The sequence below is a fragment of the Cotesia glomerata genome, linkage group LG8 (assembly GCF_020080835.1).
Source record: "Cotesia glomerata isolate CgM1 linkage group LG8, MPM_Cglom_v2.3, whole genome shotgun sequence".
Lineage (NCBI taxonomy): Eukaryota > Metazoa > Arthropoda > Insecta > Hymenoptera > Braconidae > Cotesia > Cotesia glomerata.
In genome coordinates, this window is record NC_058165.1 from 8,797,367 (window position 1) to 8,866,212 (window position 68,846).

At 34.0% G+C, this 68,846-nt stretch overlaps 1 protein-coding gene and 2 long non-coding RNA genes across 4 annotated transcripts in view; all 3 read left to right on the top strand.

Annotated features, from left to right (window-relative positions):
- The first annotated feature begins 11,194 nt into the window (after positions 1–11,194).
- Positions 11,195–16,597, top strand: LOC123270579 (structural maintenance of chromosomes protein 1A). Its single transcript, XM_044736702.1, has 3 exons — positions 11,195–11,439; positions 11,595–11,815; positions 13,029–16,597. Exons 1-3 carry the CDS (start codon positions 11,328–11,330, stop codon positions 16,368–16,370), a joined length of 3,675 nt encoding a protein of 1,224 aa, XP_044592637.1. The 5' UTR covers positions 11,195–11,327; the 3' UTR covers positions 16,371–16,597.
- Positions 16,598–17,054: 457 nt separating this feature from the next.
- Positions 17,055–24,096, top strand: LOC123270584. Its single transcript, XR_006510636.1, has 3 exons — positions 17,055–17,788; positions 17,853–17,997; positions 22,834–24,096. It is a non-coding gene; the product is annotated as an uncharacterized LOC123270584 (long non-coding RNA).
- A 41,640-nt stretch (positions 24,097–65,736) lies between these two features.
- Positions 65,737–68,846, top strand: part of LOC123270582 — a 15,375-nt gene continuing 12,265 nt past the window's right edge. For both annotated transcript variants that reach the window (XR_006510631.1, XR_006510632.1), the window contains exon 1: positions 65,737–66,224. This is a non-coding gene — a long non-coding RNA (uncharacterized LOC123270582). The remainder of the gene's footprint in view (positions 66,225–68,846) is intronic.

The following is a 68,846-nucleotide window of genomic DNA, read 5'->3' on the forward strand; positions in this document are numbered from 1 at the left end:
AAAAATAATTTGGGTTATTTTAAACTTGATTGTTTAGAAAAGAAAAATTTTAAACGTCGAAAATTAAAAAAATTCCTGAGTAAAGTCTGAGTACGCAGGTATACGGGTGAAGATCATGTACAATAGATGATATGAGGATGTTCATTGGCTGTTCGGTTACTCATACTTGTAACTGTGATGATTAGTTGTTTGTGTATTGATAGAGGTATAGGTAAGGTAGGTATGAGTAGACGGATTTATAACAACCGGTTTATGACCGTTTTCGCGAGACGCCTTCATCTTCTATTCCACTCGATCTTCTAGATTGTAGATTTCTAGGCTTACATTTTTTAAATTTTATTCAGTAAATGCTTTTTCAGGACTATTTCATTCTATTGCTATGGATTTGATTGGATTGGAATGTTGCTTTTTTTATTCAATTTATAAGCTGTAAGCTATAAGCTACTGCTGGTGATGGATTATCTCGGTGATTAATTGAGATCGGATGGGGGTCATTACAATTCGAATAATTTTATTCTGGTACTGGACTAGAGGCACTGAAAACCGTAAAGTGTAATTGATGATTTGATGATTAATGGTTGATCCCGCCTGCTCGAAATAATTGTAATTGTGAGAAAAATTGATAAAAATTTTGGGGTGGATTTAAAATATTTTTCAATAAAGTTGTCAAAGAAATTTAATTTTTTAATTTAAGAAAATTTGAACTAATGGAGCCATTATTAATTAATACGAAATTTGATTAGTTATTTTTACACTTGTAGTTGAAAGCCCTATCCATTTATTTACCAGGTTTACCAACAAATAACCACTCTCCAAAAAAAAAACAGAACCACTACATTTAAATAACGATGAACGATTGAGTATTTAAATTTATTTTTAGTAATTATTCTATTTCCTAAAGTCTTTTAGCTTGATTATTACGCTTAATAACATAAACTACTTGACTTTGATAAAATGGTCGGTACAATACACAATAATAACAACTATAACAATACAACTATCTATCTACTTATTTTATTTTGTATTTTAACTTTTTAACTCGATCAAACAACTTTAATAAAGCGATAAATACATAAATGTATGTACATATTACTAGAAGAATTTAAGAGGACATAGATATCATCATCATCGTCTTCATCTTGAATCTTAGGATTTAATGTCATTTAACAAAACATTAAAGAGAAGACGTTTTATTAATTCTCTTGTATCTTTTCATACTCTAACTCACATTTATATACTTATACTTATATTTATATTTAAAGTCGCGCATTGCGACTCAAAATAGTTTTCGCAACGCCCTCGTATCTTTTACTCTACTCCATATGATTATTTAGTTCTTTTATTTATTTTTTTTATTGTGTATACTCGCGTATGTCCTCGGTGAAACGCTAGAGGTTAAGGTCGAGGCATTTTTGGATATCTCTTTTTAAATATTTATCTTACTTTAGGTTTTATTTTTTTGTCTACAAATATTATTGTGTTGATTTAATAAATATAAATTTTTTAGGTAAATTTTTTTGTTATTTCAATAGGAAATAGGAAGAGAAATTTCGGGTGATTTTTTTGTGTGATAAATAAATGAATAGTCTTTTAGGGTTTGAAGTTTTTGAGAGGATGGTTTTATCACCGTAAGGTAATATTAAATAAGTTAAAATATTGTTTTGTTGAGATATTTTTTTTTTAATTTAAAAAAAATTCTAAATCTTTTTTATGAAGATTTTAAATAAATTAAGGGTGAAAATTATGCGTAACTTTTAAGAGGAGTTTTTAAAAAGATTATCGTTACTGTAATAAATTAAAAAAAAAAAAAATAGAATAAAAAAGAAAAAAGTTTGGAAAATCCAAAAGTGCACGCCTCATAACGCTCATTTATTTTTTAAGAAAAAATAAATTGTGTAACTGAAAAAAAAAAAAAAAAAAAAATTATAATTAAGTAATTTCTTACAGAGTATTTTTTTTTTTTAAATATCAGCGTCCTTTTTTCTTGTTATATGCGCACGCAGTCTAAAAAAATCTAGCTTTATCAAGTGGCGCCATAGTTTTCACGTGACAAATAAGAAAAATTCGTTTGTCTTTGTACGGTTATATCGTAATAAATTTTAATAAAAATTCAATTTAAAAAAAAAATACGTAAACTAGGCTACTGACATGAAATACAGACCCAGTTCATCGCATTCGTAAACTAATAAAAAAGGTCCGGTCTTGAAATATCAATTTGTTCGGGAGTAATCATTGGTACATCCAAAATGGGGTGACATCCGGACGTCCACGAAAAATTTTTTTCAAAACGTTTTTTTTTTTTTTTTCAAAATAGCTACATGAAATGATTTTAGAAAGTAAAAGATGGTTTAATTTAAGTGTTTTCTCCGTGTACATCTACTTATATTATTGTATAAGTGTAATATGGTTGTGATAGAGATATTTAAAAATCACAAAATTGCTTGACCTTGACGAGTCGAGTATAAAGCACAACCTCACGCGCTTCGCGATATGAGGCGTGCAAAATCTAAAACAAAGACAAACACCTCGATGATATCACTGACGGTAATTACCGCAATTATCCACGATTAATTAGTCACTTATTCTACCCTTGATGTACACAAGAAATCGTGGCATCTTCTAGTCGCGCAGACTCCATCAACGATCCTCATCCTCTCATCCAGTACAAAATAAGAGTGTTATGTAACTATATATAAAGCATCTACATACACTCTATAACTGCTCCAGTCTTTAGTCAGCTTTGTTCACTAATTAATTGCTCATTAATCTAATCAAGAATCAATTAAAAAAGCATCCAACGAGAATAAAATAAAAGTTGATATAATAAAAAAAATTATGTAACTAAGAACAACCGGATCGTAAACGTCCATCCCTCCCCTTTTCGAGAGAATACGCGGAATGCGGGGGAGAATAATATATATATGTACATGGTGAGTAAAGTAGACGTATATAGTTATAGTAGGGCACGGAATGGTGAACAGCTGCCACTGGAAAGGTTTTCAGTGGCCCCATAACCCCCATGCGATTCATCGAAGCGTTGGAGCAGCCCGTGGGCTGTAGCATCTACTCATATATATGTATATAATAGTATAGCCACGTTTAACTTCTTACTACTTATACTTCAATATAATATAATACTATATGTACTCATACTCTAGTACAGTTTTACTATACAAGCATACTCTATTTTTTCGCTTTTAAATAAAAGGATAAAGCCATGCTCAAGTAGTTCTTGACAATTTCGATAATCTTTACAAACACTGTCAGCCTTTTTGTGTACGGACCAAATGTACGCTTTTTTCCATTAAAATTGATTTGGATTTACAAAGTATTCAGATGGAGTCGCTAGTATTAATCTACTAAACAATTAAAAAAAAAAATTAATTGATATCTCTTTTAGTTTTAGAGATACGCTGCACCGTACGAATGTACAAATTTCTGTTTTCAGCTAAACTCATCAAGCCATAAAAAAAAATTTTTGAAGTAAAACTTCTTTAGGCGCGACTAGGGAGTAACTCAGATTTTTTTTCTGACGGAAGTAAGGCTTACTATAGTATGTGTAGTTTCCGCTATTCAAAAATAATAATTTGGATTGGTCGTAAGTAAATGTTGTATACTCCACGCTTCTTGACTTATACGCCAGCTAGTGGCAAATATTATAATCAATTAGGATTATTTATTTCCAATATTTTAAAACGGATCATTTGTGAATAGCAAAGTGAATAAAAATTCAACAGTTTTAAAAAAATTATTTTAAATTGCAAAGTTTTTTGAAAATCTCTAAGTATACTTGTTTATTTATTACTTTTGTAATAAATAAATTATTAATAAATTTTATGACGATTGGGACATTCTATAAAATTCAATTTAGAAAATCCAAAAGTTCACGACTCATAATGCTCATTTAATTATGAAATATTAAAAAAAAAAAAACATAAGTCGTTCAAAATTAGTTGCCGAAAAAACAGTCGTACTAGGAAGGTAATGCACAGTCGCCCCTGGTGGAATAAATGTACATAAATTGTATAGATATATCACCATCCATGTAAATTTTACATGGATATATATATATATATATATATATATATATATATATATATATATATATATAGATCATTATAGATATAGATATACAGTCTTCTGGCTTTTTCATTTAGTTAATTGTACATGAATGATACTGAATTACCTAACCATTCGCATTCGGTGGCCTACAATTTTCCTAAAGAATTAAAAAAAATCTGGAAAACGGTTGACCCTAAAGGCCATCCCTGCAACTTCCCGCTAATTCCATAAATAATCTCTTAAAATTGCACTTATGATGTTTTTGAGCTCTTCGAGCTCAAAAATATAATTTATATGTTATTTTGAGTTCTCTGAGCTCTTAGAGTAAGCTGTTCTAAGCTTTTGAGCTCTTCAAGCTCAAAAGTCTGTTAGAAGCTTAATAAAACAGTATTTTTTAAATTTTCAAACTGCAATAATTTCTAAATGAATGAATCGATTTTCACGTGGTTGGCAGTAATTTATGCAGATTTTCAGAATCTATGATATAATTCTGAATACAATCTGATCGAACCGAAAATCTTAGAGAAATTTGAAAAACTCACTTTTTCCGAATTTTTTTGACATCGATAACCCACGAACCAATCAACCGATTTCCACGTTTTTGGTGGCGATCGACGTGATTTTATGGACTCTAACAATTGTTTTATTTTGTCAAAAACGATCCAAAAAGAAATGTCGAAGTTATGTGAAAAAATACTTTTTTCGAAATTTTTCGTTTTCGATAACTCTCGAACGAATCAACCGATTTTGACGGGATTGGTAACAATCAGCGTGGTTTTTTAAACTTAAGAGCTGATTAGTTTTTGGAATTGATCGGTGAATCCGTTTAGAAGTTATTCCAAAAAAACGATTTTTTGAAAATTTTATTTTTGAGATTTCTCAAAATCTAGCGAATCGAATCGATTCAAATTTTCACGAAATTTAATGGCAATGATACTCTTTAGATCGCCACCTATTTCGATCTGATCGGCCGAGCCGTTCAAAAGTTATAAAAGGTTTACACACACACACACACACACAGCCGCACGGACACCATCGCGGGAATAGTCAGGGAAGCTTCCTGTGACCTTAAAACCTCGAGATCTGATGAAAATTTTTTGACCTATTTTGAGGTTTTTTTCCGTTTCTAGTAAACTAAATCAATTTTTGAATAGTGTCAAATTAATCTCCATTATTATCTTGACAATAGTATGCAAAATATCGGTGACCGTCTCTCTTTTCTCATGCAAAAATTTCTCGCGACAAAAATTGTCCGCAATAATTTCTTGCACAATATTTTTTCACACAAAAACCATAGTAAAAGGGCCATGTTAATGTTTTTTTTTTTTTAGAAATAATTGTACTTAATTGTAAATAATTGGGAGAAATTTTTGCTGAGAAATTTTGGCGGGATTAATAAAGGCGGGGAGCCAAATATAATTAAATTATAATGTGATATTTATTATTCAAGTTAAAATTTAATCATTTCAGTGATATATGCCGTCAACGCCAAATAAGTTTTACTTCAATCGCGCATAAAGGCTACACGCACACACTTTTTTTTTGTTAATTATTTATGGTAATAATATTAGTAGACTTACATGCTTTTTTTTTTGTTTTGATCAAAAATTTTATGTAAAAAAAAAAAATTCAATTCCGTATTTGTAAATTTCGGGTAAAATTAATTCTTTCGACCGCTATCACCAGACTAGCACATTTACGCCCAAATTCTAAAAATAAATAATAATTAGTGACAGTAGAAAATTGTAGGTTGTCAAAATCTCAATCAAAAATCACAATATCAAATTAAAAAAATTAAATAATAAAAATTAGTACAAGATACCTGAATTTCGAGTTATATGTAGTATAATATAGAATAATATATTAATGACGGTTGAACAATTTCGAAAGTTATTTGAGTATGACAAATGATACATCGAAGCCCAAAATATAATATATATAAAAAAAATATACTACGATACAATATTAAACATATATAAACGTGAGAATGTCCACTCGTTAATTTGGATCGAGTATATCGCTTATACTTATTTAAAAAAAAAATGAAAACCGTAGTAAAATAAATAAAATAAAAGTTTTGCCCGCAATATCTCTAAAGAACCAGTTCTCGCGTTAAATTGACGGTTCTCACGCACCAGACTCTACTCTCTTACTCAGACCCTGGTGAAGGTACACACACACATGTAATACTCTTGTCTGTACATGTAATACATAATACCAGCAAGTAGTGAGTGTTATGTAGGCTTCATTGGATTGGAGTAATTACACGGGGCATCAAGCCTCAAACAATCAACACCAAGATGCTATGAGAACCGCTGGGGATGTTGCTGCCTATGCGGGATAAGAGATGCGACCTGATGCTGTTATGTTTTATTATTATCATCATCATTTTTATTTTATTTTATTTGCTTTTTTGTTATTTTGTCTTTTTAAACGCCGGACAACGGGAATGGCGTTGCTCACACATGTACATGGATCTTCAACATTAAAACTAAACACTATACTATATACTCCATATAATCTGCTATGCACTATCGTACTATTTTGAAGGCCAAGGGTACCCTGAATCATCTGTAATTTTTATTTTTATAAGTACTATTGTTATTTTTTCTTTGTTAATTATTTGTAATTAAAACGTAGTAGTCGTAAGATATTAGCTGTGAATTATTGTTTTTTTTTTTTTTATTACTTACAGAACAATTAAATTATTAGTCTCACGCGTGAGTCACTAAAAAATACTGAGATAAAGAGTAAATAATAAAAATATTAATAATGGGTTTGTATGAGCAATCTATGCAGAAAATTGATTTGTTTTTTAATATTATATTTCTTTGGAGCATTTGCTCGTGTGTTTTTTATTGTTTTAATTATGAAAATCTTTTAGTAATAATTATTATGAAAATTTTCAAAGCAACATGAAAATTTTGAAGTCTCAAAATTTTAGTAGAACTTTGTTACGAGATAGAAAAAAGTTTGGAAAATCCAAAAGTGCACGCCTCATAATCTCATTTTTTACAATAAAATTGATTATAATAAAATATAAAAAGCAAAATGATAAAAAACAGAAAACTGCTATGGTTTAGGGGCGCTATAACTCTAAGGTGAGGAAAAAAAATACTATAATAAAATGTATAGATAGATATACAAAAAAATCCGGTCATATATTAGTTTTTTATAAATAATAATTTAATGGAAGTGAATTGAACGCTCATATTAATTAAGAAAATCCGTCGTGTGTTACTTTAGATAATAAAAAAAAAAATTATTCCGGTACGATCATTTTTTCGACCAATTTCCCTGCCACATACACCCATTTATACACGGACATCCAGAAAAGATTATGTTTAATGTTATTATTTAGTATGTTAAAAAAAAAATTGTTATTGAAATATATTTTATGTGCCTGACAAATTATTTGACTTGATATAAGTGTACTCATATTAACCTGTAAGTGCGATATAAATTACAAAAATTCAATTTCAGTTTCAAAAAAACTGTTTTTTTCGAAATGTCGAGAGTAGAGCACAACCTCAACGCTTCGCTTATGAGTCGTGCAATTACGTTAGTATTTTTTTTATCATATAAATAAAAAAAATATTACATTAATGATGAAAATTTTCAGTAAAAAAAAAAAAAAACATATGTATAAAAACTTGAGGATTTTAGTAATGCTTATCTTTGAGAGAAGAAAAGCTTAAGTATTTTCTAACACACCCTAAAAAAATAATCCCCTAAACCAACAATCTAAAAGTTATCGTCACTCAAACTTTAAATTAACTCCCCTACATATGTATTCATTCTACATATCTCAATTTACAACCGTAAAATATTAATCCGATAGTTTCGACATTAATCCCACCTAAAAATGCCTATCATTGAACCCCTATCGACATAAGATTTCACTCGTATAAAAAATTAATGCGTTAGAAAAAACTATAATGTTTCAATTTATCAAAAGTTAATGTGTGATAAATTAATTAAAAATATTATAACATGAAATGTGTTTAAAAATGAAAAAATATTGAAGTATTGAGACTGGAGACGGGGTCTCATTTAAAGGTAAGTTTCTTGACATGTCAAAGAATTAAGTACAAACAAAAATGAAAATATAATTAAATGACAGTGTTGTTAAAAGGATGTTTGCAGTATTTTTTCTGCGATACAAATAGAAACCGGAACTTAAAGGTTCGTGCGCAGAATCGATTATAATCGAGCTCGAGCAACTGCACAACTCCCGTACTGGTCGTGCATAAGAAACAGCCCCGGAGAGGGTTTTGTTCATCCACCAAATTCAGCTACACCATTCCCGGGTCATATTTATATATATTTATGTCAACTCCAACACATATGTTTATGTTTATGTACATCCATATCAATTAAAACCGATGCTTTCCTACCTCACCTATAAGAAATGTCAGACAATTAAACATTTAAATTCAAATATTTAATTTACATTCGCATACCAATCAATTATTAATATTCAGTAGGCTAAATTATAAAAAGTTCATCAATAGTAATAATAAAATTATTGATCAAATATTTTATAAAAAACTTTTAATTCAATTTTTTTAATAAAATTAATCATAAAAAATTTTTTTAATTCATTTCTTCTGAAGAAATTTTAATAAAAAAATTTCTCTGTTATTGGAAAATTTTTAATAATAATACAAATTTTTTTATTGTAATTTAAATAATAATAATAATTATTATTATTATTATTATCAATTTTAAATCAGTCCAAAAATTTTTTTATTATTTTGCAAATTTATAATTTTCTTTTTATCAAGTTCAAAATTTCCAAAAAATTTCAAACTACTAATTTCACACTTATCAGAATGATATTTAATTTTAATAAAATAAAAATTTGTATTTAAAGAATTATTGATCAACAATTGAAAATGATAATTAAAAATGGTAATAATAATAGTAATTATAAATTATCAATGCCAATTGCAGTTCAATGGTGATAATTTACATCGGCGGCTACGACGTAAATGTCAGATGAAATTAAAATTCAAAAATTTCCACCTAACTAAATTAGTTATTCAGCTGATAATTGGAGTAAATAAAATAAAGCAATAATTGTGAAAAAAAAATCAAGAGTGAATCGGACCTTGGAGTAATGGAGGAAGTTGATTTGATAAATGCACGTGCAATTCGGCAGGAGCCGGCCGGCGTCCAAGCGTACGAGGACCAGAAACAACGCCATAGAGGTTTTTGCATAAATCTCGCACTTTCGAGCTTGTTTGTACATTTTTTAGTAAATTATAATGATTATTAATACAATGTTGTAATTAACTAAGTACTTACGTGTGAGAAAAATAGTTGAAGCACAAAAATCGGCGGGAGCACTTGTATTTAACACTTTCCTCACGATCCTTGTCTAGTCTGGTTAGTTCACTCAACTTGACGCCGAAACTTGTGCGCATTTCCCCGCGCGCATTTTCATCCTGCCTATAGCGCACGACACACCATCTGGCGGAAAAATTTTTAAGAATAAATTGGTATTTAGCGCGCTGTGAGAGTTTTTTGTGAGAACTCAAGTGTGGAAAAATTTTAAATTTGAAAATGATGAACAAAAAATCATTTAAACAAATTTAAATAAAATTTTTATTTATTTAAGTTGAAATAATTAAGAAATCGCAAACGCAATTTATTAAAAGTAAGAAATAAGGTCAGAATTATAATTTTTTTTCAAATTTACAATAAAAATTGTTCAATTGTTTCTAATATTTTTGGTTTTCAATAGTAGTTTCTCAAATAATTAATTACTAGATAATATATAAATAAATTAATGAGGTATATTAAATAAATAGTTATTTATATTGAATTTTTTTTATAGTAAATACACTTATTATTTTAAAATTATGTTGAAATGATTAAATCTATTTTGAAGTTAAGAGTTTGTCCTAAATTAAAAATCCATTAAAATAATAATTAAAAAAAGAAAAATTTCGATAAATAATAAACGTATTATATGTATATCGAAGCTAGTATCTCGTTAATTTTTTTAATCCTCGGATATTTTCTTCAGTCCTTAGAAAATAAATGTCGATATAATCATGAAGGCTAGGTTATTTTGTGTTGAGCTGATTATAATTATTTTATCATCAATCGTATTATAAATTTGTATTGAAAAAATTTATTGATTTCTTTACGATTTTTTTTAAGACAAATTTTCATTTTTTTCAACTTGGACACAATTTTTAGTTAAGGTAAAAGACCCAGTTATTGACACTGGCCTAGTTATTGACACTTGCAATTTTATTTAAATTAAATCAAACAAATCGACTCTAATAAATTAATAAATATAAATTTTAAGATAATTGGTTTTTTGAGAACATTTTATTTTTTTAATTAGAATAAAATTGCAAGTGTCAATCAACTAGGCCAGTGTAATAACTGGGTCTTTTACCTTAATTGTTTATTATTTAAATTAATAAAACATATTATGCTGATCTTACTGCAAGGTGGTGTCATTATCCAGAGTTCAAAATGGAATGGATTTATTTGATAGACGTTAAAATAATTTTAAATTTATAATGTTCTTGATTTTACATACTATATTAAATCATAAAAAAAACCGAAATGTTAATGGATGGAAAGTAGTTAAAAATTATTTAAAAAAAAAAGCGATAGTTTGATCAAAATAGCTTTAATTGACTTATTATGAAGTTTCCATAACCAATAGTTATATGTTTCTGTCGGACACTTTTTTTAGTTTGATTTCTAAATTTATTTGAGACAATGAGAAAAATAAATTTTCTGAAAATAAATGAAGCCTTGCCAAGTCTCAACGCTCATGTGTTTTAATTAATAAACTCAAGAAAATTTTGTTTTAGTCATGAACGAAATTTTCATATTTTTCGTAAACTCAATTTTTTTTTGTATTTTTTATATTTTAAAGATTTTATAAAAAATTATTCGATTTTTATTAATATCACAAATAATTAAATAAATTTTTTCATAAAATAAGATGTTAATAATTAAAAATTTTTTTTATAACTAACTTTTTTATTATTTTCTAAATTTATTTAATTTTTTTAACTATTGGTTTAATTACAGTATTTAAATGTCGTGTATTTTTTTAAATGAGCTCGAAGCGCCACCGAGCATGAAACGAAAAAAACAGTCAAATTGCATATGGCCTCCTAAAACGGTAACAGCAATGAGATCTGTGGAATTGTGGCGCGAATTTTTTTCCACCAGTGCTAAATAGATAATAATAAATTAAAAGTGGATAAATAATTACAAACAGCCTCAATATGCCGGCGTTTTTAAAGCATATTGAGGTAGAAAATTTCAAATCCTACAAGGGGAAGCTGGTGATCGGGCCACTGAAGTCCTTTACCGCGGTTGTTGGACCCAATGGATCAGGTTGGTTATGTTTGGCGTCGACTTTATTATTTTCCCACCAATTTCACATAATACACTTATCGAACCCATTTTTTATCTCTATGTTAATAATTTTAACACTAATTTGTTTTTTCTCATTTATTTTGATGATCTTGACTAATAATAAAACCTTTCAGGTAAATCAAACTTCATGGATGCTATAAGTTTTGTTATGGGCGAGAAGACCAGCAGTTTACGTGTCAAAAGATTCAGCGAACTTATCCATGGAGCATCTATAGGGAAACCAGTGTCACGTAGTGCGTCTGTTACTGCCGTTTTTGAGCTTGAAGACGGAAATGAAAAGTCTTTCATGCGATCTGTTCAAGGCTCATCCTCTGAGCATCGTATCAATGGATCTGTAAGTTTTGCTTTCTCCGAGCAGTCCATATCCACACTATTGTCAATTATTTAGTTTTGACATTAATATTTTATACTTTTGTGGTGGTGATAATTTTTACTGTAAAAAATTTAAGAGATATCTGAGAGTTTTTTTTATTTGCATACAAAAATTAATAATTTTCATAAAAAGTTTAAACTAAATAATTATAAATGGGCATAAATTTTTACACAATATTGAAATTAGTAAACATCTAATAATTTTTAGTGTTTTGATAAATAATTATGGAGAAATTGATAAAAACAAAAATTCCAAGTCGAAATTTTCAGAAACTGCCAGTAAAATTTTTTAAAAATATTTACGTCATATTCATTTATTTTTTAAACAAAATAAAATATTGTCATATGTCTGCCAATGTCAGTATTATAATTTTATTATTTAAAAAAATGAGTTTAAATTTTATTAGGAAGTTTTTATTCATTTTAAATAAGATTAATTATATTTAAAGTTACTCAAATAATATTTTTTTTATAGCTTATACTTTCTCAGTATAAATTATTTATCATATTTACAATATAAGTATTTAAAAAATTATTAGACACTAATTTTTGTACAATTTTTGTTTATTTTTTTAAAAAGTTTAAGTTAATTTATCAGTTACAAAATTCTATAGATTTTTGCTATTTTTTTTTTTTTAGTATGATACCAGTATAATCACTATAAATTTGAATATTAGTCATATCAGGCTATAGTTATTTTTTTATTAAATAAAATAAATTTATCAATGACTATGGTCTGTTAATATTGATTGTTTGATACTTAAATTATTAGAAAAAACATGGAATCAAGTAAAAATAGTATTGATTAAAATAAATTGAATTTTATATTATTGTAAGATATTAATTAATTAATATTTCTAAAAAAAAATTCTACAGTTGACAATTTACAAAATTCAACAATTTAATTGGTAATTTTTTTAATAAATAAATTAAATTACTTCAGTTATTAATATCGATTTTGATTAAAAATCTCAATTTTTATTTTTTAGCTTACAAAAATCAAAGATAAAAGTATCAGACGTCTAAAAATGAATTGATCGTTTCTTTGAATAAATTAGAAGATAAAAATTGATATAATTAAAAAAAATATAATAGCTTAGTGACTAATTTGATGTCTCTTAATTTTATTACAAGGCTTATTTAGATAAAAAAAACTATTTCTATTAAAATTTCAGGTGGTGACGAGTCAAGTCTACTTATCAGAGCTAGAACACCTAGGAATAAACGTGAAAGCCAAAAACTTCTTGGTGTTCCAAGGAGCAGTGGAATCGATTGCTATGAAGAACCCGAAGGAGCGTACCGCTCTCTTTGAGGAAATAAGTAATTCCGGTGCCTTGAAAGCTGAGTACGAACGACTGCGTTCGGAGATGCTCCGCGCTGAAGAAGAGACTCAGTTTTCCTATCAGAAAAAGAAAGGAATCGCTGCTGAGCGCAAGGAAGCCAAGCTCGAAAAGGAGGAGGCCGAGAAATACCAGCGTCTGAAGGAAGAATATGTCGAGAAACAGATTGAGCTCCAGTTATTCCGACTCTACCACAATGAAAGAGACATTGAGGACCTGGAGAACACTCAGAAAAAACGACAGCACGACCTGGACAAAATCGAGAAGAAAAAAGAGAAAGCTGAGGAAGTCCTCAAGGACCGCAAAAAAGAACTCGGTAAATTGACCCGCGAGCTTGCGAAAATAGAGCAAGACATCCGGGAAGTCGAAGTCGAGATCACTAAAAAACGGCCTACCTTCATCAAGGCCAAAGAGCGCGTCGCTCACATGCAGAAGAAAGTTGAATCTGCTCACAAGTCTCTTCAGCAAGCTCGAGCTGCTGACGAGGCCCACAAAAAAGATATTGCCGAGCTCCAGGAAGAGCTAAGACAGGTAGAAGAAGCCAAAGCCGCCTACGAAGCTTCCATCGCTGGACAGTCTCAACAGCAAGGTCGTGATGTTCAGCTGGAAGACGAGCAAGTCAGTGAGTACAACCGATTGAAGGAGGAAGCCGGAAAGCAGTCTGCCAGGTATCTCCAGATGCTGGACTCGATAAACCGAGAACAAAAGTCCGACCAAGATCGTCTAGACAACGAGAGTCGCAAGCGCACAGAAATAGAAAATAAGTTCAAGCAGAAAGGGCATATCCGAGACGATCAGCTGAAGCGCGTCGAGAAACTCGAAGAACATATCAAGACTTCGGAAGCGGCACTCGAGGAACAAAAGAAACTTCGCGCAGATCTTCAGAATGATGTCGGTTCTTCAAAAGATACTGTTCAGCGTCTTCAAAGAGAACTTGAGAACATTTCCGAGCAGCTTGGAGACGCCAAAGTAGACAAGCACGAAGTCGCCAGGACTAAAAAAAAGACGGAAATTGTTGAGAATTTCAAACGACTTTTCCCGGGAGTTTACGACAGAATGTATAACATGTGTGAGCCAATTCACAAACGGTATAATGTCGCAGTTACTAAGGTTTTGGGCAAGTATATGGAAGCCATCGTCGTTGATACGGAGAAAACAGCGAGGTCGTGCATTCAGTATCTTAAGGAACAGTATCTTGAACCAGAGACTTTCTTGCCGCTTGATTATATCCAGGCAAAGCCGCTGAAGGAACGTCTAAGGAACATCAAGGAACCGAAGAACGTAAAGTTATTGTACGATGTTCTCCATTTCTCACCCAAGGATATCGACCGAGCGGTTCTGTTCGCAACTAATAACGCTTTGGTCTGTGAAACGCCAGAGGACGCCAACAAGGTCGCCTATGAACTGGACAAAAAGACCAGGTACGACTGTGTAGCGTTAGATGGAACCTTCTACCAGAAGGCTGGAATCATTTCTGGTGGTAGTTTGGATCTGGCCAAAAAAGCCAAGCGTTGGGACGAGAAGCAGATGGCTCAGCTTAAAGCTCAAAAAGAGAAACTTACTGAGGAACTGAGAGAGTGTTTGAAGAAGTCGAGAAAAGAGTCTGAGCTAAATACGATAGAGTCTCAGATCAGAGGTTTGGAAACTAGATTAAAGTACAACAAGAGCGATTTGTTAGGAACGAAGAAGCAGATCGCAGATTGTGATAATGAACTGAAGGAGCTACAGGCTGAGTTAGATCAGTTTGAGCCGACGATTGCAGTTATTGAGAAGACGATGACTGCCAGGGACCAAGAGATCCAGAATATTAAAGAGAAGATGAATAATGTTGAGGATGATGTCTTCACAAGCTTCTGCGAGCAAATTGGAGTAAGTAACATCAGGCAGTACGAAGAAAGGGAGTTGAGGTCGCAGCAAGAAAGAGCCAAGAAGCGAATGGAGTTTGACAATCAGTGCAATCGGATCCAGAACCAGCTGGACTTTGAAAAGCAGAGAGATACTGAGAGCAATGTTCTGAGATGGGAACGTGCTGTCCAGGATGCTGAAGATAAGTTGGAATCCGCTAAACAGACTGAAGCTAACCAGAAGTCAGAGATTGACAATGATGAGACGCAGATGGAGAAGCTTAAGAGCCAGAGAAATACTAAGAAAATGGAGGTTGACGCTAAAGAAGAGGAGATTGGTAAATGTCGTAGGGACGTTGGAGCTATTGCTAAAGATTTACAGGGAGTTCAGAAGCAGCTGAATAATATTGAGACGAAGATAGAGCAACGCAGAGCTGACAGACATGCTATTTTGATGCACTGCAAAATGGAGGACATCGCAGTACCGATGATCCGTGGGAACATGGAGGATATTGCGGGAGACGCAAACAATGATACGAATAATGAAACTTTAAGTACGCAGCAGCAGTACGAGCGCGAGAGTAGGATTACAATTGACTATGGAACGCTGCCGGATAATTTGAAGGAAATAGAAGATGACGAGTTCAAGAAGACGATGGACAAGATCAACAAGGCGATTAATGATTTGCAGAATAATATTCAGAGGATTCAGGCGCCCAATATGAAGGCGATACAGAAGCTGTATCTGGCGAAGGAGAAGCTCCAGGAGACCAATGAAGAGTTTGAACAGTCGAGGAAGAAGGCCAAGAAGGCAAAAACGCTGTTCGAGAAAGTCAAAAAGGAGAGACACGACAAGTTCATGGCGTGTTTCGAGCATGTTGCCAATGAGATCGATCCTATTTACAAAAGCTTGGCGAAAAATCAGTCTGCGCAAGCGTTTCTTAGTCCGGAGAATCCTGAAGAGCCTTACTTGGATGGTATTAATTACAACTGTGTCGCTCCGGGGAAGAGATTCCAACCTATGTCGAATCTCTCTGGAGGAGAGAAAACTGTTGCGGCTCTGGCGCTGCTTTTTGCAATTCATAGTTTCCAGCCAGCGCCATTTTTTGTTCTTGACGAGATAGACGCCGCGTTGGATAACACCAATATCGGGAAGGTAGCGAGCTACATCAGAGACAAGACTAGTTCGTTACAGACAATCGTTATTTCGCTTAAAGAAGAGTTCTACTGTCACGCAGACGCCCTGATTGGGATCTGTCCAGAGGTCGGAAGCTGTCTTGAAAGCAAAGTACTAACGTTAGATCTAACAACTTTTCCTATGAATGTTAATTAAAAAGTTTATTATCTTAATGTTATCTTTATTTATCTTGTCGTTTTATTCCTTATTAGTTACATTTTTTACTTTTATTTAATGAACTAAAACTGAATTACTTAGCTTTATTTTTCGTCTTCTTTAATTTCACTTTATATTATTATTATTATTATTGTAATTCTTGTTTTGATTTAATGGGAAACTTGTACATAAATCAAAGGAAAGATAATAAAACAATTTTTCAATAATTTTTATTTTATGATTAAATATTTTAAGGACAAAAGGTGAGTTTATTGATTTTATTGTCAAAACTATATTTTCAACCACGAGTATCTTTATACGATGTTTCAACTTGGACTTTAATCGATAGAATAATTTTATTTTAATCATGTATTTGTTTTATTAATGATAGTTTTTTCTCATTACCATCCTTTGTATTTTTTTTTCTTAATTTTTTATTTAAAAAATAACTGTTCTTGAAGAATTTTCATTGGTAAGTATATTTTTATAATTATCATTTTTGCCGCTGGTAGACGTTTTAAAAAGAAAAGAAAGAACTTTTTAGCTGTAAGCTGTTATAATAGTAATTAATTAAAAAATTTGTATTTTTCGTAATAAATAGATTTATTAAAACTAAATCTACCATAGAATTTTAATAAAAACATATTTCCATGAAAAAAAAAAAAAAAAAAATAAGCGGTAAAAACTAAAATATTTACAAACTAAAACTAAAACTGAAGCGCCATAAAAAGTAACCCCGAAGTTTCTAGATTAAAAACCATAAAAGAGTTGAAAACACGGTAAGATATTTCATGAAAACTGTATGTGTATATATTTGCCTATAAAAATATCAAAAGTTTTATAAACTTGTATAAAATAAAATAAAAAAGTGAACAAAACGAGAATAGTCATCGATTGATTTGTTTCCGGCGATAATAACGTAAATCTGCTGAATAATTTTGTCAATCCATATCCATATGTATATAAATACCCATAGAGACGTCTACATATTCACAATATATATATATATATATATATATATATATATATATATATATATATATGTACAGAATTAGTATATGGTACATAGATGGTAGTCATCAATCGCAGTTCTCCCACTATGTATAACCTGTAAGCCCTCGGATCAATACAATCAGCAATGCTGAAAAATATTTACTGGCACTTTGAATCCCACTATTGTCGCTAAAATTTAATCAGTCAATTATTCTGTTTTAGGTAACAAGGAGCATCATTATTATTATTGTTATTATTAAAATTATTATTATGAATTTGAAGAAGATGAAAACAAAGGAGTGAAAATAATGAGGAGGAAAAAGTATGAGTAAGCCGGAGGCGAAAAAAAAGCATCTGAGAGTTTTCTTAGTCATCCCGTCACGTGTGTGTAGAGCTATAGATGGAGGTGTTATATTAGAAGTGGGGTAAGTGTCGAAGAAATGGAATTGAGCAACGTAATAGTTGGAAGGAGGTTCAACGTTGAAGTAGTTGCAGATGAGCTGAAGTTCCTTCTATTGGGATTGGAATTGGGAGCGAAGAGAAGAAGACTAGACGGAGTCTGAAGGAGAAGTCGATGAAATGGATGGGAGCTGCTAGCAGAGAAGCTAGATAAAATCGAATGGAAGGAAAGAAGGTAAGAATATAAGTATTTACAGTCATGTGCTAGGATCCTCGTCCTCTTCACCAGGTCACGGTGGGAGTAAGAAATAAGGCGTAAGGGGTAGTAGAAAGTAGAGAGTAGAGGGATGAACGAATAAGGTACTGATGATATTGCAAACCAGAGTTGAGTTGAGAGTAATCTGGAGAGTTTACCACTGTATACGTCGGATATGAGGGTGTCGCACAAGCCGGTCACGGCGTTGTTGCCATGGCAACGCTCAGCGATAAATCAACCCGCAGCATCCCCGAGTGCTGTAAGATAAAACCACATACATCCATGCATACTATATAAGTTGACTATCTGAGTACGTATATTGCCCCGAATAATTTATTAATTAGAATTAGAGTGTTAGAGCCCGAGACCAAGTGTGTTCTGATTAAGCAGCTCCATTGACACTTTAAATAAGGACAGCTGAATTTATAGAGTGCATTTAATTAACCGCCAACGGATAAATTGGTTAGGTCCTAGATTGAATCAGCTTCATGAAACTTACCCTTGATTTTTTGGACATGGTTGATGAGATTGGGGTTTATAAGACATTTATTCTTCTACTTCAACACTAGTTCTGGATTGTTAGTCCTTTTTGTGCGTAGTTATGATGGCCAGCAATCGTTACAGCAGTTTCTAACCAACTTATCGGCAGAGCGATCGATGTTAGCCCCGAATTTCATGATATCTTTATCACAAAAGAGCATCAGTGGTGTCAGGAATCAGGATTTCAGTACGAAATAGCTTGGCTGAAAGATTTCACCGATAACCTAAAGCGTAATGAGGTTAGGTGTCAAGTATGGCGTACTTATATCGATTAGATACGTCGATAAAAGACAATGTGGGCAGCTAATGGATACTATTTGCGCAGCAGACCAGTCTATTTCTATTTGCGTCCTTGGTCCTGGTCGGCCAGAAGCTATGAGATATTCGGTCATCACCGTGCTCGTGGGAGACTGCTCCCTGAAATAACAGATCATTGGATTCATCCACTTTATCAAAGGTTATTTGTTTTTTGTTTTTGCCACCCATTCCTCCTGTCCACTAGGGGCATGCGTATTATCTACCATAACTACCGAGCAGGGTAGAGTAGGCTGAGAAAGATGTTATTGTGACATTTACGGTGATGCCTCTGGCTATCATAGCGGGGGTGTACTTCATTATTTTGTTTTGACGTCACTGCGTCCTGATATAAATAACGAATACGTTAATTTATAGTCCACCACACAGAGACTACACTAAGATAATTATAAAATCCAGGAGCAATATTCATTCCCTGTGATGTTGATATAGTTTTCTACCAATAATCTAAAGTGAATTTCAACTCCCCCATGTGTCAACTAAGCTCCCCCCGGTATCCAGTAGGTCGAGGCCAAAAAAATAATGAGGGCAATAGCGTCGTAAGGGATTTTATATCACGACACTACCTCCAACATCCAATATGCTGAGCGATAGGCCAAGGACACCTGTTGCATTAATTTAACTTATAACCTATACCTTTACCTTGAATCAAGCATCCCCTGAAGAGAGTAATGATCTTACAATTTTAGGCTGAACTAAAACTAACCCTAGATGATCTAAAAACATGATTAGAAATCCTTAGAAAACCTAATGTCTTCTATTTCTTTGATTGAGTGGTTCAATCTTGGAAATGGTGGATCAGTAACTATTTAATTTGAACATGATTTATTACTATCTAATCCTCTTTCTCTGGGCACAAATAGAAACTCTATGTTTTATATGCATTGGTTTAAAATAATCTTATCGACAGCTAGAACCTCAATGAACTTTTACTATCCCAAACCTATAGAAAGAGTTACCCTTAGTTAACCCTTGGCATACCCCCGAGTTATTCTCTGTCGCAATACAGCGGACAATAAACGGTCTTTAGGACACAGTAGAGTAGAGGCGCTAGTGTACTCAATTGCAGTTAAAGTTACAGGTTATGTGTATTTTCTGTTGTATTTGTGTTGTGTATACAGTAGCTCAAACTAGACGGATAGAATGATAATCTGGGAGCTCTTGGTACTTGGTTAGGTATTGATCTGTCGGTTCGGGTGTTACTGTATATAACATTATCCCCACGTATCCAGAAATGGATTCCCTCTCCTGGTACTCTACCAACTGGGTAGTGGAACACTGTGAAAGGGTGGTGGAAAGGAACAGGCTCTTTCTACCCTTTCTAGCGGCTTAGGAACTTGGTGGGAGGCTAGAGTTTATTCAAAGGGGTGTCAAGCCCCCCGAAAGGGGCCACTGAGAATACGATGATGGTTTTGTATTTGCTGGTGAGTAAGCGAGAGATTGAGGTTTTTAGTGAGGGGATGATGATACTGTACTACGGAATGGTGAGGGCGGATTGGCAGCTCTGAATTTTGTATTCTTGCTCACTTGGGTCTTTTTCCTTCGCCAGTACGTCTCGTTCTGTATCACTACTCTTTAGATCTTTTTTAGGATTCTTCTTACCCGTTTTTGGCAACCTTCATGAAGTTGTTGTTTGTTGTAGTTGTAAGGAGCTCAGAATGATGGGAGCCAGTAAAAGGATACCAATAGAAATGTTTCTTACGTTTCTGATATGATATGGATTATTCTGCTGGTAAATAGATTCTTGGAAAGCAAACAAGGAACCAAGCTAGAGATAGTCCCTTACACATTTTTTAAACTTAATTTTGTCGGAATAACTTTCAAGAGTGTACAGAGGTATGCTAAATCTTTGTTTTATCATTTCTCGGCTAACTGAATTCTTGATGGCAGTAAAAGTAATTTAAAAAATATCATTCAGTTTAAGAAACCTGAATCTCAGGTTGTATCACATCATAATCCGCAAAACCATAAAATCCACGATCGTTTTCTTACAAAAGAACATAAATTTCTACTGATAATATTGATTTAATCTTTTGGAAATAGAAGAAGAAATAAATTATCCATAATTATTACGAATTTAAGCAAAATTCCATTTATTATTCACATAATATATTTGGATTATATCATAAATTTGCAACCATTATATAATATTTAATAGAAATTTTTAACTATCAACATTAGCAATTCATGGCAACCTCAATCCAGAATATAGACTATAGAAGTATAGAAATTTTTCAAGGGGTGAAGATCTTCAAATATTGTCGTCTCACAACAAATATAAAATTTGTATAACCTATAATTAATCGGAATTGATATGATAAAATATGTTATACACCATAAACAATAAATTGCGAGTATTTATCCGGTAATATAGTGACTTTATATTATATTGTACATAAACAGTTACAAGTGAGTTGTTTATTGATGATTGATCGTATAGATTGTATGGATTTAGGTCGAGCTGATATGTCGATGACGAGGCTTCTGATTCACTGTTTAATGTATCTATACATCTATATCTCAACTAGACTAATACTAGGTTATGCTATCACCTATACACATTCAGGTATCTATACAATATAGCAGTATAGCACATAGTATGTACATATAGGTAGATGGTAGATAGATAGAGATTGTTAGGGCACTCAGATGAGGATTAGGGGATGCAACCATATACGTATTGGTGATGTAATTATTCGTTTGATCAGGGGACAAGTCCCTTTGGTTGAATAATACACACCCCAAAGTATACACAACCCTATTACTATATACTAGAATACTCCTCAACGCTATGGGAACGATCTGGTCTGAAATTTCCGTTTCATCTACTCCCACCCTCGCCATTATTCAACGCAATTTCATTCCTCAAACAATAATAACTTTTACTGAATTTGTGATTGTCATTGCTATAATTACCAATGCGAGTCTCCACTTGCAAACATTTTCCATTGATTTTTTTCGAACTTTTAATCATTTATCATTAGTTTAAATCGTCAATGATAAGTGTATAATGTGCGTAAGTAGTAAACAAGCTATAAATACCGAATTGAAGAGAGAAGAAGAAGGAGAATAAGTATTTCCGCCAGTGTCTTATTTTGTTTTACGGTATTTGACGACGTAGTTATTAAATAATCTGAATTTAAATCGGCATAAGTTTAGTTGCTGTGTAAAATTAGTGTTTGCACAATATGTTTTCGTTTACTTTTTAATATTATGAGAATTATATCAAGTTTAATTCTAGTATTATAAATAAATTTCACTATATTCCTTATATTTTCATGATTTTTAAGTATTTATACTTCTCAATATTAAATAAAATGAAGTAATTCCAAAAATATGCTTTATTATTTCGTAATACGACCAAAGTAAATCCAGTCGTGGAAGCCATTAATAATTTAGATAATCGCAATAGCGTATTTATGAAAAAATCATCTATTTGCTTTTTGTGAGGTTAGGATGACCGTTCCTTGGGGACTGGAGGGATGGAAAAAAGATATGAATAATACGGAGTGCATTGGTATGCGAGTGACTGTTGGCCCTCGCCAAATTGACTCGAGCCATGTCACCATGGCAACACACAACTACTCAGACTTCCGGCTGGTCGATATCCTACCACTTGGATATTTTGTGGCGGACCTTGCGACTTTTACTACCAACATCCAATCTACAAACGCCAACCTAACCTCAACTTCGAAATACTTTTCTTTCCTAAGGGAATTTATCGACTCCTCACAGTGTCCTAATTCTTATTTTTGACTCACACTAACTTAGACTCTGATGATATGCTCCAGGGACCAAGTGTTTACTTGCCGTTAGGTTTATAATGTCAACAATCGATCCCTCCGGCCCTTAACTCTCAGTTCGCAAATCCCACTTTTAGTGGCCTCATTTTAGATTATTTAGACAAAAAAGCTCACGACTAAAAGATAGTTATTAAGCTATTTTCAAATTATGCATCAGGTTTATGGATTATGGATTGGCTGTGGATCCTACAGTATGGCCAGAAGAGGTGAGAAGGAAATTGAGAATTAAGAAACAAGGAACGAAGAGTCAAGCATGCGCATAAGAGCATGGGGACATACAGGTGCTGGCAGCAGACGGCACTCGGTGAGACTAAGATCCCTCAATATTAACGCGTATGTGTCGCCGACAGGTGGCAATGTTAACGTGTGCCCAATTGCTCGGGTTTTATATTAAAATAAAAAAACTTGAGAGGTGTCAAGGGACACCCGGATGGAACGAAGTTCCTTTCGATTTATTAGTAAAGGAATTGTAATAAAATTTTATTTTATTTAGAAAGAAGAAACGAAAATAACCCTGATAGCTATCCAATCGTAAAAGTTAACGTTAAAATGCAATCCAACTTATGCACAATCTAGTGCCGGAAATTCACTTTAACTTTTCTCAATATCTTGTAGTACAAGTCTTAATATGAACTTTTAGTGAAGTTGGACAAAACACTTATTGATATGGCAGATTATCAGAATTTGTCTCTTTTTTACATCGGTAGGTAATTTATCGGTAAAAAAACGAAGCACAGTAAAAATTTTTTACCACCCCGCACGGAAAAAGTATATATTCTGGAATATATTCTGAAATATATTCTAGAATATATCCGAGAATATATTCCGAATATAACCCGTTTTGCCCAAGGAATATATTCCGGAATATATGGGCATGCACTCACTTGTATTCCGTTTTACTCCAAATTTTTCTCTGGTCTGTCGTCAGATCTATGGTCTGATCCATCGTATATATACTGAATATATTATATACTTTTGAAATATATTCCTTGGGTAAAACGGGCTATATCCGGAATATATTTAGAATATATTCTCGGATATATTCTAGAATATATACTAGAATATATACTTTTTCCGTGGGGGACGTACATAATAAAAAAAACAATATTATATAGTTCGACCGGGGAGTCGAACCCGGGTAGATTGGTTACGAGGCAAGCTCTCTACCAGATGAGCTATCCGAGATGCTTGACGCGAATGCAACTTTAGTCACTTATTTCTGACATATTATTTCTATAATGTACTAGCTGACCCGGTGAGCTTTGTATCACCTACAATATATTTTGTTACACCTTTCGATCAGCGATTATCAATCTTTAAACTCTAACCTACTTCGATAAATGAACTTTCGGGTTTTATAAAAATTTTTCTAAACCATCCCTGAACTATAGCGAACAAAACAAAAAAAAATTTTTGAAAATGGGCCCAGCCGTTTTTTAGTTTTAGTGAGACTAACGCACAGCAATTTATTTTTATATATATAGATATAGATAATATAAAATGTAAAATTGTATTTGCAGTTATGAATATAAAGTGAGTGAGTTAATTAAATTTAAAAGTTTTTTGTTTTTAGCTATGACATTAAAGTAAGCAGTCACTTGACTATTTTTTAATTTTTTTTAACAAATAAATTTGTTCCAAAAAATTATTTATAAAAAATTGCATTATTAATTTTTGTAAATTTCTACATGTCAATTTTTTTTCTAATTATTTTTTACCATAATTTACTTGTTAAAAAAAATTCTTAAAATTATCAAATGTCAACTAGATTAATTTTCATTTTTAGCTTTAAAAATGTAAAAAAATGTTTTAATAATTTATTAATAAAAATAAATATCTGAAATCACATGATGTTTAATTTTCTTAAATATAAAAATACTCTGAAACCTTTTATGAAATTATTTACAAAGCATTAAAATTTTTATTTATCGTCCTATTATTTTTCATTAATTTTTTATAAGAAGTGATTGACAATTAACTTGCAAAAAACTTTTTTAAATCATGGTTTTCTAATCAACTTGAAGGTCCGAATAAATATAACTTGAAGTAACATTAATTTTTCTATAAATTTTACAGTTAAAGTTACAGTAATTTTTCATTAAAAAATCTTCCAACGTCAAGTTACTATACAATTTCAACACAAATTGTATATAAGTTTTACTGTACAAGTCTTGGAGTAAACTTAACGTTAACTTTGACTAAACTTCCTATACTACAAGTATTTTTATAGTAAGTATGGCTATCAGAGAACTGGCTTGCTTTCTATAAGAGAGAGAGAGAGACAGACAGAGAAACATGCGCACACCGCACGGCTTACAATAGCTTACTATAGCAAAAAGTGTCGTTACAACTTTTCGTATGAATTTTTTCCGTCTAGCCCCCTTTCGCAACGCGCGATAAGGAACTTCGTTCCAAAAGGACACATGCCGATCTTTTGTCTTATTGAGGAAACAAACATCTGTTTTACTTTTTTGATATATGTAGCTAAAAATCTATTGCCAGGTCCAACTGGATTTTCTAATTATGTTATAATTATATAATCAATCGATAATTGATCTTCGTTATTTTTTGAAGTCGATCAGTTGTCTGTGGGAAATAATTTTGAGGTTAGAAGTGGATTCACCTGAAATTTTCAATGTTTCATAGTAATATTTATGCCAGGGACATAGGGATTATTTGAATTTCTTAGAGAAATATACAATTGAATCAATGATCAAATGTTAACAACTATGATAATAATATTTAGATGATGACTTCTCCTTCCCATCAACCAAATAGATATCTCCTAAATTCTCAAAATAAACAAACTACAAGAGGGAAAAGGCCATATCTATTATTAAATTTAAAGTTCTTTTCACCCGGAATATATACATATTCTTTATACTCTTTCAGACTTTTTTGACCCTGCTCATATCAAGCTTCACCCTACAAAATAAACGAGCATCAGAATCCCAGTCACTTCCGCGGGAACCAACATTTCAACCCTCCTATTTCAACGAGTTTCGTTACCGCCAACTCCTCCTCCTCTCCAGCTTATCCCTTCACCATAAACCTAAAATTGTACGAGCTTGAACTCCTACTCTTTCCCCTCCGGTGAAAACCCATTCATCTATTCCGCGGATTCCCTAGAATAGTGCAGATTGTTCAGAATTTCGAGGCGTCTGAGAGGAGAGGTCCAGTCGGGGATCGTTGGGTTCTGTGGAGGGGAAATATGGATCGGAGGAGGAACAGACGCAATCGCAATAGAACACTGGAAGGGACTGAATATACTGAGCTTGAGGGGGGTAGTGGACTCGGAAGTGAGGGTAGCCGATTCTAGATGGGGATGGCGGGGGTGGTTAGTTTGGTGTATATGTATATATGTATATATGTATGATGGGGTGAATATATCGCAATCGGGGGCACTATGTCGCGGCGATGGCGGCCCTGGTCTGTTAGTGTATACTAACACTCATAAGAGTTCTCTCCCTTTTGTGTGGGTTAGTCCCAAGAAGTTTAAGTTGGTGATGTCGAGTCTTACTATCAGAGGGCACTGAAGGAGTTACAAAGTGAATAAAAGGAGTTTGAGTTTGAGGTAAACAGAGACCGAGCAGTGGAGACCAAGACCGAGACAGAGTATAGAAGAAAATAGTCTGCATTCTACATCGGTATCCTGTAATAGTGAAGCGTCTTGTCGGCCGCTGATCAATAACTAAGGGGTGGTATGGCGGGCATCTCTCACCCTCCGTCCCTCAATCCTCTCACTCCAAACTGTAGCACATCATCCCGTCCAGTACTCCAACACTACACTCGAGCTAACCCCTATCCCTAGCTCTAGCCCTAGCCCTAGTCCGCAAACACCCCTATCACCTCGTCTACCCTCGTGACCCCCCACGTAATTTACGTCACGGCCGTAAAGTTCATCTGACTTTGCAATAGTTGCACATTCCTGAAAGGAAAAGCCGAAGAGCTGCAGGCTGGAGGAGGAATATTTAAAACAAACTAGTATGCCTTTTCTGATCGATCACTGTTTCTTTAGTTTCAATGCTCAGGATTGTCAGATTTATTGGAAATCTTTTTGACGATTAGACGAGACAATATTTTACCCCTAACGATTTTTTCCAATGATCTATAGCATAGAAGAATTAATAAAGAAGTTCTGTACATCTGTACATTCTTATTCTCAAGGGGAAGACTCATAATATAGAAATTAACTTCGTTTGATTTGGAATAAGAAATTGGATCTATTGACCGAACCCTAGCCCTTTACAGAAAATAATTATCAACACCGTAACGCTATTGAGGTCGATTGAGTTAAAACACTATACCTCAGACAGCCTCATACTCAGCCTTCCGACAATACACCTAGTCCCAACGCGGCAGCACAGAAGATCAATAGGAATCTTACGCCCGGTACGAGATCTCCCTCCTCCTACGCCTCCGTAGCTTCTTCGTCTTAGTCCTCTTCGTTCCATAGTATACCGTGTACGTGTAATGTGCTATGTGCTTTGCTGCCAAAGCACAAAGGTGCTCACCCTGATAGTCCTGGTTTCCTCTCCCTCATTTCCTCTCCACTACCCTGAGAAACTGAGGGATACTCGGTCCCCAAGACTCGACAAAAAACGCTGGAATTTTATCCCACTAGTTTCCTGTATCTCTCTTTTTTTCTGTCTTTTTTGCCCAACGCTCACCTCTACTCTTGTATCTAATAAATAAGAATTTATCTGAAATTATTTCGCAGGCTTGGAAAATTGTCTTGTAATTTTCTTCACGAATTTTACGATGTGCGACGATCTATGACATTAGTGACGGCTTGGTTGATCAAAATTCCAACTCCGTCTCAGCTTCAAGCATCATGAAACCACTAATCTTGCTCTCAAGCTGCTTTGAAACATTAAAGTCCTTCATTACTTGCATCTAACTCGATACATAATAATAATATACCAAAAATGGGGTGGTGTTAGTCCCGAAAATGAGCCCGCGGCACGCACCGTGACGCGTGCACATGGTTTGAATGCGTCCGCGTCGATTTCGTCGCCACCTGTTCTGCCGACACATAACAAAATGGATAATAACAACCAACAGGGATAGTAATAAAATAAAATAAGGAAAAATTATCAACGAAGAATTCGGAATAAGGAAAGGAAAGAAAATAAAATAAAAGGTTTCTAGATCCAGTCCGAAACACCTGTCTGGCTTGATCTTCGACAGTTTTTTGGGCATGTGTTTGTGTAGAAAAAGTCGGAGAAAGCGCACGTGCCTCAGCACCTGTCATCTACCAACAGTAACGACAGTTGGTCATCTTGGATTATTTTTTTTACTTTACGTCTTGTAATGCATATTTTTGTAGCAAAATTTAAATCTAGACTAGATCCACAAAACTTGCCGATTTCTACTTTATCGATCCAGTAGAGTTTTGGGTTATTGATTGATCCGTAGGGTCACGAGTGTTGAATTTGATTGGTGTTTAGTAGGGCTGCTCCGGAGGGTGTAAGGGAAATGATAAAACGAAATTAGGTTGATTAGACAAGTAGGTTGGAAGTTATAGAGTTTTCCTAAGTTTATAGAATGCGTACGACAAACTAGATAAGGATCTATCGAAAATTCAAAGTTACAATTTTTTATATCCTCAAAAGATCAAAACCTTCAATTTACAAATAAAAAAAATCTTAATTTAAATCTTATTTAAAAAGCGATGAAAATTATCCATTATTTTTTCGTGTTTACGAAATATAATTAGTCACGCCGCTATTTTGTTATTACTACTTTTCCCACAAGTAAGAGTAAGATCAGAGAGTAGAGTGATTCGTTGATTTTACAACCTCGAGTAAATACTACAAACTAATCTAACAACAACAAGAACAACAGCAACAAACTGATTTGAGAAAGTGCAAAATACTGACGGTCACATAGGATAGTGCGAGAAGCAACTAATCCATAGGTTGGGGTGCTGGAGGTGGAAAGAGTTAAATATACAATATAGAAGTGAAGAGTGAGGCGAGGTAGACCATGACTTTTCGTAGGTAATGTTACTGACACAGATATTAAATCCGGGTGTGTAACCACAGTTGCTGTTTATGCCATTTTTAATTTAATAGAAAGAGATTATACTCTGGAGCTATTTTCGTCATAAATGTCTAATATCTTGTTGATACTGAGCTCAGATCTGCTTAATTAAAAAAAAAAAAAAACATTAACATTATTAATTATCTATCCACAATAATATCTATGTGTTGTATGTTGTGTTTCAAACAGTTACTAACTAAATTCACTATGGGTTCGGCTGGCGCCTATTCGCCGACTAGACGTCGATCGATCGGTAGTAATCGCGGAAGGTGCATAATGAGCCCAAGAATGCACGCAATACCGTGCATTACGTCCTCATATATCTAACTATATATACTATATACATACATACATATTATAGTGTACGTAACGTACATATTGCACTCAATCCCTCATTGCAATTCAATCGCACATATCGAGTGTTTCAGCCCAACGGCTATTATAACATTTAATACCAAACCTAGTCATTTATATAGATATTTAATAATATTATAATAACCTGTGAACTACGTCTACTATGTACTTATGCTACGTTTATAATTTTATCGATTGATTTATGGGTTTTAATTATAAATCTAATTTTTTTGATCAAAATGTTTATTGATGAGATTTATTCTTTTAGTATTTATTAAATAAAAATGTTTGATCCCCGGTAGATTAATTTCAACATAATGTACTTATATAGTAGATTGAATTGATTAATTGGTAGCGTAAATTTATTAAAAAGTTTGCTCTAAATATAAGTCTTAATCGTATAAAATTAAAGTATAACTTCTAAAAAATTATATCTTTAATATTTTTTGGGTGAATTCTAAAAATAAATTCCCTGAAAAAGTAGTAAAAATATGATTTTAAAAATAATATTCTTTAGGGAGAAAAAAACTTTTCAATAAAAAGAAATAAAACTAAATTTCAAGGTTGTATTTTTACGAGTGCAATGTTGAGAAAATATTTTTCCCGAAAAACATACGTACTAGCATACACTGCAGCGTCACCGATGAAATAAAATATGTTAAAGAGTCATAAATTTTAAAAGTCCCTGTGTTTTGTAGTTTGGAGCAGTGTTAAGTGTAAGTCTGTCAATCTGTTTAAAAACATTTTAGTGTGTTTAAAACCTAAGATGTGCGGTCCTTTCTTCGACTTCCTCTTACCCCTCTTTTAGTTACTTTCTCTCTTACATTTTTTCTGAATTTTTTTCTCAGCGAAACGCTGCTATTATTGTATGTATATGTCGTCAAGATGCCACTAAAGCTAATCCTAAACTGAGAACCCGAATAAATATTCATATAGTTACATCCAGAATGAAAAAGAAAAAGAAGGAGAAGAAGATCCCCATTCCCAATAGTATACCTATTAATATGTAGTAGTCAAGTATTTTGGTCGGGTATAAGTATAAGTAACTAAACATTATTTTTCGTAAGGTTTAGGCTGAGGACAGATCATAAATTATTTGGTGTCTTCACGCACACGTTTACGGTCACAGTCAGCGTTAGCCCAAATTAGCAGTCTTACTATTACTGTCTGTGTATATTGTGTGTAAGCATAGCCAGTCGTAACTATATAGTTTACAACTACAACTATATAAGTACAGCTCACCATGAGGCCCTGACACCCGACTATAAGCCTAGTAGTGTTAGGTGATGCCTTTTAGGTTTTTTACTATTATATACAAATACAATGTAAAACTAGTTATAGTATAGTGTAGGGATACTATTGACAAACTTAAACTCAGCTATAGGTATAACAGAAATAGTTACTGTCAGGTAAAGACGTCTTAACCTATTCATTAGCAACGAATCACGCTACTTAGGAAAATGTTTATCCAATAACCTCTTATTGTCTCTGTATAGTTATTTAAGTTTAAAAAGATATTTTTTCAATTCAATTTTTGCTTGGAACATATACTTCAGCAAACTATGCTTACATTATAGTCACGGCTGAATGTTGAAAAATCGATAATGAGAATGAATCATCACACTAAGAATTGGACTGCGATGCATGCCATACGGCGATAGATGACCAGATGTCCATTTATGCAGTAGCAGGACTTACGCAAGCGTCTGGATTAAATAATATAAGCTCGATATCAAGCTTCAACAGACGGAGTCAAAAATTTTAGCCAATATTTAATCATAATCTTTTTGATCTTCCGAAGTTATGTGGTGTAGAGAAAAATTTATACAATATAGTCTCAAAAGGTACCTACATAAACCATATAATAAAGTATGAAAAGGCAAGGACTAACTAATACAGAGTGTTCTATTATGCCTTTGCTTGATAGCTTGCGGTATTGTAGTTGAAGGTACATCCTCAGATAGTCCTCTGATTTTGCAGAACAAGAAGAACAGAAGATTCTTCAACATTAGTATTAGTATAAGGATAGATCTTGGTTGGTCTTGTAGTTGTGGGTTCTATTCTATCCCATGTTTAGTTTATAAGTTGCTTGGGTTGCAACGCCCCAGCTGTCGCTGTATGTCGATACATATGCATAGCACCATGCTTTTCCGTTTAGCTAGACTTACCTCTGACCAAGAACCTTGATGTTGGTGTTCGTCTTGGCTTTGCCAATGCCGTGTTGATAAATGATGGTCAGTGTACTGATGTGTGTATATGTGTGTGTGGGTTCGAAGGCACAAGGCACCTATACTGCAAATTGCCAGGCAGGTACTTATACTGGGTACTGGGTACTGGGGTGCCTTGAGATCGGTATGTAGGCAGATGCTGAGGAATGCTGGGAGCTAGTTGCACTCTCTAAGGAAGATGCAATCGCTGACGTTCTGAGAGACTCCCCGCTAGTCAAGGACACCAACAGGACAATGCACTTCCGTGTTTTAATATTTTAAGGATTATTTAACCCAAGACACCTGTCAACGGCTCTTGATGTAATGACTTACAATTCACGGTGCAAAAGCTTATTTGCCGATTGGATATGTACGTTATAGCTTCGTTAAAACTTAGTTTTTGAGGATTAATTCTTCTATGATGCTTGTTGGTATTAACCTTCAGCTTGGGAAGCTGATGATAAAAAAATCTGATAGTTATAGTTGATTAAAATAGTGTAATGACTAATGATATTTTTATTCTATTTAATTCAATATCGTACAAAAAAGTAATTTATCAATACCGAAAAGAACGTGAAATAAGGTTTAATAATAAATACGAGTTTTATGTAATTGCATCAGGAAATGAGAGCAATTGAATATTATAATAATTTATATGATATCCATGCACAAAGTTTTATGTCAGCTAAACATGGCATTAAACTTGCTACAATGTACATATCATTGCAGAACACAAAAAATAGGTTAGATAGATGTAATTTTAGTATCATCTTATACATATCAATTGCCTGAAGGTAATAAATAATAGCGCATAAAGGATCATACCTTAGGTGTGAGCTCAATAAAATTATTCCAATGTATGTAATTTTGAAATGCCCACACGCATCAGTTAAAAAAACCTCATTACATTATGTAATATGAAATTAAAAAGTTGTATTTTTTTTATTTTGATTTTGTAACTCATTCAAAGGATTCAAATAGTATAAGTGTTCGTAGGTAATATTAAATTTTGTGTTATCGCTCCGTACATGACATGCATGCTCAATGATCAATGGTCGATTTTGCCTGTCCAATGGATCAGATGGATCCAAAATGTCAAACGAGGACGAAATTTTCTTGAAAATGAACACTCATTGTGTTTATAAGCCGTCGAAATATTTAGGTATAAATTTGTGGGCATATTTACTTGTTCACAGAGCAATCGTTTTCTATCTATACATCTATACATTGGTAACCCCTCGTGCACGCTTGAAAATCAATAGCACTTCGTACACAAAGCGTCATCGAGCCCGAGGGAGAGGCATAAATCACTGCCGACTACTCTTCTAGCTCCGTCTACTAACTACATATAGATATGTATATATACATACATACATACACACATACATACATGCGTTATATTATATTATATTATATTATACACTTTTATACGACATTATTTAAACCCCGCTTGGGGTTAAATATTCTTAAGCTAGAAAAATAAAATCTTTACTATTGCAAACATCTCTGGCTATCCGTTTCTCTGTTTCACGTAGTAGAAATTTTGTATTGTATGATAATAATAATAAAAATATCAACAATAAACATTGAAAAAATAATTATTGTTGCAAGGTATAAGCTACAAGTTATAAGAATAAAAAATCAATTGGTTAATGTGTTGGTTTGAAAGACGTGGCTGTCAAAAATGTCGGCGCGTCAGTTAACATAAATATAAGTCGTCTGTCTCTTTTTAACTCACAAAGATAATTCGTCAGTACTATTATACGCTGTGTAGTGTGTAATAATGTTTAATCCTTTTTGACGACATACCAACTCATCTCTTACTCAACAATTCATTGCGGCATTCACAGATATGATGAAACTAATTTTAAACTTTCGTTTCTTTTTTTTTAAATTCTATAATGATAAAACTTTTAGATTTTTAACACAAAATGTAAAAAATTTGATTTTATTTGATAAGACAATAAAAGTTACCGGAGCGAAATTCGATCCGCCGCCCTCTAGATTAAAAACTGACTAATATTGACACTATCACTTTACCAAATAAAGTTTTTTTTTTTTTATCAGTACAGTGATAATGTTTTTGGTAAATGTTTTTAAATAATGAATGTAACGCACAAGTTGTGATTAATAGAGTGATAAAAAGGAAAATAAATGATTTGCTCGATAAAAAAGCTTTCGCCGGACTCGAACCCGGGTACTGGGAATTCAAAAGTTCGCGCGGAATTACCGGTGGGTAGCGTACCGCTGAAGGGAATAGAAAAAGGAGTAAAAAAGTAGTATAAATAGTAGAAGAAGAGTTTAAGTACAATAAAAAGGTAAAAGAAGCTGACTCGAGTCTTTACTATCGTCGTTTTGCCTGCGGTTCATAGGACAGACAAAGATAGTTACAGTAAGAGGGTGTTGTTAGGATGGAATCTTAGTCTTGGTACCTTGGATAGGAGGTTTTTATATGTATGTAGTGGTGATATAGGAGTCATAGCAGGGGTTGTTAAATGTCAGGGGAACGACGTCAAAAAGAGACGTAAAAAAACGTTCTTACCGAGATGAGATTCTTCTGGCAGGGATGCGGACGAGTTCCAAATAACTTTCTAACGGGTGCTGATCGACATTTACATTTCATGGCGTTTTCACAAAGTTCAAAAACTGGGTGCCAAGTAATGATGTCTTAAAATTTGGAGAGTTTGATTATTGTTGTAAATATTTGTTTATAAACAATGAATTCAATTTTTTTGTTAGAGTAAAATATCAAAGATCTATTCTGGCACCCTGTATAAACGGAAGCTCCAATGCGCATTATATATACATATATTGTGCATACATAGAATGGAGAGAAGAGCACATCGGATTGAAAGAGAAGACAGGTCGAGTGGCAAAGGGATGCTGAGGTTTGGAGAGAAACAGGGGTTTAAGGGGAGGAAATATGCCAGGTTTAGTATCTGTAGTGGGAGTGGAGTGTAAAGCGCACGCGTCTCACAACTTTTGGGGATGTAGTGGGGGCTGGAGAAAAATAATAAGTTGAGGCAGTATACTACCCGTATTCGTACTAAGTATTCGAGTTTTAGTTCAGTATGGATGTATGTATACTAACATGGATGAATAGATGGTTGTATGTATATATGAATCTATATAGTGTTTAGTTGTGAGAGAATAACTGGCGACTGGGGAGTGAGACTAGAGACACGAGACATGGAATAGGAAGACGAGAGATGGGAGAATTTTAAGGGGAAAGAACGAAAGAGGGTGAAAATAAACTTAAATAAAATAAAGACGGGTGATGGTCGTGTCCTCACCCAACCCCGCTCATGCCCTCTACGAGAACTCTCAACTCTCTCTATTCACCAGGTTTCATTATTATTATTTTGCTGTATACTGTATCCTCTGTAGTGGATAGCAGATAGTGGATACGAAGACAAAGTCGATAGGAAGGTCACGCACTGTTGTGCCGCTAATGCCTTAAATTATTTATTATGTACGATCGAGGCGACTGATCGATTTTGATTTTTTCACCGTCTAGCTGCGGTTTTTTTTTTTGCTAGGAATCACCAGAAAATTTCTTAGATAATTAGGGATTCAAGGTTACGATTCGATGGTTAAATAGTTCGACCTACCTGACAGGTTTAGAAATTTTATAACTAAACGATTATGAGTAAATTTTTCTAGCTGTAAGATGGACTCAGTTTCATATTCCATCTTACGATTTCAATTCACCCATCTCACGGCAAATTGACATTTTGCATTTATCTAATTGGTAAAAAATAATGAAAAGAGCTTAAATCAGTAACATTAGCTTTGGACTATACACACATGTAATTTAAAATTTCGAAAATTGATAGATGCAATAACTTGAAACTTATCATTAGGGTGACGAGGGCATCTCTCAATATATTTTCCCCACGTTATATATAATATGTTATATACGCATATACGACACGTGAGCCTATGATTGGACAATGAAATTACTTGTGCAATGTAATGTATTGATCCACTCGCTCGCCTCTAGCGCATCGTACACACGAGGATTCGATCGTTTCAATTTTCGCCTCCTATCTTCCATTCTTCATCCTTCTATCCGACACCAACAAATAAATAATTAATAATTATAATTACATATTAATAACAATCAATTATTCCGAACGCTTATATCATATCTAACATATTTATATTTTCCTACATAAACTCATATTTATTTAATATATATACGATGTTTTGTTGTTGAAACAGATTTGTACGATTTCACTGTAGGTTGTTTTAACCATAAATAGAAAAGTGGATCAAGAAATGAAAGGACCACCTTCGCATTTAATGTAATTACATAGTTTCGCAAACGATAATCAATCACGTGTCATAAATGAACCATTCAAATTATACAAATGCAATTGAATTTTTTTTTTTTTTTTTAACATTTATACAGTTAAGCATGTACGATGCGCGAATAGCCTTTCACACTTCAACTTTTAATGAAATTTTAACCGCAGGCATCAAGCTTTATTACACTTTGTTTTATTTGCAATCACATAATATATATAAAAGTGCTTAAACATTTTTACCGGGATAATTTTTATGATTACAAAAATAAAATTACTGAGAGCGGGATTCGATCCGCCGTCCTCAAGATTGTAAACTATGTCTAAGCTTTTGAATAAGAATTTTCTATTTGCAATTAAATAAATAGTATTTTTATGATGAGAATGATATCCCAGGAGTATCAACTTTCGTCTATCATGAATTATATCCCCTGAAATCGAAAAAATATTAGAACTATTTAAACAAATTACTGCAAAAATTCTAACCCTTCATTGGTGTTGATGTTTCAAACAAAATCTAACTTTCATCAGAAATTGGACTCAGAATAGAGCCAAGTAAAAGAATAGACATGTTTATAGTTACATGTTATTCCAAGCGCGCGTTAAAAAAGATTGACAGGTGACTGGAAAAAAAAGAATGCTATCACTTTCTATATTACTATCTGCTGCGTAAGGTATTAAATCTGCTGGCAACTCATACCTTCTAGCCTTTTTGTTGGTATATTAGTGTGTAAGTATGTGAGAAAGCGTACGCATTGTATATATGTAAACACTTACGCACATGTATGTAAACACGCAGTGCGCCAACATCGATGAAAAGGCTCATAGCCAATACGATGGAATTTAACATGAGAGCTAAAGATCGTTGAACGTAATATAGCTTACATATTTATCAACGCTCGCACTGTACGGGTCACGGACTATTTCGGACAAGGCAATTTGACTAGACGTATTTTTATTTATAAATTCAATCATAATCAATTGATGTTTCTTTTCTTTTCTTTTTTTTTTTTTTTTTTGATTAACGAGATAATTTTTAAGTACTTTTTCAACAGCGTTAAAGGATGCGAAAATTGGTGAAGACATTTGCTATCAGTGTTTAAAATTTTGAAAAGCCAAATAAAGATGTTGATCTAATCATTGAGCAAAGAGAGATGATGTAGTAAACAGTCGAACAAGAGACTCGTGTTCAAAACTGAGCAGCAAGATTAGTGTACTTGGAGTTCAGTAAGGTAGAAGGGTGCCAAGGATATTTTCGTTTAGAGGATGCACAAAAAAAAGGGAGAAGAGTGAAAGGTGTGAGAGAGAAACATCGGACAGCAGGTGGTACCGTCTGAGATTGGGCCTGCATAGCCAAGCATAAGTGTGGTAGAAATGGAAGTAGAGGTTGAGGGCCCGATACCAGTATACAGGCAAAGGGAAAGGGGAAGTGGAAGCTTCCATTCCATTCCATTTCGTTTTGTTTTATTTTATTCCATTTTATTTAGTATATGGGTATGTTTGTTTCTCGCTCCTTCTCGAGAAAAGGCAAACAAGGATGAATATAAAGACCGATGAGTTTCGTGGAAAAAGATCCTCTGATGCGCTTAATCCTCAGACCCACGGCCAAGGGACGAGGACTCTTCATAATGTTAAAGGACTAGCCAGAACTTTTGACTGGTTTGTCGCTGAAAATCGTTTTCGGGATTCTGGGTAATGTTTAAACTCTTTATTATATGATGTTCTACTATCTTTTTTGAAAATATCGTCGGGTGATCTGTCAGAGGATTCGATTAGTAGAAAATAATTTTTCTGCAGAATACTTGGCTGGTTGCAAGGAATCAAATCTGTACATTCGTACATTGTTCTGTACGAAGTAAAAAAGCTCTATAACTTTCAAAATAATGATACGATTTGAGATTTTTTTTCCCTTTCTTCATCCCCAAAAACTTCTGAGTTTTTAGTCAAATCCTACATCAAATTTTGAACTAAAAAATTCAAATTGATAAAATATCCCACTGTACGGTATAAGGACATTGGGAGCCATTGAACCTGAAGTACGTAAGCAAGGTATCAGTGGTCATAACCTCAAACACCCGACATACGAAGATCACACTTGGTGAGTGGATATACCAAGTACATATAATCGTGGTATAAAGGAGGGGACTAAGGACAACACAAGTAATCGAAAGAAGGAAGAAGGTCTTTGAGACGTCCAACAACATCACATATTTCGTCCTTCTTAGGCTTACTAGTGGTATACAGTCAACGCTCTCTGTATTGGACCTCTCTGTATTTGACCACATTCTTCCTCTGTATTTGACGATTTTACACAGCTCTTATGGACAAGGACGAGTCAAATACAGAGAATGGTCCTGTACGGGCGAGTCAAATACAGAGAGCGTTGACTGTAATGGCAACCAGAAAGAGACGGTAAGTAAAAGCTAAATCTCTATAAGAGTAGAGTTGTGTTGTGTGTGTAGTGGGCGAGCGTTTCTGACTGTTGACGGCATTCCTACAACAACGCACGATACACTATACACCATTACATACCAACAGTATAGAGTTTTACACATTTTACACAATGATATTCAGCTGCCGTGCAAACAAGCTGACTAGACGGTAGACGGAGAAACCTCTAGTTGTGTATGTACTGTAAGTGTAAGCTCGGAATCATAGAAGGGGAAATAAAGCAGCACGGGCGCAATGCGATCGCAACATTGCTGGTTTCGATCGAGCGTTCTCGGGAAATCTCGAGCAATCTCGGGTCTCTGCGCGTCGTCACGTATCACAACGCAATACCTACCTATACATAGGTTACTGCTTCATGTCACTATTGTATATTATATTTATTATTATTGTATATGTAGATAAATATGTAAATATGAATTGAAAGTCTCTACTTAGTATCTGCTCTGATTAACATCCTTTCATCGAGTTTGCTCTACAGTAAAGTAATAGCAACTTAACTATAATTTCTCTTGATTATTTAATTGAGCATAACCTGGACCCTATGTTATGATCTCTGGATCTGGTTAATTATCAACTTTGATACTATGAGGTCCTTTAATGTATTGATGTTACTATTAATATTAATGATGATTACGATGTTAATATAATGGATGGTGATTTATGTGGTTCATTTGGATCTTGTATTGGTGGCATGGTGATGTTGTTTTTTAGTCGCAATCCAGCGACCCCGAATATAATAGGCCGCTTTCGAATGACGCGGAAGAGACCGATGTCATGTCGATGTGAGTACAAGAGTGAGAGAGAAGCGGTTAAGCCGATCGCGGTTGCCATGGTGACTCCCGTTGAACGACGGGCCACTTCCGGTTTGCTCCGTGACGCCCTGGCTCGTGGCACGAGGCACTACACGTCGCCACCCGCAGGATATGTGTTTTTTTTATCTTTGTATTGAGTTCTCGAGTGTTCAAAGTATAAATGCAATATGAGTGCTAGATCGAGGATGCTAGATGCTCAACGATCTTGATGATTCAAAATACACTGATTGACCATTTGAGCGATGTTTTTTATGATAATAATTTTCCCAACAAGACATCTATAGAAAATGGATTGTTTTTCGATATTGGGGCCTGAGATCGAAAGGACAAATAATCGATCTGAAATTAATGACAATATTATTGTCAAAATGATATATGCGATTAAGAGTAGCGTTACTTAAAACTTAACTTAGCGAATATAAATTTACTTTTAAATCCAAGTTACTTTTAATTTCTCTTAGTATTTATACAAATATATCTATAATTAATTTTAATAAGTGTATATCATCAAATTGTTGTTTATAAAAGCCGCATCCTTACAGCTACATTCAATAAAACTTTATAACCTCCATTTAGTAAATGCTTCATTACGTTTTATTGCTACCATAAATATTAAATCTGCTTCCACGGTTTTCTAAATTCACTCATCGTGAATCGATCACCATTTTAATATTGAATGTGCATCAAGTATTTTAGACGTGAGCGGCTGTTAAAAATCCCAGGTGGATATTAAGATGGAGAAAAAGGTGAAGACATAACCTCGTAAATAAAACACCTGGTATTTTCAAAGCATTCCGTTTAGGTGTATTGATGTCGAGAATAAGTAGCAGTCACTTGTTTGTAACAAGTATCGTATAATATATTAAATATTATTTAAACTAGGAATGATTGTATCGGTTCACCTTTGAGTGTCTATAGCCCCTTGAAGCTAGCTAAAGAATTTTAAATAGTCCGTGGGAAACGTTGTGCACTTGACTTGGATGGTCACGACGACTACGACGGTATCCTCCCCCTTTCCTCTTCTACCCTCCACTGGTTTTACCTCTTCTACCACTTCTTCAGCGTATTTATTTGCATAGCACGTGCGCTCGCTTTACCGACCAACGAGCTTAAGCCTCGCAACACATCCTCACGTACGGTCACTCATTCTCATCCATCTAAACCATTCCCTACCGTAAACTATTGCCTTTTTGTGCATGTGTTATATTAATTACTCTTGATTTTATTATGTAACAACAATATAATTTTTTATTTAATTACCACGGTGTCTTTTATTTGTCAAATCAGATCGAATGGATATGAGTGTTTGGTGAGAATGTTCTACGTAAAGAAGGTTATCCTAAAAGAAGCGGTAATTTTCGATCTTCGATTACTGATAGAGCCGCTTTTTCAGAAGCACCAGAGGTGGTGGCGGCTAAAACAGTTAATCTATCTTTACTAGCTCTCCCAGCATGACGTTCATCTCCTTTGAATACGTCAGCCATTATTAGCTTATAAAACGAAGTAAACTCTTTAATACTTACCAGAGAAAAAATGAAATAGATCTATGTACGTCTTAATTTTGGAATGTTTATAGATATACAGAGATCAAAGGAGATCTAACCTGCAATGCACAAGTAGTTATTAATATACGTAGATGTAAAAAAATTTTGTATATTACAGGGAGAATGTGATGTACGTATCATGATTTTTTAGCAGCTTCTGATAATAATTTACGATAATTCACGAATACTGAATCAAAACATGTTGGATGACTTATGAATCAGCAGAGGACAGACTTCTCACTGATCGGAACTTATCAATCAACTTTGTTGAGTTCAAACTCAACAGATCTTAACAATAATAAAGATGTTGAATTTTTTGTGAAGATCGAGTTTAATTCCATGAAGTGACTCCCACCACAGTCTTAGGATCAAGAAGCCGTATTGAGATCCAAATGCATTCCTTTCTATATCTTAACTTTAATTCGTTTTATCATTTTTATGCATGTATGTATGCATACATATAAGTATATAAAATATTCCGTCTTGCTTACACAAACATGTCCTTGTCCTCGGACTGAGCTCTGTAGCAGAGCGCAGGTCCTTCTCTGCCCAGATACAATCTCCTTAAACTTTTACACACTCCCAGCGCGTCATGGTGGTACTAAACTCCCACCCACTGACACACACGTTCCTGGTGTTCCTTGTGCTAGTGAAAAAGCATATAGGTACAGATAATACGGGTCTATCCTCAACTCAGGCTTGTGTATTTGTATTTGCACTTGTATTCTATCTTGTTCTAACCAGCGTGTAGCTATCAATGTGGTATCACCCAGGTTTATTTTCTTTCCGCATTTCTTCTCGCCCGAACGAACTCGTCTATAAGATTAATTCCTCTTTGTGTAACTATCCAACGGCTAAGTAGCAATACTACCCAGAATCTAGTAAAGAGAATAGCAGCATGCAGCTATAACGTCTGTCCAGCAGCTACTTTGTTAAAAACATTACCAACCCGAGTCAGAGTTAGAGCTTGATTCACGTTTAAATGCATGGTTATGGTTACATTACTCCTTAGCCGGTAGAGTTGTGAGTAACCCATTCCACCATGGGCTTTTTCTCTCCCACGGTCGTCGTCGACGCCGCGACTGTCACGGTGGCGTAGGAAAATCAGGTTGTTGCCCCCTAAGACATAACCAACAATGATGATAGGCCAACTTATGCTGCCTTTTCTTATTTATTATACTCCTTTCCTCTTCTTTTATCCTTCTCAACAAGAACACACGTATTTGCCAATGTACGTTTATAATTCGCCCACGTACGGATAAGAGCTTGCTATTTATTACTTGTAGTGTCAGTCTTCATTTAACTTTGACCTTACACTTTTATTTTACTGCTTGTTGCTCCTCGCCCCCCCCCCCAAATACGAAATCTCCCGAATCTCCAAATCACTAAATCGAGGGTCTATTCTCAAAGGGCTCAACTTTCCTTCTGGTCCCGGTTCAACTTAGCTCCAGTTTTCTTTATGATCACTTCGTCAATAATTCATCGAATTCCTAGCTCAACTTCTTACAGCTTTTTTATATCGGTAATTTGATTGAATCATGATAGTTATTATACAGAATATAACATTTTACGCAAAGAATTATTTTTTCAAATCACACTAATGATTCAAATATAGCATCAATAGTAAATTTTCTCGAGTGGCAATGAAAATGGCTCGTCAATACTTTCTAACCCGGAGTCACAATGAAAAATCTCTTACCGTTTGCCGTTTACCCTACATTTAAATTTGTAGATCACTCTAATCTTATAGATTAAAGTGAAGTACTCTGAATTAATAATAAAACTTTCTTTTATCAGAAATCTAATTTTTTTCGTTTCCTGGCAGCCACCCACCCAAGGCCCATAAACGTACAAGACAATAATTTTAAACGGAAAGATCTGAATAAATTCTTTAAGGTTCCCATAACCCACGTCTTCACCTTTTAAGCCCCCTGAAACTGAATTTTTAAAACACTGTCATGGTTATTTACATGGCATCGTCATCGTGTGTGTCTTCCGTCTCCGTCTTCGTCTGCCTAAGCGATTTTCATTTTCTTAATCTCGCCCTGTTAGTCTTCTCATGTTGAATCTGAAGCTGGTAGAGTCTCGTCTACCGGTCATCACTTCTTCTTGTCCTTATTCTCGAGCATATTTCTGTCTCATATAAAATATCATCTTCTCACATTAACATCACTGGTCTCTTTCTGCTCTTCTTATTCTTCTTCTTCTTCTTCTACTTCTTGTTGTTGATCTTCTTTCATACATATATCGAACTCTCACGCCACACACCAAGAACAAGTTCGACCGCCTCAATTGCTCGGCATATCTTTCTACCTGCAGCTCAGTCTTCTTTTATATTGTCTCTTATTTTTATTTCTCTCTCTCCTGGTCCGAATCTCAATCCCAGTCCCAATCTGGCTTTTTCTCTTTCTCCAGGCTGGTTCATACACAGACACACGTGTTAACGGTCACAAAAGGTGCCTGACAACGATGCCGATGAGAACAACCAACAACAACAGTCTACAGTGCCTCAATACCAGTTTCCCCAACACGTACCTGATATTTCAGAGACAAAGACAAAGAGAAGGAATAACAAAAAACGTAAACAACCAATACGATTAGATCTAGAGTGAGCACGTGAGAGGAAGCACCAGGATTCAAGAAAGAGATACAAACAACTGCATAGCTAAGAGTCCGTCACGGAAACACCAAGACGCGTGCCCGTGATTCGACCTCCACTTGCCATGCCGCAACACACACCATACCGGCATCAAGTTCGTTCCCCGTTTATTCGTCGATGGCGCCACCGACGGCGTCTCTCTTGTCCTGCTTGCTCTTATCCCTCAAGGTGCGTTGGCCTCCTCCTGTACACTTATATTCACCATCAGCAGAAATATCTGAATTTGCGAAGCTAAAACGTTCTTTCTCTTCACAGATTGGCTTGCCGCGACATGAGTTTAAGCCTCAGCAGCCTTACTCTGGTCCAGTACCATCACCATCACCACCACTACCACCACCACCAGTCAAGTTGTTCCACCACTCTCTTCAGCCACCTTCATCTTTTTCTCACGCATCACACGTTTGTTTTTATGCTTCTTGGCTTTTGAGAGCATCGAAAATATCCACTGGTTGGCAGTGTTGCTGTGTTGGCAGTGTAGCAGTGAGCCCGTAGACGACCTCGCTGGCTAATGTAGGAGATACCGGGTCCCCCTTAACCGGTATAATTATTCCCCTCAAGCGTGGGCAGACCACGGCGTTCTGGTTGGACTCTGCTCAACACTAAACGAACAACAGAATCAACATATCTTTCTTTCAAGAAAAGTAAGAGGTTAATATCCAAGACCATCACTTTTTGAAAACAAGACCAATACATAGTCTCACTATCGCCCCCCAGACCACTTATGACTGTAAACTTTATTAGAGCTTAAAGTCCTTAAGGAATGCATGTCAAAGGACTCCAATGCACTAGGATTCGAAGTACTAGTGAACCGGATTCATCAAGATTTCAATGCTTATGATTCTTGGTCTTGTTCCTTCAGAAAATCTATAACCTAGAACAAACCGATTCCCGAGAATTCCACGAAGCCCTTGACAAGAGAACGATAGTCCTAAGTTTGATCCTCCGAGTTTCAGCTCTGGTAATATATTTAGTCTTCCTTGCTCCTGTGGGATCAACTTCTCGATCTCAACTCTCTTCAGCTCGAACAAATTCGCTATACCATACCATACCGTACCACCATCATCATCACACATATACACTTACTGGGAAGTTTGCTCGTGAGTCACTCCTCCCGTGCTCGACCGCAAGTCTCTCGCGTCCATTCCTCACTTAGCTATCTCACGGTCCGATGGCCCCTTCATTCTGCACCCGAGAGATACTCGTCTTTTATTTATTTTCTTATTCATTTTTATTATTTTTTATATTTCTTTCATTCTTTTTCATCGCTCCAGAAAATGGTTCGCGTATCAACGATCGGCCATTCTCAGTCTCAGTCTCCTTTCTTCCTTCCTCTTTCTTCAATATCAAATGGACGGTAGAGTAAGCAAGAAGGTATCAAGGAAAAGACTTAAGTAAAAATGCTTCCATTAAGGATATTGAAAAATGAAATAAATTTAAGTTGGTGCTTGTGGCTTATTCACCGCGATGAGAGTTAATGTAGGTACTTGACATGGTTAAGTGCACGGCAAATGAGACCGATACATTTTTAAGTCTCACTCTCTGATATATATCTCCTCTCTCTCCATACAAGCAAAGATCTTCAAGATGCCCTTTGTTTGTATACACACCGACTTTATACCAACCGGTACAAAGTACAACCACCAACGAGATATATATTGTTGTGATATATATAAAGAGGCCACCACCCTTAGCATCAACTTGGCCGCTTGGATTGTTCTGCTGGCATCAAGTACACTCCAGAACGTCACTGACCCCTTACTTCCTTTTTCCCCCCTTTCTTTCTTCTTGTTCTTCAATTCCTCTACTCATCTTCACGTACATCATATACGTGCACCTACGCGATCTTCAGGACCTAACGGTCCCAATCCAGTCGTAGTCCAAATGAAGGGGAAGGAAGCTTCAGCAAAAATTTACCGTGGAAGCAACCCCTAACACGCGATGATCATCAGGACTACTAAAATACTTGGAACGTGAGTTTTCAGCATAATGCATATAGTCTAAAATAAAATATGGTCTCAGCTGGTGGCACCGAGGGTTTCTTGTCCTCGTCTTCATCCTGAAAATGCAGATTGTCTCCTCGGTAAGAATGGAATGCAAGAAGAAGAACAAGTGAGGTAAGGACCAAGGATGAGGAAAGAGTGCATCAGCGTTGGCGGTAAAGAGGAAGCTGGAGAGAAGGGAGAAGTTGAAGGAGAAGGTGAAGATGGAGGTGGAAGTAGAGGAGCTGGTGGAGAACTTCAAGAAGGAGTTGGGAGAGCAGAGCAGTGCAGAGTACTCTGGGACCAGGTTGGTTACTCTGACTCTCACTCGGATAACGATCGATGCTCGGTTTCCAGTTTTTCTTCTTTCGGGTTGAGAGTGTGCGCTCTCCTGACGCGGATTCGCACTACTAAGTTGGTAACTATGCAAATTATAAAAGAGACTTGGTAGCTCTCTTTACCCCTCACCGAGGATCTTTTTATTTTCATTTTCATTTCTCTCTTATTTAGCATGCCTTTTTTGTTATTTATTTTATTATTTCTTTTCTTTTGTTATGTCTTTTTTCTTCTCCACGTAGCTCGACACTCTAGGACCAATCTCACTTCAGCCTCCTGGACGAGTTCTGTTTTTTTTTTGCTCCAAAGTCTCCGTCGGCGTCGTTGCCACCACCGTCTTCATAGTCGTTCAAACAATAAGAAAGTCATTGGGATTTTATTTTCAACCGTCTTCATACATATATACATATCGCTCTCTTTGTTACACTCGCTCACTTTACTTGTTTTACTTTGGTTCTTTGGCTGTTTACCCTCCTCCGCCACCTCCATTATCCTCCACCTCAGTTACTCTTTTCTAATTCTTTCTCTCTTTTGGTTCTCTTCATCGGCAAGTTATCCGTCTCGGTCAATCTCACTGGTTATGCTTTCAAGTAGTACTCTTGCCTCTTGCCTTCTGTATTTGTGTGTGCTGTGCATGAGAAGTCCGTTGAGAAGTTGCGACTAACTGAGTAACTGAGTGAGTGAGTAAGCGAGCGAGTGAGTGAGTAGATCGTCGACGGCCCTCGATTTCTCTTTTCTTTTCTTTTCCAAAGTCGACAGAGCACATTCTACGCGGCCCTCCTTTCCATCTCAACTTTGTTTTTTTTTTTTTTTGTTTTTTAGTATTTATATTATTTTTATTCTTATTTTTATACTTTTAGTTATTTTTTTTATATTTTCTTAGCCTTATTCGCCATTTCTTGTCTCCTTGTTCTTATTCTTCTTCTTAGTCTTCTTTCTCTTAGTTCTTAGTTTTATTATAATTCTTATTCTTGCGTTTGACCCGAGTAAAGCGTTCGTGCATCTGGGATTTTCAATTAAATGAAATATTCAATTTAAACCCGTTGAAACGATAATTCTGGGGAGCGGTCTTTCGGACGGGATATATGGTACAAATTATCGTTACTCTTATTGTTATTGTTGGTGTCTTGTGCTGTATGATGAGGAATCGTGAGAGTCCTGAGGCCAACGGACGAATCGAATGCCCGCATGATCGAACAAAAACTACTGCTACATTAAACTAGTTGAGAGAAAATAAGAGCGACTATTATCTGGTATAATAATTCGCGCATAGTTTCACCAGGCGAGACGTCAGCGTGACCAATATATTACAGAAAAATCGCTAGTTAGCTTTTCAGACACACAAACATCTCTGCTATATAAATTATTGAAGCTACTATGGATTGACTGAGGAGTTTTTACAGCAAAATTTATGCTCTATAAAAAAGATTCTGTAAAATATTAACCTAAAATGAATAGTTTCCAAGATCAAAGCGTCTTAAGTTGGCGCCCAAGATCTGACTTTTTTAACGTATCAGATCTTACCGGAATTCGCGTTTGAAATGACTTCCATGGATCATTGGTGAATTCTGTTGATCAATTGAAGCTAAAATAGTTACGCCTTTAACGGATTTCAACATTGTCCGCTAAAAAATTCCGCAAAGGATCTTACACGAGTTTTGACTTGTCATGTAATTATATTTTTTATTTATATATCCTACCGTACACGTGGACATACGATTTAACAACCGTTATCTTCTTTTGTGAGGACGCTGACACAGTTCAAACTTCAGTATATCAATCATGTACAGTTCAACTACTGTACTATTTATTAAAAAATAACTTTACCGTTTCCTCGTACGACATTCAGATCTTTCAATCCCCTTCCAAAACAAAAGATCAAAAGATTATAAAAGTTAAACAAAACAAAGCTAAGACAATAAATTAGTGTGGAATAAAATAAGGCGGTTCATATTGGATGTCAGTGTAGGAGCGAAATGCCGAGTTTGAGGAACTCTGGATGTAACATCTCATGACAAAGAGCAACTAAACCTGCTTGACAACCTGTAAAATTCCTATGAATGAGTGTCGGCTCATCCACTATCCACAACCTCCGGTGACCGAGCAGCGCGACCTAACCTGCAAGCCATCTTTAAATTCCTAACCTGTACCCTCCTACTCTGTGGGCACCTACAGGACTACTCATATCAAGCGTAGCGCGTGCTCAAACGAGTTTACACCAGATAAATTTAACCGTTTACCATCTATTTTATTGTATAATTCCTGCTTTAACCTCATATTATCAACTCTAACCAACTTTCTATACAGCTGATAATGAAATTATTTGAGAGGAAAAATTTCAGTTAAGGACTTTATTTGCAGGATTTCAGGCGTTGTACCAACAAACACATAAGCTTGCATATTTATTACCCAATTGATGAATGAGTCGGCTGTTTAATAAATGCGCCGATGAAAAGTTAAAATGCTATCGCATCAATCAATACACTTGTTATAATTATAATTATCATGATAATTATAATAATCCCGCGGTCGGTGTATATAGTATATATAATATAGCAGAGTGACGTTTTTATTGAAACGTGATGTCATCTCTAAGTTATCGGCATTAGCCAGATCGTATTATATATGCCGTATAATGTATAATAGATGAGTGGTGTGTTATACCATATTATATTATATTATTTGGGCAGATAATTTCAAGATTCAAGATGAGATGAGAGTATTTTATTAACATCAACATCAACGTTAGACCCTGGGTGTTAATCATCATCTCGTTCGAAAAGTAGTCGAAGATCGTTACTTGGACAACTTTTATTTGGGCGCGTGAGATACACACGCATTGGATGATACTTGGGGGAGGGTTCAACAAAACCGGTTATATAGATACTAAGACGCGTTAACTTGTTCCAAACACCATCAATATTGGACCAAAAATTCTTATGGATCGATGTACCTTTTCATTGTGTATGTACCGTACATTTGTGTGGGTAATAGACGGTTGCGCAATTTCAATAGGTTATTAAATAATAATATTTTTAATCGTTGGCTAGAAGGCCATAGGATTTAGATTATTGTTTTTATCAAGGACATAATGAGAAATCTTTGAAATCGGCCTCGTCGACGCGTCTCCGATTACTGATTTGCTAAATGTGTGTTATTATATTTATTTATGTGGATGTATACATGTGGATTTTATTTAAATGCGAGTGTGTGGCATTAACGTCGCCATGATCGCGATTAATGCGTCACGCGGTCGCACATTAATGTACGGTCATATATTTGTGTGTATAGATAATGTGTACTCTACAGCACAGTATATTACAGAACCAGTGTATATTGAGGTTGTGTGTGTATTTATGAAGTATTTCTTGTATATAGTATGTAGTTTGTAGTATACAGTAAGGCTAAAGATATTCTTCCTGGTTATGCACTCGTACCACTTAATATATGCATCATTCATTAAAAAATATTCATATTTTATTGTTACTATTAGTTTTTATACGTAACTAAGTTTTTATAACTTATTGCTGGTGAGACATTAGTTTTAAATCTAGATATAATTTCATGCCTAGATGGTTGACACTATTTCTGGTGAAGTAATCATTTATCTGAAAAAAACAAGTAACACATGATAACCTACGAATTCATATAAAGGCATCAAATTTTTCTAATAAGTTTCAAATTCTTTTAAACACCGGCATCATTTTGTAATTTAACAAAAACGCGACTAATTATCTCGTCGCATAACTAATGAATTTGTGCAAAATGAAATTCTTATAAAAAAATATTTTAGCAGATTTTTGAGAAATTTCTAACGAAAAAAATTTTTAAAGGCTATTCTTGCAAAATTATATTAATTCATACTTATACATGGATATTTTTGACAGTATCGTTTTTCGTAAGTTCCTTAGTTCCGACAACAATTATTCACTCACCAAATAAATACTCTAGAATACCAAAGTCTGATAAACAAAGTAAACTCCCAGTTAAACGTTAAATACCTATCCCATAAAGTCATAAAAGGGGGTGTGAGAAGCAAAAGGAGCAGTATAGAGGCAAATAACGAAAATTAGGGTTCCTTCCTTTCTCACGTGCGAAAGCATCGAACCGTGGACCCCGGTGAATTAAAACCTAAGAATAAGAACAAGCGAATACATGCCTACAATACATACTGAGCAAAGCCGGTAATGTAATATAATGTAATGGTATTAAGAACAGTACATACACACACTCTGGCAAGTACCGAGTTAAACTCCTATCCCTTGATATTCACATCGACATCCTCATCCACATCCACATCCGATGGGAGCCCTTACCATACAACATACAACAAACAACATATATAGAATATAGAATATACCTTTACTTAACTTCTTAAGTTCTTTCTTCTCCACACTACATATACATATGTACATATACATAGCGCCTATACTATCCTTACCTTACGGGCTTAACGTCCGTAGTCCGTATAGTATAAGTACTGATGTTCGCATTACTTTACTCCTCTATACGGGGTCAATGCCACCGTGCGTTCCACCGCGGCCCCACTTGACTTTTCTCTCTCACTCTTGTGTATTGTGACTTAGCCTTATCCGTACAGCCATACATCCATACATCCGTAGGTATAATATAAATACACAAATGCCTCCATGTCTTGTTACTATTTACTCTTATGAATTTTCTCAATCTCTCAAGTATATACACATGCATTCTCTTTAATTTTATCTCACTCATAGACCGCAATCCGCCTTCTTTTACCACCGCCCTCGCTTATTTCCTTCAAGAGCATCATCGTATATACTCTAACTCAAACTCTGTACTCGGTGTAGTATAAGTACCTACCCAACTTATTCCTTTGAACCAGAGTCACTTTAGTGCGTTAATGCATTTCGCTTATTATTATATTTTTCAACCCTAAGACCTTTGCCTTACCACAAGTTATTTTATTTCAAGGAATTTCACCCCACGCTTGAAATGGACTAAGTGACTGGTATTGGCAGATTTAATTATTAATTACAATTAATAATTAATTACAATTATCTGCATATTATAAAGGATTATTATATTAGGTCAGTGACAGCACAAAAATTCGAGTCAAAATTCTGGTTCTATTCAGAATTTAGAATAGATCTTTTCTACTTTTTTCAGCCAGAAAATAATAATGTGAATTTAATTCTTATCTTAACAAACATACTCAATGATATTCTGTAGTCTTACCTCATCTTAAATTATATTCTGTAGTCTCCACTTCATCCTAAATCATTAAAAAAATGTTATCTCTCTCACTTAAGTTTAATGTTATATATTATATTATTTGTAACCAACCTATAAAGCTATTCAAAACATTTAGTACTGTTATTGTTATTATAGCGTTTCAGAGCATTCCGGGCATCACCACAAAGCATTACTTTGTTTTTCTTTCTCTCTCAAAATCTATCCAATCTCATATTATGTATCCTATGTAACTCGTATTATATATATTCGAGTTAAAGTGTGGGAGAGAAAATTTAAACTGTAACTTTTTTACACATACAACAGAAATGAGATGACTGTTTAAATTTCAATGCCCAGCTTTCATCGGCACAAATAAAATAAAATTCTATAACCTTTCATTCTCATAATTATTCCTAAATAATTCAATTATAATATAAATAAATAAATAAATTCTCTTTCTAATCTGATTAGTAAATTTGTAATATTCATTAAAGTAATTGTTAGTCCTTGAAAAGAAAACTAATTCATACTTATACACTTCAGATTGTTTTTAAATCATTTATTAAATTTCTTATTTAATTACAAGTTTTGGATAATTAAAAATAACAATAATTGAAAATTTATGAGATTTATTCATACTACGGTACAACGATTTTTTATTTTCAATTCCCAACTTTTTAACATTCATTTTTTCTCACCTCTACTAAGATCAACCCTTTTGAATCTGAAATTTTTAAAAAACATTTAATAACCCTAAAACTCCCTTTGAAATTTTAGCAACGAAAGTATTAGCGCTAAATTTTTTTGCCAAACGACCTTGCAAAGAATTAGACTTCCACAAATGTCAAGGTTAAGTTAGCGTCAAAGCGTCAGCGTTCACAACTGTCGCGACAAATCTTCCAGCTACTTCAGCATAACCTGAAAGCTCAGCTTCATATTTAAATGTAACGTATATGTTGTTCTTCTTCATCATCCTCTTCCTCTTCTTCTTACTCTCCTTCATCTTCTCCGTGCTCCCGCTCCCCTTCGCAATGGATTACAGTCTCTTTATCTTTATATAAATGTACACAAAAGGTCTTTGACCTCCCAAAACTGTATTAATAAAAATACTTTTTCTGATTCACTTACAATTAATATATAGTTAATCATTTATCAATTATTAGAGACGACTCATTACTCATAACATTCTACGAAGGTTTTGTCATCTCACTAATCTAATCGCAAATCACAAGTTAACTCGAACACAAGTTATATATATATATTAGGGTGGGCCAAAAAAAACTTTTAATTTTTTTTTTCTTTGGCTACCGCGAAAATATCGTCCAAGATGACGAAAAAAAAATTCTGGTAGAGTTTGAGCTCTTAATATCAATATCTAGAGGTGTCACATGGTGATTTTTGATTTCTTATTTAAATAACACGGGAATTTTTTTTTTTTTTTTTTTGAATTTTGATGTATCTCAACGAGTTATTGTGTGGTAAAAATAAATAGATATTTTTGTAGGAAATTGAACGGCCTACAAAAAAGGTCTGATATAATTTTTCGCTAAGTCAACTCGATTAAAAGTTATTCGCAGTTAAAGTTCAACTTAAAATAATATACGATGACTTTCACAATTTTTTTATACTTTTTAACAATAAAACGGCTTAAAATCATAAAACAACATATTTTTCGTGATTTTTCTCGTTTTTACTTCCCAAAATTATTGAGAAAAACTTATGTCATATAGCACACAATTCGAATAAAAGCGTTGAAAACTGATTTCAATGTAGTCGGAAGTACTGTAACGATTTTTGATGCGATTATATTTGGGGCATTCCATGCGAAATGGGAAAATAACTAAAATATTAAAATTTCTCTAATTCATTATAATTTAGACCTAATTCATTATTGAAAGTCTATATTTTACTAATTTGTAAAGAAAATTTTTTTTAATCAATAAGAAAATCAATTTTTCCCTCCTAGTAACTTTTCAGCCGTACTAACTTGTATCTGGGTCAAATGTTGTTTTAATAGTTTTAATAACAAATTCATTTAATGTTTGTTATTAACTAACATTTATTATTATAGTTTTAAGAACAAATTTTGTTTATGTTCGTTATTAATTAACACCTAAGTTTATCAAGATCGTGTTGTCAGCATGCTAAATCTTTTATTTGTGTTTTTTAATTAGTTTTTTTTAATTATCCTAAATAATTTATAGTTAAATATATAAACAATAATGTTTCCAAGGTTGAAATAATATAAAAGTCTTTTTAATAAACAACTTGATGTAGACATTTTGTACTTGTCCCACCAGTCATAAATGCCTGTCCCACCAGTCACAATAAAAACAAATTTTTTTTAATTGTTTCTACGTAGGTAATCAGTCTAATTCTTCATAATATTCAATGTTTGTAAGATTAATTTTGTATTGAGAGGGAAGTATTTTTTAAAAGTTTAGTGGTCGAACTGAAATTGGACTTTAAGTATACCTTTTGTAAGAGAGAAGGATTTTTCTTAGTCCCACCAGTCACACTCAGTCAAATGATAATTACGAGAAACTTCAAAAGTAATGGAGGTTTTTGACACAGGGATGTTGTTAATTAGTTATTCTTCTATATTATAAGATAAATTTTACCATAGCATAAGTTTCAGTCACATAATTATAGCTTATAATTGACGAAATTCCAGAGTCAAATGTCCCACCAGTCACTATGGAATGCCCTATCTATTATTTATTAATTTTCTGTTACCCGCTTGCTTCGCTGAGGGCTTTGTAGAATTGCATTTTTAGATCTAGACTTGAAATTTAATTGGAGTATTGTTTTGATTTGCACAGATTCCAAATGGAGCATTGAAAGTTTTAGTTGAAGTCATTGCAAGTCTCATAAGCGAAGTTGAAATCTAATTAGCTTCAAATGCGAAGAATTTTTCTGTTATTCAAAATTTTTTCAGTGACATCAATTTTTTATATAAAATAAATTTAACATATTTTTTACAAATTCTATTTAAATAATAACTATCATTAATATTTAGTTTTAAAAACCTTACAATGACTTTTCCCCTGCTGCCAGAGAGACGATTTTTGTAAGGAAATTTTTAGAAAATTTCATTGAAACCCAATAGACTTATCCTAAATTTCATGTCTCAAAAAGTCCTAGTTTATAAACAACAACATTTTTTCTATTCTACACATCTCTCTGACACAGTCAGCATATGAAATAAATTATTGCGAAATTTGTTTTTAGCTAATATCTAATTATTAAGAAAAAAAAATATTCAAATCGGTTGACCCTGGAGGCCGTTTCTGGAATTTCCTGTTTCTCTTGAGGGTCTATCAAATTTTATTTCTGTACACAGAAAAGGAAGTAGAATTTATCGAAATCCGTATTGAGATGATCTCTACATGACCAATAAAAGACTACTGCCAAATTAAGTCTGTAGGAACTATAGCTAGTAAATTTAAAATTTTCATTGTTAACACCCACCGCCGCAATCCGTATTGGGACTAGGTTATCATATAAAATAAGTTTTTCTCAATAATTTTGGGAAGTAAAAACGAGAAAAATCACGAAAAATATGTTGTTTTATGATTTTAAGCCGTTTTATTGTTAAAAAGTATAAAAAAATTGTGAAAGTCATCGTATATTATTTTAGGTTGAACTTTAACTGCGAATAACTTTTAATCGAGTTGACTTAGCGAAAAATTATAACAGACCTTTTTTGTAGGCCGTTCAATTTCCTACAAAAATATCTATTTATTTTTACCACACAATAACTCGTTAAGATACATCAAAATTCCAAAAAAAAAAAAAAAAATTCACGTGTTATTTAAATAAGAAATCAAAAATCACCATGTGACACCTCTAGATAATGATATTAAGAGCTCAAACTCTACCAGAATTTTTTTTTCGTCATCTTGGACGATATTTTCGCGGTAGCTAAAGAAAAAAAATTAAAAGTTTTTTTTGGCTCACCCTAATATATATATATATATATTAGGGTGATCCAAAAAAAAAAAATTTTTTTTTTTCAAACAGCCTTAAAAGTTTCTTTTAGGTGTAAAAAAATTACTGTGAAAAGATGAGCCCTTAATATTAATATTAAGATTGTCCTCATCGCATTTTTTTAATTTCCATAAGAATAACACAGGAAAAATTTTTTTTGCTTCTTCTGATTTTTGTACCGTTTAAACGATTAATTGAATCATAAATTACTATTTTTATCTTTATAGAGAATTGAACGCTCTACAAAAAAGGTCTGATAAAATTTTCTTATTTGTCCACGCGTTCAAAAGTTATTCAAGATCAAAGTTCAATTTTTCAAAAATTTGATCGAATTTTATAAATTACACCGAAACTGTTGGTTTCAGTGTCAAAATAAGGATCAAATTTTTTGTCAAACATACATTGGACTTCTGATAAATGTTGACCAATGATTTCTTAACTTCCCGCTAAGAAAATTGAAAATTTTCAAAAGTCGGGAAGTTATTCGTTTTACCCCGTTTTTCGAAAATCGAGTTTTCATCAGATCTCAACGTTTTGAGGTCCTTGGAAGCTTTCCTGACTATTCCCGCGAGGGTGTCACTGTGTGTGTGTGTGTGTGTGTGTGTGTGTGTGTGTGTGTGAAAGTATGTGAACCGCTTATAACTTTTGAACGGCTTGACCGATTTCATCGCGGTTGGCACCATTCGAAAGGGCTTGACCAAACTTAGATTTTGAAAACTATTTGGACCGATTAAGATCAATAGATTTTGAGAAATCGTAAAAAAACTGAAAAAAAAATTTTTTTCAAATGTGGTTTTTTTGGAATAACTTTTAAACGGCTTAAAGGTTCAATTCCAAAAACTAATCAGCTCTTAACCTCAAAAAACCACGTCGACCGCCACCAGTCCGGTCAAAATCGGTTGATTCGTTCGAGAGATATCGTGAACGAAAGAAAACTGAAAAAAGGGTTTTTTCGGAATAACTCCAAAATTCCTAGCGCGATCAATTCAAAATTTAAAATTCTTTGTGAGGCTTGAAAAGCTGCGTCGAATGCTTCTAACTGCGTAAAAATCGGTTTATTCATTCAAAAGTTATTGCGGTTTAAAAATTCAAAAAATAGTGTCATCAAATCTCTATCAGACTTTTGAGCTCGAAGAGCTTTAAAGCATAGGAAAGCAATCTCTTTGAGCTCGGAGAGCTCAAAATAACCCATAAATTGTATTTTTGAGCTCGAAGAGCTCAAAAACGTCATTGGTGCAATTTTAAGCGCCTAAGTATGGAATTAGCGGGAAGTTGCAGGGATGGCCTTCAGGGTCAACCGTTTTCCTAATTTTTTTTTATTTAATCAAGTAAATATGATGCTTTTAAGGAATTTTTTCGCAATAAACCAAAAAATAAACAATTTTATTCTATAATTATGTTCACTTTTATACTATTAATAAACTTTTCTCAAAAAATTACTTATTTATTTATATTAAATATTTATCTTTGATGTGATTATTTATTACAATTCGGAAAACGTTGCCACGAACAACCTATAATAAATACTGCAACTGTTTTTCATCTTTGGTTAGGCAGCAGTTCTATTCTTCAATTAATGCAATACCCTGTTTAGCAATGTCGTTCGTTACTTTCAAAGTTTTAAAAAATTTCAGACAAATTTTGAAACTGTAATCATTGGGCCATGTAGAAATATCTTCTTCTATGAAATCGGAAGATCATTCAAATTTTTTAAATAACTTCAATGAGTTTTTTGGAACAAAGTCGCTCAAATCGTTATCTAATAACAATTTTAAATTTAGCACCAGGACGCTTGAAAGTGTACGTATAGGTTGGACAACTACCAAGAAAAACTAAAGATAATCACAAAAGCTTTTGATAATGATCTCGAGGATGAGACATCTAAAAAACCAAATTAATAAACATAACTTGAAAGTATTAGTTTTGATTGTATTAAGGAAATATAATAAACAATTTTTACCTGTAAGCAATCATTGATGAAATTAATCATTTTTATCTTATCTTCATTCAAAGCGCTTGCCACAGTTTCATTCTCTATCCCACTTTTATATTTAGTTTGATCAATGTTATCCCATCCTTTTTTAGAATGAAGAAAAATCGGCAAGTTTGAACCAGATGTAGTGTTCCAAAAGACTTCAAAAATTCTTTGTAAAATAATTTTTAATACATGATGGCGACAAAGAAGCCGCACCAATTTGGACATAAAAAGGAAGCTTCAAATTTGTCTGGAATTTTTTTAAACTTTAAAAGTAACGAACGACGTTGCTGAACGGGGAATTGCACTAATTGAAGAATATAACTGCTGCCTAACTAAAAATGAAGAACAGTTGCAGTATTTATTGCAGGTTGTTCGTGGCCATGCCCGAGTCGAAATTTAGAGCCCATTTAGAAGATTCTAAAGTCGGATCTATTTCGGACTTAGGGGCTCAAACTAGAGCCTGTTTCCATGTTTAAGTAGGTCCGGTTTTGGTCCCACAAGCGCTACAAATTTCCGTTTTTGGCGCTTTAGGGTTCAAAATCGGACCTGATGAAAATAAAAATTAGATTCGATTTTGAACCCCTGAGTCCTCTTTTATTGTTATTTTTTTTATTAATTAATTTTAATTCCCTTAGTTGCCACGACTGGCCCATGCATGGTTACCAGGACTGTGCCCTAGTCAATTTTCAAGTCTGCCTCATGCTATTTGATAAGAAATAATAAAAAAATTAATTTTTTAAGCGTCATTTTTTTTCATTTGATTTTAGACGTAGAGCTAACGCAAATTCAGACCGTTTGACTCTTATTTAAACCTAACTATCGCTAATCATAGAAATAAAGTGAAAGTCGCATTCGTCCTATCCGAGATTCGAACCCGAGCCGCGCGCTTGCTAGATCGATACCTAACCCCTACACTATACGACCGACGAGCTACTATACATCTCATCATTCTCATAAGCTAAATCTATAAAATGATGAAGTGTGACGGTTTAATATTTATATAATTTATGTTATTTAATTTAAAAAAATGCCAGTCCGAGCTATCTAATAATTTTTTCTCACATATTCTATAAACTCACATTAAGATGATCCTCTCCACAATCCTTTCCTACCAATTATCATGTTACGTGAATGTGGAACGCTTCGCGTAATAATTACCGTAACTCCTATTCTTTCCCGCTTCACAGCATTATTTATATTTGTAAAAATTAAGAATTTTTCTCTTCAGATCAAGAAGAAAAATTTTTTCAGTTAATAAATTTAATTTTTTAATTATTGATGGAAATTTTAATTAAATAATTGATAGAAAAATCAATTTTTAATATATATAATTTTCGTGTCATTTTGAATTTTCCGAGCTCAAAAATCTGATAGAAGTTTTATAAATAATAAAACACTATTTTTTGAATTTTTAAACTGTAATAACTTTTGAATGAATGAACCGATTTCTACACGGTTGGCGGCATTCGACGCAGTTTTTGAAGCCTCACAAAGAATCTTTCAGTTTAAATTGATCGAACTAAGAATTTCGAAGTAATTCCGAAAAAATACTTTTTTTGGTTTTCTTTCGACAACGATAACTAACTAACGAATCAACTGATTTTGACCGGGCTGGCTGCGATCAACATGGTTTTTTTATGTTAAGAGCTGATTAGTTTTTAAAATCGATCGGTAAATCCGTTTAAAAGTTATTCCAAAAGAACCACATTTGAAAAAAAATTTTTTTGTAATTTTTTTGAGATTTCTCACTTTCCTCAATTTTTTAATTTTCGATAGACACAAAAAAATTAATACCCTAAACTCCGTGAAAGGCCAAAAAAAAGTCAGACAGGTTGAAAAACTCATATGATAAACATTTTCTGAAGGTGGCCCATTTTGGCCCACATGTTTAATTTTTTATTTTCAATAAACAGAACAAATTAATGTCAAATACTTGGCAAAGAACTAAAAAAAACGTAAAACCAGAGAAAAACATTAAGGATTTCAATATTTTTGTCTTAATAGGTCCATTTTGCCCCCACCCCCTTCTCTTACTTAATGATTAATTAACTTTAGATTTTCCATTGAATGGCCAAGGCTAAGTTATCCAGTCTTGACCCAAGCCTAGCACACCATTAAATAGCCAGAGCTAGATGAGCCAGTCTTGGTTCAAGTCTGGTTCACCAAAGGAACGGCCGAGACTCTTGCTCCAAAAAATTAAATATCTCGATAGAAGTAAATTTTCATTAACATTTTGATTGATTAACATGTCAAATGGGAAGATCAAATAATATTGAATCATTTTTTTTCATTCCATATGTATAATTGCACGCTAAAATAATATAAAATGGGTATCAAATATTTTCGAGAAAAATTTTCTCAAGCCGTTTAAAAGTTATTCCAAAAAAACCACATTTCAAAAAAATTTTTTTTGCAGTTTTTTTGAGATTTCTCAAAATCTACTGGTTTGAATCGATTCAAATTATGCTAAAAATCTAAGTTTAGTCAAGCCCTTTCGAATGGTGCCAACCGCGATGAAATCGGTAAAGCCGTTCAAAAATTAGAGGTTTACATACGGCCGCACACACACACACACACACACACACACACACACACACACACACACACACACACACACACACCCCGAGTAAAAACAGAATTCCGCCGCAACACCGCTGCACGGCTTTTTAAGCGCCGCACCACCGCTGCACTACAGCCGTGAAAATTTTGGTTATTTTACAAGTGCCGTATCACCGCCGCACCACCGCCGTGACAAGTAAAGAATTTATCTATTCGCCGCACTACCGCCGCACCAGCGCCGTGACAAGTAAATAAATTTCTATTCGCCGCACTACCGCTGCACCACCGCCGCACCACAGCTGTGACGCACCCGGGTAAAAATAAAATTATTAATTTTGACGAAAAAATAATAAATTTCGTTCGACCGCCGCACCACCGCTGCACCACCGCCGCACCATACCACTGTTTGATGGTATATACATTGAAATAATATATTCGTTGATCATTCAAATAGCTTAACTAAATTTTTTAAGTTAAGTATGGCTTGCAGTGCAGTTGGCAATGTTCGAGACTTCCATGCAGACGATCCAGGTTCGAATCCCATCACAGTTCAATTTTTAAAATTCTTTCAGAGTATTTCAATAGGCGTACCGCTTCTGTGCAACCCGAGGACGAAATTAAAAATCTACATCAACAATACGACTAAAAAAATCAATAATTTCGCGGTGCTTTGGCCTGATTTAAAAAAAATTTTTTTTTTTAATATTAGGCATTCGATTAAAAGGAGGTTGATCAATAGGTCTTACATAAAGATTTCTAGTCGCATTATTTATTAATTAATTATTGCGTGATAAATTAATTATGATACCATTTTTTGTGAAATTGTAGGTATGATTTAGCATTGGTGCGGCGGTGGTGCAGCGGTAGTGCGGCGATGCTAGGGGGAGTAAATTTTTTGCGTGCGGCGTAATAGTCCGCCAAACGGCGGTCGTGCAGCGGTGGTGCGGCGGTCGAACGAAATTTATTATTTTTCCGTAAAAAATAATCATTTCATTTTTACTCGGGACACACACACACACACACACACACACACACACACACACACACGGGAAGTTAAAAACATTGGTCAACATTTATCAGAAGTCTAATGCATGTTTGATAAAAAATTTGATCCTTATTTTGATACTGAAACCAACAGTTTCGGTGTAATTTATAAAATTCGATCAAATTTTTGAAAAATTGAACTTTGATCTTGAATAACTTTTGAACGCGTAGACAAATCAAAAAATTTTATCAGACCTTTTTTGTAGAGCGGTCAATTCTCTATAAAGATAAGAACAGTTATTTATGATTCAATTAATCGTTTAAACGGTACAAAAATCAGAAGAAGCAAAAAAAATTTTTCCTGTGTTATTCTTACGGAAATTAAAAAATTGCGATGGGGACAATCTTAATATTAATGTTAAGGGCTCATCTTTTCACAGTAATTTTTTTACACCCAAAAGAAACTTTTAAGTCTGTTTGAAAAAAAAAAATTTTTTTTTTTTTTTGAATCACCCTAATATATATATATATATATATATATATATATATATATATATATATATATATATATATATATATATATATATAACAAAAAAAAAGAACATAAGAGAAATGAAGGAAAGAGAGCGGCGTAAAGTGATGAGGAGTTGTCGGATGTGCTCAAAGTGCGTGAAAAAAGCACCGTTGTGGCATTATAACTGGACAGAGGGTCAGAGTAGAAATCTTCCTTTCACGTGTTTGGTTATATTATATGTAGTCTCTTTTATAGTTCTTACTTATATCAGTTTATTTAGTGCAATGGACATTAAAATCAAACAGTATATCGTACTAAATGCCGGGTAATCATGTTCTATTTAATCCCTTTTTTTATATAATTGAGTCCAGGAGACATGCAACATAACTGCCCAATTATGGCACGTGCCATTTTATAAAAAAAACAATCAACTATCACCTATCACTTTTCATGCTGTTTTCGATTAAAAGCTGCTTTTGTTCTAATAATATAATTCCTTAATCGAAAATTTCTTCAATTTATTATCACAGTCTTATTGCATTTTCTCTATTATTTTACTTTAAATAACTAAACAACCCAAAACATTAATAATTAAGTCGCAAATAACTCTATAGTGACTAGTGTCGAGAGTTAGTTGCGATCGATAGATAATAACTCAATAAACTCCGTCGATAGTTACGTAAAACAAACAAAACTAAAATAGAAAATAATAGAGTAGAACAGTATAGTCGAGAGTTTTACCCTGGTTTTCCCGAAGTGTAAGTATAAGTATTCAGGCGTTGAGGAAGTAGGTGGATTGGGATCATCGGCCCTAACTACATCTACATCAACTTATGCTAGCCATACCAGGCTATTTCAGTTATTCTAACTACACTGCTATTTTAAATGCTTACATTGTAAACTTGTAACTACGATATAGACCCCAGCTTTAGTTTAACTTCAAGTAATAATAGTTAGGACAATTTTGTACGATTTGCCATCATGAGATTCGTAGTACGCTATGGCGTCGCGAGAGGTGGCGCAGTAAGGTTATGTGTGAGCGGGAAAATCAAAAAATGTTGCGCATTTCATCACGATTCCATGGTTCAATATTAAGTCCGGGTGTATGAAGTTTAAGCTCGGTATATTAGTGTATAGGGTTAATGTAGTGTAAAGTGTATAAGTGTATTAGATACTACACACAATATTTTAAATGAGACAAAATAAAATATCGGATATTTATAACACAGTCTTACTCACATGCAGACGTTTTGAAATTTATCAAGAAAGGACTCTGTCTCTCTTTAAGGAATTTCCGCTATCATTAGAATGGGTATTTCTATATGCTCATATATTTGCTTACCAAGGCTAAATATAACACGCAGTCTGGGTTCTTTCAAACTTTTTAATCGTCGAGAAATTCAGACCCGAAATTTGTTAACTTAAAAAAAAAGATGAAAGATGAGTTGTGATGAATCAGATTCTTAGGAAGTTTTTTCTTAAAAAAAGAAATTAGAAATTGAAACTAAAGATAGAATATTGCTGTATTTTTCCTAAAAATTTAAACTTTTCCTGTAATTCATAATTCATATACGACATAAGAATAAATTGATATGTATATAACTAGAGGAAAATAATGAAGGTGGGTTTGTGTAAGTACGGAAGGGTGAAGCAACAACGCGTTTTTATCCTCCCACTACTTCTTATTCCTAGTCTTAGCCTTAGCTTGCTCTTGCAGACTTGGTTCAGTTGTCTTCATCTTGTTTTAATTCTTTTTCTTCTTTGACTTGTTCTGCTGATGATGCTAAAGTGTGTTTGTATCGACTCCACTGTTGCTTTAGCATAATATATAAATCTTAAGAGCTTCTATTGAGTGTGTGTTCATGTAAACTTCTACATGTGGAGGAAAGATTTTGCTCTAAAGGCTAAAGCTCATATTAAGTAGATATAGATAGAGTGAAGAAGAGGATTGTGGAGATGGAACCAAGCCAGAAGCTGAGGAGTCGACTGAGTGGAGGCGCTGATGCTGGTTTTGTTGTATTGTCGTCGTTCTTATTTCTTAGTGTCGTGGTATTATATAGTAGTACGTACTTCACGGTCACTTGTGATTCTCGTCAACGACCGGTTCACGAATTACATTATATAGATATATACTATATTACAATTCCAATTGCAAGGACGTCTAGCCACTATATAACGCGGTTTATCTTTTATGTTTATATTAATATACTTTGTCGATAATTAGTTATTAATTTTTTTGTGATTCTATACATTATAATTAAATCCTATTTCGGCTCTTATGTTGAAGAATAATTCGATTCAAATTCTTCAGAATTTATAGCAATAAATTTCATTGTTGCAATAATTTTTTTTTACTTTTTGAAATAATTTAAGGGCCGCAAGCTATAAAATATAATTATTAAATCACCCAATTTTATCCTAGATTAATTTTTATTAGAAATAAGTTTGTTTTATTCCAGCTCGTAACTATAATTGGGTGATTTGGTTTTTCATGTCATTTAAAAAATTTGATTTTTTTACTATAATAAGATGAGCTTTTACGTTTTCCATCTAGCAAAACCCTGAAATCACACCCCTGTCGATTTCACCCATTTGATCCATTGACTGATCGTTAAAACGAAACAAAAAGGCATCGGTTGTTTGATCCAAACACTCTTTCATTTAAGAGTGTTTGAAATTATTGACAAGATTGCGAGGCCTCGAGCTTTCTTCAACACTCCAAAAATTCATCCAACTGTGTACGTGAGTTTTCAGAGTAACCTCTCAACTATACTTCTCCATACTTACAAGCAACCCATCTACACCCACATTTACACCCACACCGATAACTTTCCATCATATATATCTTATCCTCTTCTACTCTCATTTCTTCACAACTTGGGTTTACTTTCTCACTCTTATCCTTCTCCCTCGACAAGTTGCGCTCAACTCAAACTAAAACCCCTTATAGGTATATATATATATATATATGCAATACTCCAGAGTCTTCATCGTATACTACATCGAAAGCGGACCACCTCTTTGCTACCACTCGCAACACCACCACTACATCTACAACCACTTGTGTAAACTCACCCCATACTCATACCTTTCCGGTTATATACTTTACCCAAGAGAGACTTACTACTACTATACTATACATCTTTCTCATCTCTCTCGACTATACTTAAACTCTGGTCTCCCTTATTCACATCATCCATTCTGTGAACCAGTATGTGTGTGTGTATGTGGATGTGTATCCCAACTCTGTTGCTCGACCTCTTGCCAGTCACATCCTTTACCCTCCGCTACATATGCCCCTCTCACATCAACTTACACCCTATTCCCTGTTCCACGTAACTGTATTGCACCCTATACTCCACAGACACCGCACAACCTACGCTCTACTCTTCTTTCATCGTTTATTCCCTCTCGCTGATGCTTTTCCTCCCGGGGGTTTCCCTTCGCTTCCTTCCATTCCACAAATCTTTGTCGAGTAGCATTTCGTTTCGTTTCTTGTTCTACAGGATTATCTCAAGTCGACCTTATACTTACTTTCTTTTCAGAGAAAGATATTTATACACATACATTTATTCAGGGAGTTATTGTTGATTAAAATCATCAGCCCTTAAATTCTTTTAAGGATCAGCATTCTGTTAACTTCGAAACTTAAGTTTCATTTATAAATTTCTTGCGCGTGCATTCGCCATTTTGTCAGACAACCATCGCCATTTACTAAAGTAAAGACTCTTCTTTTTTTAAAAGATCAATTTTTTAGTGGCTACAATTTTCAAAACCACGTGTGACGTTGAGTTCGGCATTAGACACTAAATATCTTAGATCTTCATCCCTTCAATATTTAATCTCATGATAAATGATTTGAATACTAAATACTTGTCGACTTAAAATACGAAGAGCAAACAAAGAAATAATTACAAGGCTCACCAGAACAGAAAGATACACAACATTAGTACTTATAACATATCTGTCATTATAAAATTACAGGTCAAGAACAACGTCCTGCCGTATAAGTGCCTCGTCCTGTGGCAATGTGCCTGTGGATCACTTTCCCGTGAGTAGTAGTGTACAGAATCGAGCTAATACCACACTGTAGCTGTAGCTGTAGCTCCTTATACCTTACAGGCGATATAATATTGCTATATTATATTATATTGTACCACCACCACTAGTACATTGCACGAATATAGAAGGTTACTCTCAATAGTACAACTTTGATCCGTGTGACGGTAGCGAACCCAAGCATCCACTGACGCAACAGATTTGCAAATTAGTCGTAAAAAACTTACTATTTACGATCTATTCAATTGCCCAAAGCTATTACTCTGCAATCTGTTTTATATAATGATAGTGACAAACTCAAATTTAATAAAAAAAAAATAAAAAAAAAAGACAAAAAATGAAGAATATATATACACACATATTTATTTTAAAACGCTTCTGTAATTTATGGCAAAGATAAACAGAGATAACTTGATTAAACGTTTAGTTTACAAGGTATTTTTTCTCCATCATTATTATTATGTACTATCTGGGTACATCATGCACGTATTGTGAGGCATGTAATATGTGCTGTTAACCGGCATTGTCGACCGTGAGAATTCGTATTACCATTACCCATATCCACACTATACCAAACAGCTACTAGTCTTTAATAATTCTACATTTTTCTCATTGAATCTAATGGAATAATAATTTAATTGAACTATACGCTTTTTGTATTGATCAACCAGCTAGATTGAAATGGTTGCTTTAATTAGAGCGTGACCTTGACTCAATTTGTTATAAGGTGCGTCGTATATATATTTATTATTATATCTTCGATGCAAACATCATATCGATGTTATTAATCGTAAACTTTATCTTTATGACGTGACACTGTTGCGCTCTAACTCTTCTATTGTACTATTCATTCGATAAGAACAATATCAAACAGTATAATATGTGTGGGTGTTGAGCTCACAAATCGGCATCACGTGATCATCTTACAATGATTAGCATTAAAAACCACAGTGATAACATATTTGTCGCAAATTAAGTTCGCTGTGTTCATTACACGCTTGTCGACAAAAATATAAAAATTATGTGTGTGTGTGTGTGTGTGTATGTGTGTGTGTGTGTGTGTGTGTGTGTGTGTGTGTGTGTGTGTGTGTGTGTGTGTTCGTTCTTATCTCAGGTGCCTTGGAATGAGTGCACCTACGATTTTGCCCATAGCCATAGCCATCGCCTCGAGTTTACCTTTTACGTTAAACTTACATCATCTAGCGTTCATTTTTATATTTTTTTTGCTATCGCAATGAGAAAGTTCCGAGCTAACTTCACTTTTTGCTACACATACTTCAAATACTTTTATTAATAATTATAATAATAATAAAAAATATGTCAAATTGTAAATCAAAGTTTGTTAGTTTCAATTGTTCATTCGGGGAACCAACGAAAAAAAAACAATTATTCATTTTGCAGGTCTAGGAAGACGGCTAGATAACATCCAAATCCTGAGGTGACAAATCAGGATTTTTGCAAGATGACTTGATTTTTGGTTTTCGTTTTAGTGATGCAATAGGAAACTAGAATAAGTGTCAAGGACTACATCTAAAAAATGTTCAAATTATATGAGTGTAAGTATGTATAATATTTTTTTTTTATTATTTGAATAATAATGTAGGGGAATTGAAACGGGCGTTCTCTCTCAAGTTTTTAAGTGTCTCGGTATATATCTTGAGTAAAGTGAAATCGTGGCGCAGTGAAATTCATCTCTACTTTTACATCACCATGAGCCACACGAGTTGCTGTATTTATACATTTACACATATACACTATATAGATATAGACGTACATGTGTACATAATATTAAGTCAAACTACCAGCAACTGCGCGGTGCCAATTCTCACTGATATTCGACATCCATCACTTTCTCAATAACTTATACACTAGAATGCTGTTAACTTTATAAAACTCAACGGAAGTCAATACTCCCACAATTTCATTATAATTATCATGCCCATAATCTCCAATAAAACGACGTACTAGTAATAAATAATAAATATTTATGTTAACTAATGAAAGGTTTGATCAACTTATTAAGATTTTAGTATGAAAAAATATGTTAAAATTGAATTTCGAGTCCACGAAAAAAAATTATATTTGATGCATAGTAATATTACGATATTGTCTTGTAAGTTTAAGATCTATTTATTAAGTTTACTAATCTTTGTATACGGGACATTCCACGCCAAATCGATCGCTTTTGATTCCGACCCCTTCCGATTTGGCTAAAAGTTTTTTATCCTTTTCTGCTCAATAAAAAATGTTTTTTAAAATTCTTTAAAATTTTTTTATTCGACTAAAAAAAGCTATAACTTTTTCTTAATTCAACTTATTGAAACGATGTTTTTTTCGAAAAATTTTTAACTTCCCGATGATAAAAACGAAAATTTTTAGAAGTTGGAAAGTTATTGGTTTTACCCCGTTTTTCGAAAATCGAGTTTCCAACAGATGTTGACGTTTTGAGGTCCTACACTGATAAAAAAATTAGGAAAACGGTTGACCCTAAAGGCCATCCCTGCAACTTCCCGCTAATTTCGTTAATACCTGGCCGCTTTTTTTGAGCTCTTCGAGCTCAAAAATACAATATGTGTGGTGTTATGAGCTCTCCAAGCTCAAAAAGATACTTTTTCTATGCTTTTGAGCTCTCTGAGTTCAAAAGTCTGATAGAAATTTCATAGAACACTATTTTTTGAATTTTCAAACCGCAATAACTTTTGAATGAATGAACGGATTTTTACGTGGTTGGTGGCATTCTACGCAGTTTTTTAAGTCTCATAAAGAATTTTTAAGTTTCAATTGGTCAAACTAGAAATTTCGGAGTAACTCCGAAAAAACACTTTTTTTGGTTTTCTTTCGTTCACGATATCTCTCGAATGAATTAACCGATTTTGACCGTATTGGCGGCGATCGACGTGGTTTTTCAACTTTTGAAAAAATTTTTTTTCCTATTTTTTTTTAGATTTTTCCAAATTTCTTAAAATCTATCGGTCCGAATCGGTTCAAATTAACGGGAAATCTAAGTTTGGCGAAGCCCTTTCGAATGGCACCAACTGTGATGAAATCGGTTTAACCGTTCAAAAGTTATAAGAGGTTTACTTACTTACACACCCACACACACACCGACACACACACACACACACCGACACACACACACACACACACACACACACACACACACACACACACACACACACACACACACACACACACACACACAGTGACACCCTCGCGGGAATAGTCAGGAAAGCTTCCAAGGACCTCAAAACGTTGAGATCTGATGAAAACTCGATTTTCGAAAAACGGGGTAAAACGAATAACTTCCCGACTTTTGAAAATTTTCAATTTTCTTAGCGGGAAGTTAAAAATTAATTTGACTCAAGAGCCAAAATCTTGAACCAAGAATACCATCTTGAAGAAAATGATTTTCTTGAGTCAAGAAAATAAATTCTTAAGTCAAGAAAAATTTACTTAATTCAAGAATAATTTCTTGACTCAAGAATTTATTCTCTTGACTTAAGAAAATCATTTTCTTTAAGATGGTATTTTTGGTTCAAGATTTTGGCTCTTGAGTCGAGTTAATTTTTAACTTTTCGCTAAGAAAATTGAAAATTTTCAAAAATCGGGAAGTTATTGTTTTTAAACCGTTTTTCGAAAATCGAGTTTTCATCAGATCTCGACGTTTTGAGGTCCTAGGAAACTTCCCTGACTATTCCTGCGATGTTGACTGTATGTCTGTATGTATGTATGTGTGTGTGTGTGTGTGTGTTTTTTTTTTCCCTTAGGGGGGGGGGGGAATCCTTTTTACGGATTCTAGGCATAGTTGTTTGGCCTGGATATGTGGCGACTCGACGCAGCGTCATACTAAAACTCGACACTAACGCCCCTACCCACTAAACCCTAAACCCCTTTTCCTTCTTTCCTCTAATCCCTCATGGAAACCGCCGTCAGGCATTACTTCGTGAAGGGAGGATCTAGCTACTGCTCTTCCTTCTGGTGGCTAAGGTGTTAACTACCTTCCTTCTATCTTCTGCTATTTGCTCTTCTTCTTTCGGTGGAACGCAAGTCTTTAAGGACTTCTGTTGCAAACGTGTTGGTAGCGTTCCAGGCAGCTTCTGATGACAATATTGCTTCCACTAGTGAATCTGGTTGCATTCTCTGGTTCAGGATCCTCTCCAGTTCTTCAGAAGTATCTC

What these genes read in the sequence shown, in the direction of transcription:
- LOC123270579 (XM_044736702.1), top strand. Translation starts at nt 11,328, where the DNA reads ATGCCGGCGTTTTTAAAGCATATTGAGGTAGAAAATTTCAAATCCTAC. An exon ending in TGTTGGACCCAATGGATCAG is followed by an intron (nt 11,440 to 11,594) that starts GTTGGTTATGTT and finishes AAAACCTTTCAG; the next exon opens with GTAAATCAAACTTCATGGAT. An exon ending in AGCATCGTATCAATGGATCT is followed by an intron (nt 11,816 to 13,028) that starts GTAAGTTTTGCT and finishes TTAAAATTTCAG; the next exon opens with GTGGTGACGAGTCAAGTCTA.